The sequence below is a fragment of the Diadema setosum genome, chromosome 1 (assembly GCF_964275005.1).
Source record: "Diadema setosum chromosome 1, eeDiaSeto1, whole genome shotgun sequence".
NCBI classification, from domain to species: Eukaryota; Metazoa; Echinodermata; class Echinoidea; order Diadematoida; family Diadematidae; genus Diadema; species Diadema setosum.
In genome coordinates, this window is record NC_092685.1 from 11,043,579 (window position 1) to 11,099,235 (window position 55,657).

Consider the following 55,657-nt stretch of genomic DNA (forward strand, 5'->3'; position numbering starts at 1 on the left):
TGTGCAGATTTATTGCAAGGAATTTTGACTGCGAGGTAAATATAATTGCAGTTGTCCAGAAGGACATTTCGTTTGGTTTTGGAAGAAAAGAAGAGAATAGATATGTCTTGACATTCAAATCAATCATGCATGGTTTTATTTCAGCGATAAATGTTTCTTCTGTGGGGCCTTAAAAGAAAACGTAGAAGAGGCAGCTTCTATCAGATATGAATTCACTTATATACTCACTCCATAATTAATTTTAATCATCAGTTTGGGAATGTTAATTAGCTATCTCATCACTTTGTCTCAAACTGGTTTTATAGAACAGTCGTGACGCACACTCTTAGAAAAACGCATACAAAAATTGCACACTGATGATGAGTAACTAATTAATCCCCTCAATTGAGCACTTATGTATAGCTGTAACGTGTGTATGTGAATGAAGCAACTACCACTAAATCTCATCCATCACGCATACTGGTCTCAGATCACTCATCACACTGTGCCGTGCGCTCCCCCTGCAGTACTTGGTTACTGCATACACCCACTGTCGGTGCAGTGTTTCACTGTTGCCTAGCAAAGGTTGTATTGTGTACACCTTGCACCACCAATGCTGCATGTACTACGAGTGTTTACCACGCAGCGAGCTCGCTTCATTGAGATGTACGATTGCATATGCGCATTCCTGATACATTTTGCTCTTTTTCACATGTATTGATCAAACACGACAACAGGTATAATTATTTCTCCACGTTAAGACGTTGCAAATATGGCATCCTACTATAGCAGGGATCGTTTCGAAGACGGTCTTCCCCGATTATCGGCTACGGGATTAAGCAGAGGATCAGAATTACGACTTTTAGACGATGAAATTCAGAGGTTAGTTCACAATCGGTCGGCACCTGCTGCATCGCCACCCACTGCCGGTACTGGTATCTCACCCTTTGCCAGCCCGTTACAGTCCAGGAAACTCGTACAAGATGTAAGTTGCTCTACTCTGCAGTAATTTCGATGGAAAATTATGCAATTCCGTACTTTCGTCACGGAAATAAACAACAAACAAGGACGGAGATTTACCGTTCAGTAATTGATTTTTATGTGTGGCAAATAGAGACTAGAGAGATAAATACATGTGTACATGCAGATAGAATAGATACAATAGACGAATAAAATTATGAAGAGGTATTTCATGTCGTGTGCCTTTCGTATATCACTGTAAGTATTTCTATTTTAAACAGTGTTCTTCTGGGCATACTCGCAAAATGTCACAGTATGAGTACAAAGCATGTAGTAATTAATGTCTGTCACATTATGCATTGAAAATGATCGTGGAAACACATTAATGTTGAGCATAATCTCTGCTCTGAATCGTAGAAACTACAATTTGCTGTAAGCTAGTGCACTTCACACAGTATATGTTACACTGACCAAAAGGCACAAAAATGTGCCAGATTTACATCCAGAAAATCTTGTACATTGTAGACATCACCTTAAATCCAAATCTGTTAAATGGAAATAAAATCTGTAAAGGATTTTTTTTTCCACCCAAGGTCAAGAGTACATCCAGGGATAGAAATTGATTGATGTACATGTATTGTTTGAAGTTGAATGTAGGGTTTTGTGGTTGGTGTCTTTGCAATCTGTGGGAAGAGTGCGCATCCTATTATCTGAAATGTATTTTCAGAAGTCAAGGGTTACATCTTTGGAAAATAATTCATTATTGCTAAAGATGTTTTGAAATGCTAATTGGGCCTGCCTCTCTCCTGGGGCAGGGTTTTCTTTACTCTGCTGACTCCAATATTAAATCTGTATTTATTTACACACTGTTAGTGTTATATGTAACCTTAAAGAATTTGCCATGATCGTTCGTAAATCATTTGTTTGTATGCCCACTGTATATGTTTTTATTACATTCTACAACGTATGTGATGAGACTTGAAACCAGTTTTATGGTGAAAATGACTTTTTCTCCCTGTTGTATTCCAGTTGCAAGAGCAGGTGAAACTGTACAAAGCAGACAGTGAGAAGAAGGACAAACTCATTCAGGACTTATCAAGGTAAAGTATTACTTTACACATCTTGACGTACTCCTTGATTATATACAGTTGTATATACTGTATATTCCTCATAATCCATGAATTAGTGCCCTGCCAACAGCAGGCGAAGTAATGACAGGTGAGACAAAAAGGTGTGTATATGTAACAGTTAAAAACACAGATCTTGATGTCTAGCAACAACATTATTTTATGGTATATCTCATTTATGTGAATCATGGTAAAAGTGGTATTTTCATGTTTAACAAGCTTTTACATTAAGGCTGATTTTTTTTTTCTTCTTTCTCATTAACAGAAACAACAAATCTACTGCAAGGAATTTTATGAGTGTTATATAGGACTATACCTTTTCCTATCAGTAGTCGTATCCGAGAGGGAAATAAATGATACTAACTATTACTCCTTTTTTTTGGCTTTATTTTCAGGGGCGACATCTTATTGCACAGAAAGCATGTGGCTTTTGAGGAAAAGGTAAGATTGCATTATTTCAAGAGTTATATCTTACTAAACTATACTATACTATACTATACTATACATTGTAAATTGATATGCAATTGTTGTCTGTCTTCACTTGTAAATACATTTAGCTGTTTGTTGAACTGTATTCCTGATAGAGAATAAAAAGAAACATAATGTTTGCAACTGATTTACATCGATGTAGGGCAGTCTCTTAAAGGCATAGTTTACCATTTGCAGATGAAACAAAAACCCAGCATTCGTGCTTTAAACTAGTTCTAAAATGCGAGTTAGGGATAGAAACAACCACTGTAAAAAAACTGAATCCGTATAATCGATGTTAAGTATTGTTAAATACACAAAATGTGAACAATAGTTATAATAAGAATACTTCCAGATTAAACCGTCTACAGTTACGGTTTATTGAGAAAAATACTGATATCTCCTTATATTTTAGGCTTGATTGCAAAAATTTTATATGTTATGTCATTTTGTGATACAACAGACCTACTTATATTCATCAAATATGATATCTTGAACATTTTTGAAATCACTGCTCGCAAAGGTAAACTGGACCTTTAATCAGTTTGCATTCAAAAACAACTTGACGGAAGAATTTCATAAATTTGAACATGTTTGTGTTTGGATGCAAGTACAGAATAAGTTTGATATGTACCTGTGCATGATCATGACCAATGATTAATATCATTTCATGCTCTTATTGTTCTATATTGTAAGTCAACTCTGACATAGATGTCACCATTCCATGGTTTTGTGTTGTTGTTGTTTTGCTAACTTCTACTCATATCCTTCATTCTCTATGCAGCCTTCTCGTCTGCACACAGATGCAGCATTGTCCGCCAAACTTACGCAACTCAAGCTGCAAAGTGATGCAGCATCGAAGAGGGACCTTGCTCTTGTGGTCCTTAAAAATGAACAACTCGAAACCGAGGTATGTGTGTGAACAGACTATTCAAATGACTGAGTACGTTTTATACTCCATTTGCAAGAGGTTGTAGGGAGATCTTGATCAGAAATAGCTTAGTTTAGCTTAATGTGGATGGTTAATTTTTTGAAAACTTCATAGTGCCCACTTATTCATAGATTACTTCATAATGAATTTCCATATTAGCAAGGAGTATTATGGTGTTCTGTCTGATTTAGTGATTATTCTTGTTTTTAGAGAGTCGAGTGTGAGATAGAGTTGACACATCTAAAGGATGTAGAAAATTGAAAGGACAACACGTTATCTAAGTTACTGTTTATAGAGAAGCTAGATTAAGCAAATATGGCATATTTTGATTCAACCTTCTGTCAGAATCTAATTGAATTTGTTAAATAGATAACCCAGATAATCGTACTGATGAAATTATCTGTACACTGATATATTAACTGTATAATATGCTTCAGATATTATTTTTATATACATCATATACTATTGAAACCAGGTAATATGTAAAAATATCGGCTGACATTTATTTCCGTCCACATTGTATTAACATGTTAGAGATAGAGGTCCTGTGATTTATGGACATATATCCATTCAGACGCTCAGGGAGAGAGAGTAGAGAGATGTAGAGAGCTATCTAAAGATAAAGTAAAAGAGGAATAAGTTAAGTTGAAAAGAGATGGAGGAATGGCAAGAGTAATCTTTCATATTTGTGATCTCATTAACCGCACACACACAGCTTGCTGAGAGCCATGCCAAGGTTGCTGCCCGCGACTTGCAGGTGAAGGAGCTAGCTGCTCAGTCGGAGCAGTACAAGAGTGAGGCAGCTGGGCACCTGGTCCTCATCCAGTCCCTACAGGGCCGCATCAGCGACCTGGAGAATCAGAGTGGGGTGCTGGAGGGGGTCCACGCCCGAGGGGAGTACGCCATCACCACCCTCCAGAAGGAGTCCAAGGAGCAGCAGGAACGCATCCTGGAGCTGGAGGCCCGCATCCGTGATCTCACCATGGAGAGGGAGGAGTTGGAGCAGAAGTCTGGGGTGCGCCTGCGACGCTTTGACCAGGTCTTTCTGCAGCTGAGAGACCTCATGAAGCTGGAAGATGATTCGCCAGATCTCATTCTCGAAAAGGTTTGTGATCTGTCATGTCCACATCTAACTCCCCCTCCCTTAGAGGACTTGGTAATGAATTATCGCTGTCTGAGTGACATTGATAAGGAAATACCAGGCCTCAAAAACATATGGTTCTCAAAATATGTTCCAATAAGGTTGAAAAATGATTGGATGAAAAGGTCATGATAAAAACATATACTATGTCTTTTTATGTAATGATGATGATGGAAGGTTAACGACGAATGAATACTTGATTTATAGATAAATGAAAAGGATATTGCCTAATTTTTTTTCATACTTTTTTTCATACTTTTTTTCAGAAATACATATATGATATATTCATACATACAATAAACATGTGCTTCTTCCTTGCCATACACAAAGGCCTTTTCGCATATATTATACATGACTTGATAAGATTATACAAAATTTTCCAAGATTATAGCTGCTTTGCCTCAGTTCATAATTATATCTTACTTTTTATGTACTACTGTATAATGTTCATTCCAATGTACAGATAAAGTGGGGATTTAGCTTTTACATTGGTGCATTCTCTCTTACATACCATAGACTGTGTCTCCTTTTTTGGTGTCAATTGTACAAGTTCCTATCTTCACATAGTTGGAGTAAGCAAACTGACCATTACATTTTTTTACTCCACACCTGTACAGATGAAGGAACTTGGCCAGGAGAACTTGATGCTGCGAGGAAAACTGTCTGCACTGACGGAGACCCTCAACAGCAGCGAGCTGGAGTCCAAGGCTAGCCGGGAGACCATTCAGCGGCTGGTGGGAGAAATAGAACGGGAGCAGAAGACGTACCTGGCCAATGCCACATCGGTGGAGAAGATGAAGCTGGTAAGACTGTGATATTGGCCACTGTTGTCTCTTGTGAAACCTTTTTTTTTTGGGGGGGGGGCACTGTTGTCTCTTGTGAAACCTTTTTTTTTTTTTTTTTTTTTTTTTTTACTGTAGTATGTGTCTCTCTTGTGTCTTGGTGAAAAAAAAAGAAAAAAAAAACACTTAATATAACTGGATACTGTTGTGCTCTGGTATATGAGTGTATTCATGTTATATGGATTTGCCACCATAAGTAGTGATGTGTGTAAATTTGTAGACATTAAAGAAAACAGACTGGTTTACAATTTTTTAAGCCGCACTTTATGTAAGTCACATGAATATTTCCTGAACCTTCTTCGTCTCGTCAATTTTGGAATGCCTAGGAGCGGGACGTAGCATACAGAGAGCGCGATCGTCTGCTCGACGAGAACAAGGCACTGAAGGAGCGCATGGAGGCGCACAAGAATGCCCTTTCGTCCAGGCGGCAGGAATTTGAGGAGCGGGAGGCTCGCCTGGCAGCACTGTCACAGGACTACAAGAGCACACAGTTTGATGCCCAGGTGGCCAGGAATGAGCTGAAGGCCTTCAAAGAGTCCCTGGCACTGATTCTGTCACAGGGTGGCGCTGCACCTTGTGGTGCACATGATGACACCATCAGGGAACGTGTCAAAGCACTCATGATGGCCAGCGGAGATCGTGATTCAGTAAGTTGGAGTCCCACAAAGCAACTAGGAGCTGTGGTTAACTAACTTGTGTTAATGTAAAGGGAGTGCTAATTTACAAAGTTTAATTCTTAGTAACTGGTCTGGCCAAACTCTGTCACTTTTCCGAGAGAATGTGATGATCATGTCAAATATGGTACCCTTTTCACATGGACCCATTAATAATACAAATGTGGCACCTTTACTTATACTAACCAGGAATAGATACAATTTAGCCATGATGAATGAATCACAGATCATCAAAACAAATGTTCAAGAACTGTGTCAGCATTATCATATGACATGAGGCTTTGGCTTTAACTTTGTTAAAATCATACAGCGAGTTCTTCTTTAAATATAATGACATAGTAGTTTGACAATTATGATGTTTTTGTTAGATACTCTTGTTCATATTTTATGTATTTTGAGTACTGGGTTCATGGTAATCCTTATATAGGAAGCACAACATTCAATTTTTTTTAACTGGTTTGCACAAGTCATAATATGGAAGAAATGAACTGAATAACCAATCTTTTTTTTTTTTTCTGTGCAGCTTGTGGAGAACCTGGAGAGGAAGGTGAAGCATCTTTCTGAGCAGCTGGAGAGCCAGGCCAACTTGCACCAGGCAGCCATCAGACGGGCCAGGGAGGCCGAGAACCACATCGGCTCTTCCCAGGTCAGACTCAAGGAGCTGGAAGATGGCCTGGCGTCCAGTGATGCCCTGAGGGAGAGCTTGCGACTGGAGAGGCAAAAGGTGAGACAGCTGGATTTGATATCCATCCCCCCCCCCCCCCACCACCACTACCACTTCTACCACCAATCCTCCTCTTATGCTCATGTATGGCCATTTCAGTAGTCAAACAACCCAGAGTGTCATTATTCTGTTTGGTTCTGTGTTTTTAAAGATCAATTGACTGATATTTTTTTTCTGATACAATCTCCTGCAGTCGTTTTGCGGAGCATCTAGCATTTATGACATTGTCATGACGTTGTTGATGCAATGCGAGAATTCACTCATCTTTTATTCCTGTCTCTTGGCTTCAAAGGAGATGAAATGAAAGTGTCATAATTTTCCCAAATAACATAGTACACCATCATGGAAGTGACACCATTTTTTCAGCCACACATTAAACACTATGTTTAGAGAATGTGCAGTTAAGATAGAATGTACTGAACAATTTTCCATTCTGAATGGAAATGAGCTGCTCTGTTTACAGTAGAAAAATGGGGTAGTCAACCAATCTTTACAGCAGGATTTCTGTAGTGAACTGTCAATGACTTATAATGCCTTTGTGATGCCTTTTCATTTTCTGACAACAATTTAAACATTAAATATCAGAATTGGTTACAGCAAAAAGGCAGTTTATACTGCAGCTGGTATTCTAGTGCTGCTTTCTCAACACGAATAGCTGATGTAAGCCTCTGAAATGCATTCATAAAACTGTGACATTTCTTTATTGAAAGTTACAATGATAGAGGGCCCAGACAGCTAAAGATGCCTGTGCAATAATGCCATGATATTCTTATGTAATAACCACTAATTGGCTTTTATTCTAATCATGTGATCTCCTGCAGTACATGGCCTTCCTGGAGAAGCTCGCCAACGTGATGAACGTCGACACCATCTGTCGCGACGTCGGCTTTGACATGACAGGGGAGACGCTACTGTCCAGAGCAGAACAGCTAGCCAACCATGAGGGCGGGCTGGTGGCCGACAAGAACACGCACCTGTATGCTCTCCAGCGTAAGGTCAAGACCCTGAAACAGCAGCTGGAAAGCAAAGACCTCCACCTCGACTTGATGCGCAAGAAGATCGCTTCTCTGGAGGAGGGTGTGGCAGGGCGCTCTGCCCTCCAGAAGGAGAGGGATGATGTGGAGTGGAGCCAGCGCAAGCTGGTCAAGGAGAATGAACGGCTGCGGGGCGAGTTGGCCAATGCCAAGCGGCTGGTGGTGGAACTCAAGGCAGAGATGATGGATGTCAGTAATATCAAGGTAGGTTGCTTGTCAGTGTGATACGTAAGAGAGTAGATCATACCTGCAGAGTCAGCTAGTGTATATGAGCATTTTAGAACATCCCAAGTTACATAAATGTAGTGATGAATCAACAATAATGGCATGACTGTCTTGACTTTGCAGTGCCTCTTTTGTGCCTAAAGGAGTTGAATCTATGTTAACTATTTGGAAGTCTTTGTTTGCAATCAGAGCATGATCCTCTTGAAAAGAGATGGGTTTTCAACACTGTAACACTGATGATACTGTAAAGTAATCATTCAAGTTTTTATAATTTTCATGTCATTTCCTAGCTGACATCCCTGCACCAGAATGCTACCATTGAAGAGCTGCAGAAGGTGGTGGAAAAGCTGGAGAAGATCAAGGAGAAACAGGCCCGCAAGCTGGCCGGCATGAAGCAGGAGCTGGACTTTACCGAGCACGAGGCCAGTGAGAGCAAGGCACGCACCACCCACTCCCTGACGGCCCTGAGCGATGAGCTCAACACCACCAAGGTCCTGATGGGTGACATCCAGCGCCGCGAGCAGCAGCTGGCCGACTTCCGACAGGTCATCGCCCGCATGCTGGGGATGGACGTCGGGGCCCTGGCTGTTCCCGACTATGAGATCATCGCTCGCCTCGAGAAGCTGATCCAGGCGCACCACTCCCACGCCATCACCAGCCTCGGGGTGGAGAATACGCTGAGTGAGATGGAGCGGGGGTTCCAGCAGGGATATCAGGAGGCATCCACGTTGCTTGGCAACACAAGGCCCAGCCGATCAGCGGGAGCTCGTTCTCTCTCTCCGATGAGGAAGAAAGTTGTTCGCACTGAGGTCTATTAAGTGAAATTGCCAAAGCTCAGAGAGTGGAAAGAACTCTTGGAAGCTGCTACAGTGTTGTGCAGTCAAGATTATTTTACAGAAAGTATGCAAAGTCAGACATGAATGATAGATCCTTTTTACTGGCATAAGGATTTGCAGAATGTGAACTTTGCACTATTCTAATAGAAAGATGAGACAAGGTTACAGATAGTTCCTTACTGAAATCATGACAGCAAGTTTTATAAGTGGTCCCATTAAAAAAGAAAGAGAAAATATTTATAAATCAATTGGTATATTGGTAATTGGTTATTAATCGAATGTTATTCAGAGGCTGAATTATGTTCACGTTGAAGACCTGTTATCATTTTACATATATGTACATGTAAATTTTCTTCTGTATATGTGTGTATATATATGTATGTGTGTGTTAGAAGTTATAACTTTGTACATAATTATGTGTTTTGTTCAGTGCAGTTGGAGATGAGCGATGTAGTATATTCTCTCTGTTACTGAATTTCTCTGAAGTTGGACAATCATACTCCTACCATGGAGTGCAGTGCACCTGTGTGTTAAATCTTATGAACAGATGTAAGAGCATGTCAGATAGTGTCCGCTATATGTCATTTTTTGCATCTAGATTTGCATACTTATGTCAGGCAGAAGAATATTACATATAAAACATACTTGATAGATGCAATCTTACATCTTGTATGTATGAAAAAATTTCCTGTGAGAATTACTGCCAGAGGTCTCATGAACACACAGAGTTTGCTAACCTTACAAGGCCTAATGTGTGCTTTACACAGACGTGTTACATCCAGGGATTTTATGTGAAGTTGATATGTATTTTCAAGCTTAAAGCTTTGTCATGTTGCAAAAAAAAAAACCTAAAACCAGCATATAATTTTCTCCCAAAAAAAATATGTGTTTTGTGTAGCTGCCAAGTGGAGACCATGCATGTTCAAGCCTAAAATGTACAGCATAGGAAGTAGCTGCAGTCAAGATTGCTATGTCTTACTGTCGTAGATCAAGGGGGAAGCTTGGTAAAAATGGTATCAATCTCCAAACATTCATTTGCTCTGTATGAATACTAATAAGTCACTGTTAAACTGTAAGCATGCATTGTGGTCATATAGAATGAACCTTTGTGTTTGTTAATGCTTGTGTTTAAATTGTGTATAAACCTATGTATCAGTGACAATGTGAGATGCTCATGTTGTGAGAGCTGTCCTGTGCCAGTTGTTGTAGAAAGTATACATGTATCTCTTACTGTATGTTTCTGTTATCATGTTAGATCAGAGAAGAGTTGAATTTTAACTGAGTTGTCTTTCACATGACATTGAGATCTCATGCAGTTTCTAAATTGAGCCGCTTGGGTATTGTGGTACTGTCAAATGGGAATGTAAAGTGTATTTATTCATAGAGAGTGTACCCGTGCAGATAATACCCCATCTATGCCTGAAGTATTGATACCTTACCATACCTTACCATACCATACCATACCTTAGAGAAGGTAAACTTAATATAGGATAATATCATTGTTATCTTTTGATGAGACTGGAAAAATATTAACTTCAGAAGTTTTGCTCTCAATCTTATTTATTTGTTTGTTTGTTTGTTTGTTTGTTCTGTTTTTATAGATAGGAGCCAAAGAGAAATGTTGTCTTATCATAGAATATCACCAAAGACTTGGTTATTTCTCTCTTACATTTTGATTGAGTCATCTCACAGGTCAAAGTCTGGTTCTGGCATGTGATGGTAGTCCATAGAAATACAGTACTTGGGAGTTGGTAGTTTACAGGTTCTTAAGTCTTCACTTTCTAGTCCCTCTCATTTTCAAAATCATTCTGCCCCCCCCCCCCTTCCCCACCCTTCACATACACACTTGTGCTGTGCTTCTATTCTTAAATGGTTTTAATGAGAAGACTGTCTGCTTTTAAAAGGAACTCGGCTTGCAATCAAAGTACACTTCCATGCAGAAAGACTTCCTGAAAATTGTGAAGTTGCATGGTTTAAGTATTGTAAGTGCGACCTTGTTTCCTTCCGCTCTTTCTATTTTTACGAACGTATCAGGGCTCCTTCCTTACTTTCAGGAAAAGAGAAAGAGGAAATCATTATTTTCTATCAAGTGTATCATGTATTATTCAGCTTCTTTAAAATATTGTCAGTACAATTAAAATCATTGATATTGCCTTGAACTCTGAATGCCTTGCTTGGATAAAAGTTCTCATCACCACGTAAACCATGTACTTGTTTCCTTTTCACTTTTTGTACCAAGTGAGCATTTTTTTTTTTCAAGTCACTAATCTGCATTCCAAGTGTGAAATTTTGAATGATGCTCAGGGAAATTAATGTGAACAAAGCCACAAGTTTGGTAGCACATGACATTGTCTTGATGTTGATACAATGTTATATCTTCATGGAGAGATATTTGTATTCATGGGATTGTATAATTTTAATCAAGTATTAGCACTGGTATTAGGATTTGTCCTTTGTCATTTAGACCTTAAATGCTTTACTTCAAAAAGAAAATTAATGTTTTGGCAATGCAAGGCCCACACAAGAGGGACCGGTCTAGTTGTTAGTCGTGGTTGGCAATTCATATATTTGGGATATTAAAGAGAACAAAACAAATATTTACACAAATTGTGAAAAATCAATGCAGATAGTAGAAATTAGTTGTACTGTCATAGATATACAGGTATGAGACTCATTATAAATGTAGTGTACCATGAAAGACCTCTCCTTGCTCTTTAGAGGTGTAAACTTAATAACAATTAATGTTGTAGGAGATGACCAAGTGGATGTCATTTGCATTGTACTGGCTGAGCTCAGCAGTGGGTTGCAGAAGCATTCATGCTGTGGACATGTACAGTCCTGTTGTAAGCTGTGAGCTATAAAGGTCCTTGTATTAATGTGCAATGATCAAGCATAATATTTTACCTGTTATTCCTTTATGTACAGCTGTTCATATAAATGCAAGTATTCATAATGTATTTACAATGCATTGTCATATCAATGTGTGAATGCTACCGTAGTCATAGATTAAATGACAGTAAATGTGATATCAATGCCTGAATATATCTTTATTACGGAAGTTGAGTGTAGAGATCGTTTGCATACTTTCTAAGATGGGAAAGTGCCATTGATACTTCCACAGCAATGTTTAGTGCACGTGTATCACTTTTGAACCCAATCATATCCTTAATGAGTATATGGGAAGTGTACATTGGCTTACACACACACACACACACACGCATATATATATATATATATATATATATATATATATATATATATATATATATATATATATATTGTACGATTAGGAAGTACGCAGTTTTACACACTAATATGTGTTTGTATGCAAGGCCTGTGTTTCCCTCCTCTCTCTCTCTCTCTCTCTCTCTCTCTCTCTATATATATATATATATACATATACAGTGCACTCCCGTTATAACAAACATGGTTATAACAAAGTTCAGGTTACAACAAAGTAAAGATTTAGGCCGCAAAATTATCTGCTCTTTGTTCTCTTTATTTGTTTAGTTATAACAAAATTTCAATATAACAAAAGAAAATTGTCGGTCCCGAGGACTTCGTTATAACAGAAGTCCACTGTATATATATATGTATATATATATATATATATATATATATAGAGAGAGAGAGAGAGAGAGAGAGAGAGAGAGAGACACAGGCCTTGCATACAAACACATATTAGTGTGTAAAACTGCGTACTTCCTAATTGTACAATTTCCCCCCGCAAATGAACTGAAACTGAAACACACAGAGAATGATAAGGGACACAAGGGAGTAGTAAATATTTGATGCATAGCGCACATTTTAATACAAAATTAATGGCAAAGGCACGATATGCAATAAGAAAGGTTTTACGTTGCAAAGGTAGCACACGGAGGACGATAATACTGATAAGGTTGTGAAGACTAGCGCATAATATCAAACGCTAAATAGTTGCCATTACATAACAATTCATGATTTTCGAAATATAATCATGGTCCATTATACGTGTTAGGGAATCCTTGTTTTGAGAGTTAGAAAATGAAATCAAAATGGGATATAAAAGCAGATGTAGAAAACGATCAAATGTGTCCAATTATACATCAAGATGAACTTAACAGATCCTTTAAATCCTTGGTCTTCAAGGACGAGGAAGAGGAAGAGAGAAAACCCGAGACGGTTATGTGATGGGATGGGCAGCTTTCACTTCAAACAATATCTGTGACGTCTGTATACAATACAAATATTGTTCATGTATATAATGATACTAGTACCCGACATTAGCCTTTTGCAAAGGCAGCTCGCAATAGTTTGTGGACGTGCACAGTCCCAGCGAACGTATCGCCATACGCGAGTCTACAAATTATTGAGAACTGCCCTTGCAAAAGTCTAACACGACATCCTGATCGCAGACGGAGAGTGTACTTTGTATTCTCTTCCCACCTTTAGATCCCTGCTCCAAGATTGAGCGTGTAAAGTGACCAAATTGTTTTCACGCTCATGTTATCATAATATCAAGTCACTGCTTACGACCCCGATTACGACTCCCCCGAAAGGACGCATTTAGTTAAGAGACAGTTAATGGATGGCCTTGTCTACTTTGGCACGAAATATAAGAGCTCTCTACTCAATTAACAGTGGTTTTTGGAGGGGTCGATAACAGTCTCACTGTCACGCATAGTATAGTTGGATGCCAGAATACAGTACTTTTATGACATAATGTTCCAGGGAGGTGGATGTGTCTCTCTTCCACCTCCCCGAGCACTTAATATGTTAAGGTTTGAAGATAGCAGAAGAGGAAAGATGGTCGACGCGTGTGAGCAGGAGGCGATCGAGCAGAGTGAGAAAGTGCTAGGGAAGCGTAGACCTACAAAACAGGTCATTCCTATATAAAATAGCGTGCAACGAATGCATCACCGTTTATATTCGTTTCTTTCGTTTCCCGCGGACCATCTCTGGCGTTCTCTAAAAATGAATGTCGTCCAGATCCGTTCATAACTTAACACAGGTCGCTGCTAACAGACAAACAAACAATTGCAGCATACAACCTTTTGGCTGACTTTCGTCAGTCTGACGATTTTGTTTTGCGTTTGCCACTTATTCTGCCCCCCCCCCTCCCATCATTTTAGTATTAAGATACTTAACGGTATACTGTAAAGCTGTCGTGTCGACAAATAGATGGTGAAATCAGGAGAAAAAAAATAGATATTTTTCAAGTCACCAAAGTAAACCCTTTGGGGCTTTTCTGTTATGTTATTTTGAGAATTAATGATGCAGGCGGCCATTCACTGAACTGCTTTTTGCGAGCATTTCACAAGAACAAAAATTTCAGAAGCTGTGTATAGAAGCGAACAAAGCAAGCAACCTTTGAAAATCGTTGAGAAAAGATGATTTAACCCAACTATGTATTCCAGAATACATCAAGGGACAAAGTTTTGTCCACTCGCATCCCTCCCCCGAAAAAGACCCTGTGGGAGAATGTATCTAATACTTTTCTTATGATATATCAAGGCATCTGTACGTCTGAGTATGGTCTAAGCGTATGAATTGCCAGCAAGCACAGCGAACAATTTCGTAAGGCCTTTAAAGGGACATTCCACACGATTTTCATAATTTCACATCATGTAGTACATAAACCAACAACTCCCATGTATAGATTTGTGGAATTTATTGTGGTTCTTGAGCAGAGAAACAATACTTTGAAAAATCTTAAACAAATGACACTGAACAAGGATGATGACATAGGAGGTTCACATATTTCAGAAATGTAGCAGTGTAATTCCATTACAATAGCATTTACTTGCGAGTTCACCTGTGTATAATCTATGCATGCCTTCTTCTTTTGTTCTGCTTCCTTGAGCCCCAACTCATGCATTCTTATGGTGACTCTGCCATGTCATCATCCTTGTTCATTGCAATTTGTTCTAAATTTTGAAAATATTCTTATTCTTTATCCCAATTCTCACAAATTCTGAAACTCTGTCCTCAGTATAACTAATTTATAGTTGTTCGAATGTAAAAATCTTAAAATCATCCGGAGGTCTCCTTTAAGACATTTTCTCTTTCAATTAAACCTGAATGTAACAAGGAGCATTGTGTTGCTCAAGGAGACATACTCTGTCTTCCATTCCGTGTTGAAAGTTTTATGTTACAATTTGACATACAACGTATTATGATTGTAATATACAATAATAATAAACAGCAATATTGATACAGTCATTATTGTAATGATAATAGTATTTTTTTTCTATTACTACTATTATCATTATTTTTTATAGTTCGTTTTCTTATTTTTATCCTTAATCTTATTCTACTTCTTCTTTTCTTCTTCTTCTCATCATTATCATCATTGTTATCATCATTGTTATTGTTATTACTATCATATTGTTGTTATCATCGTTATCATTATATTATCATTATCAGGACTTGTATTATCATGTAATTGGCATATCGTCATCCTCACCATCATCGTAATCACTAGAATCTTTGTCAGTACAATGCATGGCCCACCATTCATTTAATACATTCTTCGTTTGTGTGTGTGTGTGAGTGTGTGTGTGTGTGTGTGTGTGTGTGTGTGTGTGTGTGTGTGTGTGTTTTAGCATATGCCCCAGTCACATTATATTAACACGGCAGCTACACGGATAAGGCCGGAAGAGCGCGGCGTCTACACGGACAAACACGGCATCTACACGGATCAACACAGCAGATACACGGATCTACACGGCAGCTACACGGCAGCCACACGAACCACCCCGAATTGCTCTGCCAACATGGCAATCCCCGGATGACGCCGGATGTTTTTGACCTCCAAAAGTTGCCGTGTTGGCCTCCCGGCGTCAACACGGATCTCTCCCCGGATCAGATCCGGGGTGGTCCGGGGTGATCCGGGATGTCTATGTGACTGGGGCATTTAAGTGCATGCTTAACGGGTATGTTTATGTGGATGGGATGACTTCATGCATACACTATCCCTTCAAGCATCCACCCGTCCCTCTTTCCTATCCGCACACATGTAGCTGTCTATGTACTGTGTATGAAAGAAATAAAAACGAACAATGATATGTGGCAGTTTATACAGACCTGTGGATCCACTTATGATTATTTTAGTAAACATCATTCGCTTATGTATCAACAACGGGCACCCTATATGAAATGAACAGTTTTAACAGGTTCAAAAAAAGGGGGAAGAAAAAAACTAATCACAACGCCAATATGAACTTCGAAGGTACCGTTCCTAGATTCTTCCCTGGCCATAGGGGGTACCATCAACCTTGACCCCCAGTCCGCAGCCCCGCCCCCCCCACCCCCCGCCGAAACGTTCCGTATCCCCTGTTTCGTACCGCATTGTGATGTCATGCTTGAACTTAAGGTAGCATTCCTACATATAGATTTGGAAATCAACTCGAAAAGTCAAAGGCTCATCATGTAAATCTTTCTTAACTTTGTCCGTTTGTTTGCAGCCTTATACAAGTTAAATGGTCAGTGGATGATACGTTATATCTCCTCACATCGTCAAAATGGGGGAAACTCCAGTGAGATGAATTCTGAGCTGACTTTGAGATAATGAATTGAGGCTATAATAACATCTCTGTGACCGTTGTTCCTTGGGTACAATGACTGATGTCACACAAAATGTTATAGGGAACTTTTGTGAACCTACCTTGCTGTTTAGTTTGGCGTCGACCAGCTGCAAATATTGGCAGTCAATAAATGAATCTATCTTTGTGCTGTTAAACAGTGCACTTCACGATGGACAAAATTGTGTGGAAAGTGAAAGATTAGTGGGTGGGCGCAAAGATGTCCCTACAAATGCTTCATAAACCGTCAAACCTGACTTAGCAGCCAACTGTGATAGCGGCCACCTGCCGTATACGGCCATTCGCCCCCCCCCGAAAAGCCATGTTAAAGACCCTGCCTATAAAGGCCATCTTATTCGTCTCCCTTGGGTGACCGTTATAGACAGGTTTGACTGTAGTATTGTTTAGATGTGCGAATACTGTTCCACATTCGTTTTCTTCGCGACACCCAGTTTGTCATTAAGGAATGACAGTACCCATTTGGCCATGCCGATGACCTTCCGGTAAGAGAGGAAAAAACACATGGACGTGACCAGCAGACCAGACCAGGCACACAGGAGTCCAACGTGGTTCTTTGGCACGAGGTCACCGAACCCTACGGTGGTCACTGAGATGAACAGGAAGTAGAAGGAGGTGCCGTAGTCCCATCCCTCGAACATGCCGAAGACGGGCGCGCTCAGGATGATGTTAGTCCAAAAAATGATGACGGGGAGGAACAAGGGTACTTCGTCCAACAGCGCGTCGCTGTCGTCGTCGTCATCGTCATGATATATGACTTTCTTATCATCATTAGTACGCTGCACGTGCAACGGCTCATCGGTGTCTGCGGCTGCATTACTGCCGGGGCTGCCGGCAGAGGCGTCGGTCAGATCCAGTTCTGGTTCATCACGCTCGGTTTCGGTCCCGTCTGTCGTGGTGTGATCCCCGCGGTAAGTCCTCTTCGTTTGAATGCTTCTTCGACTTCCGCAGCAACGACGAGCGCACCGGTTGAACATCTTCACGACAGCGATAGCCATGTGGTAGCCGATGTCAGCTAGAAGGAGAAGGGTCAAGGGAATGCCTATCCACGTGTAGAATATGCACAGCACTTTGCCAGCTATTGTGTGCGGTACGAGATGACCATACCCTAGATGGATGGAAAAATTAAAGAAAAGCGATGTTTGTACATAGAACGCTTGGGTCAGTGCTCAAAAAAAAAAAGCTAAGCAACACAATATATGCAGAAGTGAAAAGTGTCATAGTAATATTCATGTCTGCAGGATGTAGGCCTACTAACGCAAGGAGCATGCTTGCATCAAAGTTAGGGTTTTCTTACCAAGCCTTTCTTTCATTATATGCTTCAATCACTAATACATTTTATCTTTCCACAAGTTATCGACTGCGTATTGTGTAGTCTACACATTGGTCAAAGAGCATTATGGCGGTGTCAACATGCTTGTGCAGAAAATGATGTTATCATAAAATTCCCAGGTAAGGTAGCGTTCATCATCGAATTGCTCATAAGCACACCCCCCCCCCCCCCTTCATCCTCAGTTGCCATGATAAAAACATCTTGGTATACATCGTTACTAACCAAAATATAAACGGATCGAATGGCGCTGCTCATGATTTCTAATATATACCTCATACGTATTCACTGCAGTTGAAAGTCCACCTCATTAGGAGCGTGCTTTATCTGCTTAATAACTTTTCATTACATCTAAGGTAAGATACATTAGTTTCGATATTTCACTTGCAGCGAAAGTTATCAGACCATGAAATTCCCTGTATCTTACTTTAGAACAAGCTATCAACAACATGTCTAGGCTCACGGGAGGAATTAGAGAACCGAGGAAAAATCATTTACGCAGTTGAAAGCAGATTTGCTGAAAGGTCATGATTGGACATGGAAATTTCAAGTATTATGGATTTTTACTTATGTTTCAATTTTCTGATTCTATACTTCCAAAGCTTCATCTCACCAATGGTAGTAGTCGTGGTCATGCAGAAGAGCAAAGAGTTGCCAAAACTCCACTCATCCCCTAAGTGCACAGTCTTGTTTTCGGGCCCTTCTTCAAGGGCAGCGTTCTCCATTTCTTCGACGATGGCGTGTATCTGCCTCTGGATCGCCTCGGAGTCCCAGACCGGTTTGGATCCGTTGCCAGCGGCATCTTCGTAGGCCGCCTTCAATCTTATTATGGCTCGATCTTCCGCTGACTGGATCTTCTCGTGCTGCTCATGCTCGAGCGTGGCGTAGCTCGGCTCCTCGACGAGGGAGAAAACGAGGGCGCCAAGCAACAGGTAACTGATGTAGCCCAGGATGAGGAGCAGACGGGGCAAGCAAGACCGGAACCCCGCACAACATTTCGATGCGCAGGTGGAGGATGACGAAACATTGTCACTGTGGTTATCGGTTGCCATGGTGGGTGGATATGTCTAGAGAAAGTGCGAGTTCATATTTTTGGGGTTGAAACTGTGAAAACTGCCTGATTTGCAGTGCTTTACTTAAGAGGGAGAGACAATAATACATCATGTTGACGTCACCTTTTCCTTCCGATGATTCACAAATTAGATGAAAAGAAAATCCCCGAAAGAACAGTATATGAAGAGTTTTATCACCAAACGAGTTCACCCCATTCTTGCTAGGTTGAGATATGTGTGATTAAAGCTGTTCAAAAAAAAAAAAAAAACACACACACACACACACACAAAGAAAAAGAAAGAAAATACGAGATATCTGTAATCATAACTTCAAGATTATTCCTTGTTATGTATCAAGTATCACTGGAAAGGATTTATTTCGCTCTGTCTGATGATAGACTTATACTTTAAATGGCGCTTAGCCCATTTTGCGACGAAACTACGTAAGTCTTTGTATTCATGTATGTACTTCAAACTCTCACATCGGTGGAGCAATTTTCTTTTATCCCAGGTCTATTATGGCCGATATGCTAATGCATGGTATTGCATTACTGCTCGTTTTGACATCAAACGAAGAAACATCAGGCACTATAGATCAACTAGGAGCTGAATGTCAAGGATCAAGCGACCGAAATGACCCCAATGATGTCGACTGAATTGAGTGCTGCAGTGTAATATTGCCTATTATTACCTATACGAGGGAGTTGAATGATATACATTGATGAACAATTTTGTAATTATTCAACATGTTGATGGTCTACAGGTAGTCAAAATACATGTGGATTGATCTGTATCATATAGTGTATAGCCGTATTTACATATTTTCTTAATTTACCTAGGGGGATAGGTAATAATTATGATATTGACTGGCCTTTCTTTCGGGAGGTACCAGATAAATATTGCCCGCACTGAAAACATATTGCCCTCGTCTTCGACTCGGGCAATATGCTTTCAGTTAGGGCAATATTTTCTGGTACCTCCCTCAGGGCCAGTCAATATTATATAAGTATTGATAAGAGACCCTGGGGCACTATACATATTATAGACATAGAGTCATGTCTGTTTACGCGTATTACTCTTATCTACCAAAGATACCCTCTACAACGATATCTTTAGAGCAACCAAGATGATCACAATTATTAATCAGTCATCAAATAATAGTAATGTCATTATACTCACCTTGCTCCGTTATGTGACTTTCCCCTTGTAATAATAATAACGCGAAATAAACTTATGGAGTAACCACGCAACCGTACAGACGTACACTCACACACGTCTATACGCCTTGCACATCTCACTAACCGCGTTGTGCTGGGTATTTCTGCGAGTAGGGCGTGTTGCTTTCCCACTCCAATCCACCAGAAGAATGGTCACACATATAAATGGGACCTTTTCTTTACAAATACATGTACCTTTTACCCACACCGAGGCTTCAGAGCGACGCGTTGTTCCAATAATAGGCACCCGCTTACATTTCCTCCTTTGTGTTCAGCAAGGAGCGTGAACTCGCATCACCGACGTGGATTGACCTGGACAGGGAAAATTTGAGCTGGTGCTTGTGGAGGGAGGTGGGCTTATAATTGTCAACACCAGATAAAAGAGGTAGCCCAGAAAGCTAGAGGAAAACAAAAATTGGGCCTACTTCTCTTTCCCTCATTTTCTTCAAATCCTCCTGCCTCATCTGCATAGGTTTTAAATCAATTGGAATGTCATGAATGAATCAAGTAGTTTTCTTTGTTAAAAAAGCCGAATAATTAAAACTCGTCCAACAGTCCACACGGTAGCTATATATATATATATATATATATATATATATATATATATATATATATATATATATATATACATATATTATATATATATATATATACCTGTGGGTGCGTGCGTATGTATGATTATGCATAATTTGTTGTATAAAACCACATTCTCCAACATCCGAGCATTACCCTTATCTTGACATTAGACCTGAAACACACCAATCAACATCCGACTTAATTCATTGATGCTCGCGGTTTATTCATGCAGTCTATAGATGTCTTCATGTTGATGTCAGCTAGTTGGAAAGACGAAGATTTCTTTCAGCATCATGACGCTTGAAATTGGACTTCGTCTATTCCATTTTAATTGTGCACATTATCGACTACAAGCAGTCCAACCTATTTGCTACCATTAAAAGTGTGATCGGGTATTAATCCTCAATCGCCCCTGCAAGACTTTCCCCGAGGTATTGCGTTATGTTTGTACATTCTAGCATTACAGACATCACAATGCTCAACTCCTATAGCTAAAAAAAAAAAAGAATCTCTAAGACACCATGGACCTGAGGTATGGAATTCTTTTCCTGACGATCTTAGACGCAGCATTTTCTACAATGTTTTGAATAATCCTTTCAAAAAATATTTCGCAATATGACACTTGAATTTATTTTGCTCACCAGATCCATTTCATACCCCCAAAGCATCGTTTGGTAAACTGTAAAATTCTCAGGTTTTTTTTTTTTTAAACAAATTCTTTGTGATAGGGAAAGTTATATGTCGTAGGTTGTCTTTTCGCTAGAGTTCATAGCTCCGAACACATAAACACTGTATGCTATCGCTTCTCTTCTCCCAACTTTTACCTATCCAGGTAGGCCTATATTCCTTTTTTGTCCCTTAAATTCGTTTCTGTTTTAATATACCCATCGTGACGTCATCCTCGTTCAAATGACATTAAAAATACTCGAAGTTCACATTGTCTATCTGTGTATGTATGTGTTTTGTTCCTTCAGTTAAAACTAAGTTATAATATTATTATAACAAATATTATCGCCCAAAGGCCGTTATTTATTATCGATAACGGTCTCCATACATCTGTATATCGTAAGGTAGGATGAAATAGTAGAGTATTACGCTTAGTTATCTATTTCTTTTGAGTACTTATTTTGATGTGAAAACTGTTGAAATTTTTCATAATGATTTCACTATTTTGTACAAGTTGAGAAATAAAACATACAGTACACGAAAATTGAAACTATCACCGTCCAAGTGTGAGTATATCCGATTCAGTATAATTTTCAATAGTTTTGTATTATACAGATATTTCGTGTGTCGCCTACTAGTGAAGCGAACAGAGCAAAAATTGAGTAGCTCGCTGAATCCTCCATCTCATACAGATACTCAGCTAACCAGCAAACTTGATTTGGTTCTCACAACATGGGTAGTTTTGTCCACAAGAACAGTGATAGCAATTTTTATGATGTTTAAGCACACGCAAACTCGTAGCACTCACATACGCACATTATACATTATACACATTATACATATTCATATAAAATAAATGTTGTTGATGTTATCAACCCGCGAGATGGCAACAAGACACAGTGAGATATGAATATTATTTACGTTTAATACACACATAACCGTATCCAGAAATCCTGGAATACTTAAATCAAAAAGTTTTTTTTTTTCACTGTAAGATCTCTTTTTATTTTTCACACAATTCATTGCTTTTATCTCATACTTCATAGTGTGAAATATTATAAAACATTGCACACAACAAGATTAGAATATTTGTTATTACTTTTTAAACGAGCGATTAAATTTTTACAATCACCAACACCAATTATGTGTCTCACAAAGAACCCTCATTTAGTCATCTACATAATACCAAAAGAATACAAGATATCCATACTTTACAAACAGACATATTAAATATGTTCAAACATAGGTTCAATAAACTTCCATCCCTATTTCATAGTGTACAATCTTGATTCTAATATACGTGCACACTTATGTCACTCGCCTTTCAACTAAATAATCCTAAACTTATTTCAGCTCAAAGATCAATTAGGCGCCACGGACCGGATGCTTAAAGCCTTAATACAACCCCACTTTTTAAAGTTATTCCATATCTTAATTCCTTTAAAGTATCTTTAAAAATGTTTTATTTTCAAACTATCATCTATACTGATTGTGACGAGACAGGTTTTACCATTTTGGGCTACAAACGTACCCTTCGTTCACTGATTTTTAAAGATACCATTTTTTTTTCATGTCAAAACAAAACCAGCAGGGCTTTCTCAATCTTTCAAAACCATTATCAACTATTAACACACGCGCATACATGCATGCACACACACACACACACACACACACACACACACACACACACACACACACACACACACACACACACACCCACACACACATAAACATATACTCAATATGAACCACTGCATGCACACTCATAATCACTTTTTTTTTTCGTCGGGTAGAGGCAAGATACACACAAGCATTCAAACAGTCGTATACACAACACAGTCTTCTATTCAGACATTTCAACTAATCTTCGGTAAAAATAATGTAAAGCGTGTTTCATTTTACCTAAAATTCACTTAATTCACCATTCACGGCACACTTATACATGTAGTCTATCACGTTACTTCTTTTCTTCCTTGTGCCCACTCGCTTTAGTCCTGATCCTGTATATAACGTGTACTTTAAAAGCGTACTTACTCGTAGTGGTAGACAAACCAAACCACGTGATATCTTAGATCTGTAGCCATCATTTTGTACGCTCAGTAGTTTATAGCCTACAGTATTCTATTTGTACTTGCCAGTTTTTATTACAGTATTTTATTCTGTGTATTGTAACTATGTATATAGCCCTTGTATTATACTTTTGAACATGTGTTGTCCTCTCATACCCATGAAGGGGGTCGACAGAGATAATAAGATATCAAATATCAAAATATCCCTTCGAGGTATCATTGAGTTAGAGCACAAGGCAAGTTTTGGTGGCAAAATTGCCCATTTCTGTGTATTCACTTTTTTCCCTGAGGGTACGATCACTATCAGAGCACCTGCCTAAGATGGCAGATTCCTTCATTTTTTTCCTAAACTAGAAGTAGCTGAATCATTGACTTCTCTGATTTCATTGTATTTTGTTCAAATGCTTTGAAGATTATTGTGATTATCATACTGTGAATATATTATGTAGATTTTTATGTTCTGTACATGACTGCGTCGTCATTTCAAGTATGATTTCCATGAAAAAAAACCAACAAAATCAATCTCAAACTGAAACTGGATTATCGATGTTACTACAATAATGGTAATCATGACGATGATGGTGTTTATGTTGATGACGAGATGAAGATTATTAAATGATCCTCATAGCTCATACTAATAACTGTACTCATACTCATAACTATGTCAATGTTATGATTTATCTTCTATTCACTATTTCATTATTATTGCAAGTTTACCTTAAACTTTCTATCCGCACTTCCCTTCCTCCTATCAATGTTCCTTCTCATTCTGTGATTAACCACATTGCTCCTATGACAATACAATACAACACTCTCTCCCCGTGAGGCTCATGCAGAGCACTTACTCAAGTATGATATTACAAAGATTGAAAAAGAGACAAATATTTATTTAAAAGAATAGGCCTATAAATATTATTTAGAAAAAAATCAACCTTGCATCCATTACTTAGACGCCATACAACAAAGCAAACACAGGCATATACATATTCTTGTATACACAAATCATCCCCGCACATGATACATAACATGCATAGACATACACATACACCTATATACTTCAGAGCTGAAGATTGAATTTAGAATAGATATGTTTTCAGCGCCTTTTTAAAGGAGTTTGTAGATACACCACGAGATCAGTGACACACGCACGGAAATGAGGAGCAATACATGACATTAAAAGGACATATTTATGACCTATCACGCTGCCACTGTATCATAAAACTTGTGGGCTATGAACCATTTGGTTTCTGTTTTGTTGTAATTGCTGTTGCTGTCTTATCTAGAGATTTTTATTTTTTATTTTTTTATTTTTTGTGAGTTCAGGGTTGAGTCTCTCAGTTCTCAACGGCAACAAACAAGAGTGTGATAAGTAGAGCATTATGATCATCACCTGGCCATTCTGGGCCGTTGTCGGGGATCAATATCCATATAGGGTCTACGACCTATGAAATGATTGCCAATACACTGTAATAGTCAACACCACGTGTATAGAATGCCCCCAACCCCGGTGCATTGATAATGTATCAAACCACAAAGAGAGAGGAAGAGAAAATGAGACGGAGGAGAAGGAGACGGAGGAGGAGGCGGAGGAGGACATAGACAGATAGATAGATGGATAGATGGATAGACAGACAGAGAGGAGGGAGAAGAGGAAGAGGAAGAGGGAAGATGCTATTTCCTCGTTTAAGAAGTTCACCGGTTATCAATATAGGAAGGAAGGAAGGAAAGAAGATCCAACCCCTTTGATTAGTTAAGTATACAGTGTGTATACTTCACCACAAGTCCTAGTAAACTGTATGTTTTTAAGACGATACCAATATGGTGTTCTTCACGTCCAGTATTTCGTGAGGTGTAATTGATGTTTTATCGTTCAGATATCATCGCCACATGACACGATAGGGACGACGCCTCCAATCTCTTGAGTCGTGACCTCTGGTGGTGATAACTGATGGTGTGATTTGATAATTGTTCACAATTGGACCTATAAGTACGGAAATACGTGCGGATCAGCATCGTATGAGGAACTCGATGTTGATCAAGCAGTGTACACCACGTGACGTCATGAAGTAAACCTTGAAACTGAAAGCTCGCTACGTGGCTAATAATTCAGATATTTATGGACCTCTAAACATAAATCAATAGATAATCAGACGACTGTTCAACGGTTGAACATGAAATTACTGGCAGAGCCTCCATGAGATATGAGTGACATCTGATGAGCAAAACTATAAATGCTGAAATGTTTCAACTGTATTATGTGTATGCCATAATCTCACAAAAATAAACAATAAAAAATCTCTAGATAAGACAGCAACAGCAATTACAACAAAACAGAAACCAAATGGTTCATAGCCCACAAGTTTTATGATACAGTGGCAGCGTGATAGGTCATAAATATGTCCTTTTAATGTCATGTATTGCTCCTCATTTCCGTGCGTGTGTCACTGATCTTGTGGTGTATCTACAAACTCCTTTAAAAAGGCGCTGAAAACATATCTATTTTAAATTCAATCTTCAGCTCTAAAGTATATAGGTGTATGTGTATGTCTATGCATGTTATGTATCATCCCGTGCGGGGATGATTTGTGTATACAAGAATATGTATATGCCTGTGTTTGCTTTGTTGTATGGCGTCTAAGTAATGGATGCAAGGTTGATTTTTTTAAATAATATTTATAGGCCTATTCTTTTAAAATAAATATTTGTCTCTTTTTCAATCTTTGTAATACTATACTTGTGTAAGTGCTCTACATGAGCCTCATGGGGAGAGAGTGTATGCCATAATCTATGCGGTAAACTATGCGGTTACACTGGTACTGTACTAAGAACACTGTATGGGTATACTGGTGTTGTGAGAATCAAACTGCGTCCAATAAGATTTTGATAATGTCAAAAACGTATATGGTACATTGTAATTACATAATAAACTTTCCTGTGCACTGGTCTAGGATGGCATACGCTAAACAGGCCTATATGTATCTGGCAAGCAAGTATTAATTATCTTGACCACATTTTCACAAATAGTGTAAGGTCTAAAAAGAACAACATAAATCCACCAGGTCCTTACCTAATGATACATTAGATGGCATATCAACATTCAATATCAACACTCAAATATCTGCATTGTGTGTTTTGGCAAACGCTGTCCACGTTTCTAATGATTTGTAGCACTTAAGTCTCTTATGGTGTTCACGATGACTTTCTCTGAAAACTTTTCTAGGTTTTCTTCGTCTTCTGTGAGTGATCAAATATACATGTTACAATGTACTTTTGATTGTGTAAAGAAGTGAGAAAGTTGGAAATGAGGAGAAAAGAATGAGAACTCAATCACTTCTAACAAGGACGATACTCTGGCCTACTGCCGCAAAATGCAACATGTGACAATACTGATATTTCCTGGTGATAAACAAAATGTATGTAATTCAAATCAACATCCCTGTCTTGATTGTAGATTATCTCTCACCGAGATGAAAATTTAAAAAATAGACAAAACTTAAATTCAGATGATTTGCCATTTTTTTTGGGGGGGGGGGGGGGGGGGTATTTGCCACAATGGGGCAGTATAAAAGACTACCTGGTAGGCATGACAAGTCTCCCACTGTAATTTTTCTTCCTTGAAAGAAGGATCATTCGTATCATATGTACACGTATGTCAAAATCATGGCTGTCAGGTCTATCACCATCCTTGGTGTTGTGATGCCTTCATAAATGAATGTGTGTAGTAAGTGGTGATTTTCAAACAATACATTTCAGGCTTAAGTGCTCCCACCACAGACGATAACATGCTTGACTACCCACCCTGCCCTACACCTAGATCTACCTAACCTGCTCTACAGCTAAATAAAAAAAAAAAAAATCAATGGATCTCAAATCATGCAACAAAAAGAATACTAACTATACTTTCTTCTTGTTTTGGGTTGTTGTTGTTGTTGTTGTTTTTTTTTTTTGGGGGGGGGGTGGGGAGTTCATGTCATCACATGCATCAGTTTCATACCAGCATACCCACTACATGTATATAATTACGGTCTCACAGTCCACTGTTTCAAATATCAAAGTGAGCATTTATTGCAAAGTGATTATCATTTACTCGTCCACATGCTTCCATATATCAGGTGCATTATCTATGTTAATTATGTACAACCATATCAAATTTACATAGGTGAATCACACATCATCAGTGACAGATTAGCATAAAGCCTATATAGCTTTGAGAAAAATAACGAGATACTGGAGGGTAAGACAATTGATGTATCTCTAATAGGACAGGATCCTAGAAAAGTGGTATCATAATCATATGATACTATGACCAATAATACTTTTGTGCTTATGAAATACAAGTTTCAACTGTTTCTAAGTGCTTGGGACTGCGTGGCAGATGACACTGCACACACAAAGGCATCTTTCTGTACAGAGATACTTGTTCCTCTACCAAATTCAACCTCTGCAACGATAATATATATCATCACAAAATAAAGGCAACGGAAATAATCAAACACTGGACAGGAAATCAGAAACAATTATATCAACTAGCACAAAATATTCCATAATTGATAATCAGACTTCAAGATATATGCTTTTTGTCATTTTTGTCACTTACCCTCTTGAAGTTACATTGTTGCTCCTCCATTCCCAATGAATTAACACCAATGAAAACTTTTCACTCGATTTCTAAATGACAGCATAATAACGTTGATGCAGATAACACACTTGTCAGGTGGAACTAACATAATGTAAGAATCAAATATCACTTTGGGCTTTAGCATCACGATATCATCAATTAAACATACTACACATATAGATAAGAAAGTGCAAAAATATGTGCCACTGGTTAAATGCATTTGGAAATTGTAGTTACAATTTATACAGCCTAAACATTTTAATGTAGGCATTTGTAGAAAATGACTTGCTGTTTCGTAATTGAAGAGCTTGCTTCCAAAAGGCGCTAAATCCATCATTTTTCAATGGATTTAGTGCCTTTTGGAAGCAAGATTATACACATATGACAAAAAGAAAAAAAAATGATAGAGAAAACATATATTACCCACAAAGAAGCGATTCCAAAAAACAATTCACAGGATGAATAATCATCAAGATCCTATCAAAACTCAAATCCTAAAACTTGCAACAGTGGACTACATCACAGGAAAATTCAATCAAGTAGCTCTTTCATGGATAATACTTTTGATGGAAATCACAGGAGTTCAAGGATCACAATAAAACCAAGGCAATCATATCAGATACACTGTATTTGCTTAGCATAAAGCAAAACATGTGACTGTTAATCTACGCCACCCAAGGAACTCCCCATGTCATGTCGTTACAAAATTCCTCACTGGCATGGGCCACATATATTAAATCAGAAGTACAAGTTCAGTGCTATAAATTCAATACTCGCCGAGAAGCTTCTGCATACATATATATGATTAAAAAAAGAAGAACTATTCGACCAGGACTTCCTAAAACTCTCAGCATAGCATACAGAATACATTAAGTAGCTTTTAAATTTGTGTTTAACGCTACTTGCATGCCTAATATGCCTTCAGTGACAAAATGAGCATGTTGCAAAAGTGATACAAGAACAAAAACACTCACATAATATCATTATGATCACTGTCACTTTGGTCACTCTAACTGATTGATGCAGAAACTAGCAAATCAAGTCATAAGGTAAATATCTTGCTGGTGAATGTAAATGCAGACACATTAACCCTTTTGTGTGCCTTGAGCAAAAAAAAAAAACACACAACAACACTGCACTGTACACTGTATCCACGGTCCGAAGTCCTTACCGCACAAGGGGTTAATATTGATGTAAAAAGAGAAAGATAGATCTGTAGATAGGTATAGAGAAAACAGGCTTAGGGTCATGGTAAGAAGTGAGGGGAAACAAAAGACTGGTTATTGCTTATCAGCAGCAGGCTTGGAGTCCTTACAGAGGCATATTAAATGGCCCTTAAACCATCCCTTCATGAGCAGCATAAAATATACAATGTACATGAATCTACCAGGTTACAGAGTGATAAATCTGTGTATGCTCATAAGATATCAGTACTGTGAGCTTGATTTTTCCTTCATATGTGATTTCTTAAAATGTACAAAATAAAATAAAGGGGATCTTCTCTAATCCTCAAAACAGACATTTGATTACTACTTCGCCTAATCAGACATCCTTCATAACTGTCATTACAAATTCAAAAACAAGTGCTTTCCTTTTCTAAAGTCTCATGTACTTGACAATATTTGACAGATTTTCTCACATACAAAAAGACATTTGTGGCACGGCCAAAAAGTAGGCTGTACACACAACAGTGTCCAACAAAGTTTTCTGAAAAAAACTCACCAAAATAAAACTTTCAACTGAACAACACTTGTAATCAAACTGACCCACTCTTCCACATTCAAAGTGACATCAGACTGATTAAAAAAAACAACAGCACACAAATCAAAACGACCATAAGATGAGCGCTTTATGCCACAAACATAAAGTTAGGCCATGATCCCAATCTGCATCTTTAACTCTTTATGTGCCACGTTTGCACGCCAGACTGAGTCACCAGCATGCCAAGTTCGCATATTTTGCTCAAACCCACAAAAACCCGCCCAAACCGATCGATAAATCGCCACATGCCACAGTACAATGAAAGCGTTTCTTACCATTTAATTCCTGTCACATGTAGCTTGCATTGTATGTGGTTATTTACTATCATGCAACATTCTCTACTAGATTTGCCAGTAAATTCTAAGTTTTTAGGTCACTGCTTTGTGTGCAAATGTCATGCCTCTGCAATAATGTAGCTACATGTACTGGTCATTTGAAAGAAAAGTGATCATAGATTTTTTTTTTTTCTGCAATTTATAGCAAAGCAAAGTGTGGCATTTTCTCTACAACTTTGCTCATTACATGTCGTGGGTAACAAAAATGTACAAAAGTGACACAGATTTAATCAACGGAATGTTTTCTGAAAGCATAGCTACCTCGCAGTCTCAGAATAATGTGGCACACAGGGGGTTTACACCATGACACATAAAGAGTTAAACAAACAAATAAACAGGAATCTAGTCACTATCCTCGCATGTGTCATTCTGGCACACAATGGAGGCAAAGGACATACACACTTACCACTCTGGCATGTCTACAGTACCTTCTATTGACAAAAAACATTATCACAGGGATGTTCATCAAGGACTAATCCTTAGCCTTCTGACCTTTGCTGATTAAACTGTACGTACTTCATCACGGATGGCACTTAAATCTCTCTAGGCTATGCTTGCGTCACACAATCAAGGCCAAAGTCCATTACGTTAACTTAATAACTACTGTAAATACATCAACTCCCTCAAACAAATGTACATATATACCTCCATGTAGCAGTTGCATTGTACCTTGATTCTGCATCTAAAACTGCGCACATTATCCTCTGGACAAACTCTCAGTTAAGCCACTAAGACAGCATGTCTCCGCAATGGTTTCTCACAAACCTATAAGACAGCATTCACAAGGACACACATTTCCTTCAGCAGAACTGAAATTGTGGAATACAATACCCACCTACTGTAAAAGCTGTTATTTTCGTGAGGGTTGCATTTTCTCGAATTTTACAGATCACTGTTGGGTCGCTAATTCAACAACACAAAGATATTCACCACAAGCCTGGGTATTAGTGCACCTATAAATAGTCTTGGCATCAAGTCCTGAAAACAACATCTTGCAAAAATATCCATGACCTCCTTATTCACGAAAAACGTATGCAGAAAATAACAGCTTTCACAGTAATATGCTTATTAGATCCTTATTAATGTCTAATGCCAATCACTGTAAGTTCAGAGAAACACCCGAGCTCCCCACAACTAGCAGCATGCCTGGAACGGCAAATTATGTTAAGATTATGGGTTCAGGTAAAATGCAGATATTCAGTAATATATCACAGATGTAACAAGCAACATCACTGTGGAGTATCACAATAGGAGTTTATCTCAATGTTGCACTCTTACAAAATGAGCCATAGGGACATATATACCTATACCAGTGTTGCCTGTACTCGACAGAAGGCATTATTATGTTTTGAAGTATCATGAATTATCTAATGAGAGACCTACCTGGAATTATGTATAGTTCATGATCAAATTACCAGCAAGGTATACGCAGCAAGCTGTCAGAATAATTCTACTGGACGATCAGCCTACAAAATGAGTTGTCATCACAAATCATCACAGTCCACATGTGTCAACTTTGAGGCCATTTCCCCATGGGCAATAGACTTAAATGGCTCCAATTACTGTATCTACAGAGGTTGAGCTCTCACTGATTGCTGGAAACAGGAAAGCTATGCAACTTCCCAAAATGTAAAAACTGCCCATCATCGTAATATCAGCTGTCAGAAATGTGTGTGGAGATGGAAGCTCAAGTGGGCTGAATGGTGGACACAGTGTACTAATTAGTAATTTTCACAAGCACATCGATGCAGAGGGCTTCCTGATCTTGTCCATCATAGAGGTACCACAGAACCACTAACTGTATCTGCAGAGAGAAACGAAATACAGTGATAGCTTTTCAATGAACATGAACAAGAAGTAAAATAAATGAATGAAGTTAGGCTTGATGCATTTACACATCTTCAAACTCTCCTACAGCATAATTCCTGTGAATTAAGGCCTAACAAAAATGTAACTCCCTAAAGCAATTAAAATGTTCAAATTGATGGCACACTATATAAAATATTGGTTTGCAGTTTATACTTGAACAGTTATTACAGAATGGTTTTTCTTCATTTTCCTTGGATCAAATGTGAAGGTCAAAGCTTAAATAACAATTTTTTAAAAATTGTTTTACAAAGTCAATCAAGGCAGCAATCTGTCAATCATCACTGGGCTCAATCTGTCTGCAGTCATGCAATATGACACATTATCATCTACGTTTTAGAGGCACATTAAAAAACGCCTACATGTATTGTTGTCCGCTCATTTTTTACTGTGCAATATGGGAGCATATTTAAGGAAATGCATAGGCCAATGTATTAATTCCCCATAGGCTACCACTGTTACTGGCCGTTCAATAATTGTTTTATATTGGATGGCTATGAATGGGATACCAGGGAATATTGCGTGGGGGAGGGCGAATATTGCATGAATCAAAGATGAGTGAAATATTGGCCCTAATGAGTACAATATTCACTGGCATTCCATGAATTAAAGTCATCCAATATTATTATCATCTATAATCATTATCTAGAGATGGCATAATGAAGCTGGGGTGACAAGACCTTGTATCTGCAATTTTGGTGAAAATGACTTTTTTGCATTAATGGTCAGATAATCACTTAAGTGATGTCCTGTCCAAATCCTACAATGTAGATGTCTTACCCCTAAAATGAAGCCACCATGGCATGTCAAAGGAATGTCTATCCCATAGGATACAGTGCTTTGGCTGCCATGTTTTTTTGCTCTCCTGAACATTTGACATTTTGTAGATATGAGGTCTTGTCGCCCCAGTAATGATAAACTGTAAAAAAGTACCATACTTTTAGATTTTGAAGTGGACTTTGCACTGAAAAAGGAGGGATTTGCACTGCACTTGCGTATGTAGCAAGATGTTTGCACGCTCGTGAATTGTAACAATGAAGAGTTTGTGCACTAATAGTACATACCAAGCATTCACCGACGAGTTCACTGATGAGCCAATGGAATATGGTGCATTATTGCACAGCCAATAATAACAGTAGCCTTTGGGGAATTGATGTATTCACCTATGGATGTGTTTTGTTCAGTATGCTCTTGTATTGCACAGTGAAATCAAGCAAACGAGAATATGCATTTTTATTGCGCCGTCGAAACATCCTACTGTAGATGATAATTCCTGATATTGCACAGTAAAAATTCATTGTCATCCAATATACTATAATATAACTGTAGGAGTACATGTACATGTATTTTATCTCTTCTTCACTTAATCATTCAAATAAAATCTAATATCACCATGATTTCCACAGAACTTGTGATCCATTCGAACACAATTACAACATCCATTCTTGCAGGGGGATGAAACCCACACATACAGTGGATTGACTGAATGCAGCGATAAATATCAAAATCCAAGAATCCATTACGATGTTATGAATTTTTATATTTTTGGAACAGCCATCACTGAATGAGAAGACTACTACAGTTCATGATGTCACACATGGAAAACTATCATATCAAAAGAAAAGACCAAACGATTAATGTTTTTACATGAAAAGTACACATTCCCTCAACTTGCTACTGGCTCATGTTAAGGGTAATATTATTCCCCCTTCTTCCTGAAAGAGGTAAATCAAGTGCTCTTTCATTACGCTTGAGAAATGAAAATACAGTGCACTCCCGTTATAACGAAATGCTCGGGACCGGCAGTTTTCTTTCGTTATAACGAAATTTCGTTTTAACCGAACAAATACAATATATAACGAAAACAAGGAAGCCACGCATATATGATATTCTGTTTGTTGAATACTCGTCATACACTGGAAAGCTATGTAAACAATAAAAAAAATAGTTAATCTACTTCAGATTATTGTATTTATACAATAAAGCAAGTTCCCCTCGGAAACTGTGCGTGACACACCAAGCGAACACACAGTGATGTGACGCGTTCGCCCATGCAGAGACGCTGTAAATGCCTTGTTCCGCTACGCATTTTCGAAAGCGATCTGCATTTCGTTATAAACGGAGCACATTTCTTTTGTATTTCTTTGTCAGTGGTGCTCGGAAAAGACTTCGTTATAACGAAAATTTCGCTATAACCGTGTTCGCTATAAGCGAATTTTGTACCATAAACTTTAATGGCGCTAATTTTGGGACCAGAAGTTTTACTTCGTTATAACGAAATTTCGTTATAACCGTGTTCGTTGTAACGGGAGTGCACTGTATGATGAATTTTGGTTGTATTTTCTTTACATTGTTTTTCCATATTTTTAAATGTCATAAAATGTTGCAGTTTTATCATCCAGCAATGGAAGCAAAAAAAAAAAAAAAAAAATCTTTGACAATATATAGAGACTTTTTAACTGATTGATTTCCTCACTCTTTGTTGATTTAGTTCTACCAATATTGCTGCATTCCCTCAATTCCATGTACAATGTATATTTGGGTTTCATTCTCCTGTAAGGTTTTCAAGATGAATGCAGAGAAACATAAAACCCTCTTAGCTTTCTTACGTCTGGGTACACAGATTCAATGAGGAGGTTGGTCTTGTATGTGTACGTTGCACCAGACTTAGTGGGGCATGTGACGCCTGTTGTGCATGCATCTGGATTGGGGAGTGGAAATTTCACGTCCACTCCAGCAATGACACCATAGACCTTTGCAGTCACATTGGAAGTAACCTCCTCTGCAGCAAAATGAGAACAAAAGACACAGCTTCGCAATTACCTGCGATAAAGGTCAGCTTGTGATGACTGGCAATGAATGCAGATGGTCAGCGAAGAGAACATCAATGTGAGAGTTGGCTTGTGGATACATGATACACATAAATCTGCACAGGGCATAGATTTTTGCTTAGCTACTCAAATGGCCACTTCAATTCTACCCGCAAATATACATCTGTTGGGCAATGACACATACAGTCAAACCTGACTACAGTGGCCACCCAAGGGAGAGAAAAAAAAGTGGCCATTATAGACAGGTTGTAGCTGCTAATGACATGTTCTTTAACATGCTTGCTGTATAAAACAGATGGCCGCTATAGACAGGAGATCACTAAGACAGGTTTGATTGTATTTTGAAAGGTGATACTAGAGACATCATTATTTTTGCAGTATCATGCACTGAGCAGTTCAAAACATACATGTATTTTGCAGGTTCTTAATTTTGCACTGACTGTGCAATTGCTTACTACTATGTGATTAGACATTTCCATGCATGAAACTGGGGTGTTGCCAGATTGCCCTGAAATTTTATCATGAATACAACTAACAAGAATGCATACCTATACTGTATAATTCATACAGTCAGACCCAAATTGCAGTCGTCTCGTCAAAGTTCACCTTTCAAGCAGTTATTCTAAAGCCTGACAACCATTTTTGCTGACCTTGTTAAGTGTTGAGCATGAGAAACATTGTAGGATGATAAAGACCATATTGTTTTTTCCTTTTTTGTAAACCAGAAGCAAAAGGAATAAAATCCATACTGGGCATTCTTTCATAGGCTAAGCGGAGCATAATTAAATTGATTTCCACTTCACTCACCTGCAATGAAATCAATTTGCACTGAAACATTAGTCCCCTTCTTCAGAATGCATGGAGGTGTGCTGCAACCTTCTACAATGACGTTCTTCACCTTGAACTTATCTGTGAAAACAAAAGCACGAGCCATAAAGGAATATTACTTTTCACATGATTATGTAAACTAATGATAGCATTTCGTTTTAGCATCATATTTCTGAAAAACAAAAACAAACAAATAAATAAACAAAAACAAAAAAACAACCCACAAAAATAAATGTATGTGTTACTGTCATATCTGAGAAGCTGGGTATACATGTGCAGTTTATATTTACATGTAAATGGAGCCTTGTGAATGTGATGTGATATTTTAGACTCAGGTATACACTGTACTACATAGATTAGCAAGGAGAATGCATAGGAATGTTTATAAAACCTGTAGATAAAATTTAAACACACAAAGTTAGATGATCAAAACTATGGACAAGTATCTATAGGGACTGTACACATGTTTTGGTTAAAACCTAACTTCAGGTTTCTAACATTTTTGGTGAGTTTAAACCTCTTATGAAATACGAAAGAATGTGTAATTCCAAAAGGAATTACAAGTTCATTTGATGAAAATTAGTTCTCAAATGGCTGAGATACTCAAAACAGAGTAATCCGAATAAAAGGTGGGACCCACCTTTTATTACAATGGCTTCATTTCACTTTTTTTTTTTTTTTTGATTTCTCAGCCATTCCAAAATTGATTTTCATCAAATAAACTTTGAATTCCCCTAGAATGGTATGCTCTGTACTATTTCATAAGTAGTTTCTTGGTACCAGTACTTCACAAAAGGTTAAAAGCCCAATCCTCAGCTCAACCTGAGGATAACCTCTTTCAGATGTTATATCTACTTACTGCTTGGGACCAGCAGTTATATTTTGTAATACTGAAATTCTGTTATAGCCCAACATATTACATGTATTATGAATTGTTGCTGTTGTTCAACATTCTTTATTATATTAATAAACAATGTAACATGAAAGGCCTAGGTTGTCTCCTGGATTAAACAGGAGGCACAAGTCAAAGACAAAGGACAACACAGAAGAACATGAAAATACATCTTACATAGTAAAAGAAACATTCAACAAGTACAGTTACATTATAATCACAAACAAATTGACCAAAAAAATAAATTTATACACAAACTAATTACAATATGTATTATTTGATTTCAAAACATACATTTCTATCACAATGATGCAACTTTGTCCCATTCCATTTTTTCATCTCTTTACCTTTTACTATATAAATCATGCTCTTTAACCTTTCTCTCTCTCCCTCTCTCTCTCTTCTCTCTCTCTACCTTCCCCTCCTACCTTTCATATACCTTTCTTTTACTCCATTACCCATTAATTCATTTAACAACTTATTAATTTCTTCTCCAAAAACTCCACTTTTACTTTCTCAGTAAAAATAACAACAATCCATTGTACCCAATCATATAACATAAAATATTATATAATACAATCATATATTAACAATAAAGTAAATCTCAAATTCTTTTTTCCTTGTACATGTATAAACCTAAACATAAAATCTTAACACTAAAAAAAAAACTTTACTAATGATATACAGCGTAAATAATTTTTATCCTATCTAAAATCATCAAACGCCATACAGTACACACTCATGATAAATCAAACCCCAAATACTGGTTTTTATTTTCACAGTGTAAGAAAAACTTTGACATTCCACGTGGGTGCTCTACGTGCATTATAGATGGCATAAGAGGAAACAATGGATATTTTAGACAGGGCCTGGTTCATTTTTGCCTACCACATTTATCTGCAAACATTAGTATGGAACAGATTTTCTTTTTGTTTTCTTTCAAAACTAGTCCTCGGAAGCCAATTGCGAAGCAAATGAGATCACATTAATATAGACTACAGTTTTTGGATTTGACTATTTTACTTCAAACTTTAAAACAACTGTGTTAATTATAACCGGAGGACATTGTATTAGACAAATAAGACCTTTATACTCAATGGTGCAGCATAAAGAAAATACTAGTATGTTTTTCATGTAGCATTTCACATGGTGGCGCCTTTTATTGACTGCAATAGAAAACGAAAGAAAATGGAACAATTAATAGTCTACTTCTAAAAGAGTCATCACCAAACTATAGACATTGGATTTAAATATTCAATGACATTTTACCTTGGTTTCAGAGGAGTGTAATTCTGGATTTACAACTGCTTGTCGAGAGATGCTGAACACATCTTATTTCAATCGATTACCAAATAAAAACTTCAGAAAAAAAAAGGTTCATTTCTTTTACCCAGCAAATATCCATTACAACCATCGAAGGGCTTCTTGAGATTTGAGAAATTACATGCAAGCATTTTTTTCACAAATCGGTTGACGTAATGAAAGCAAACCTCTCCTGAACAAAACCAAAACATGGACTCCATGGAGACACGAAGGTAAAAAAAAAAAAAAATGAAAACAAACCCTTGTATGAATATCGGTACAAACTGATCATGCTGACCCTCACCATTGTATGCAGTGCTTTTAGATGATGGTAATACATTGTACATTTTATACATGTAGGCCTATGGTTGGACTAACTATACACAGCCCAGTCGCTGTACATGGTACGTCGCGACAGGGCTGTACGCACGCGACCACCAATCACTAGGAGAGCGACGTAATCGTATCACGATAGCTTTGACTTTTGATACTTATGATCATTTTTGTCACCTCAAACTCATCGAGTATACTCTTCAATATTTACTCTACATCTGATGCTATCAGTATTCAAATGTACGTAATGAAACTTACCGAAATTGATCATCATATCCAGCATGTCCACACCGTACATAATCTTTCACGCCAGGCCAAGCTTAGATATCGGATGGTCACGTGATGTGAATGCCCTTTCAAAAGGTCGCGCTGTCGACCGTGCTGCTACACTCAAGCAGCGTACGCACGGTTACTAGTATACAGCTATAAACTGTACTGGGCTTGGCGGCGGCTGGCGTCTGGTCGGGCGAGGAACATTGAGCTCCATACCACGGTTATTGTGTAGCAGACGCCAAGGTTTGTTCGACACTTTCAACGCACACGCGCTCGCTCTGGAGCACATCCGGTCACGCATGCGCATAAGTCAAGGCGCCATTTTGAATCCTGCAACGACGAAGCCCGACGGTCAGGAATTGCGCCAGAAAGTGTCATTTATTTGTTCCACGGACTTATCGCAAGTGGTCTCCATGGACCCAGTGTGGCGAACTATTCTTCTGTAATAGAAACATGCATTTAACGTGAGTAAAGTATTCTGTTTAAAGGAGAAAAGTATACATGTTCCTAAGTTTTGTAGTTGTGTTGAGGTTCCTCACTTCGAGGCTGCATGCCGTGCTCGTCAGACGCTGTTTTCGCATATTGTAGCGTAACAGTGTCTGGTCGGGCTATGGTTGGACCTACAAATATGTACTACTCATTCACCACTTTTTGATTCAAAAAATACCTTGTCAGCCCTATCTTAGAAAATATTTAGTTTCACTTTAGGGGCCTAATTTAATTTCGCTATGGCAGAAAATACATGTACTTTAAAACACAATATTTTGCGGCATAAAATTTTCACGAATTGGGGCCGACGGCCTTTTTCGCAGCATGAAATTTTCAAGAGTACGAGTTGCCTCTAACATTCAATGAATATAGTGTACACATGAATTTTTGCATGCATTTTACCTTTGCTAATCTTGGCTTTCGTGAAATCAAAATGCATGCCAACATTCCTCGTTTTACAGTACCACAGATTCATAATATGGGTTCAGATTGATTGACTTTCATCGTATGCGCGGAATTCTCATCGACAAACGCAAGTGACATTTTTTACTGTGTACCTGTGCAAACTCATCATTAAATAGACCACCTGTTCTCCCATTGATAAAAGTAAGCATGTACATCTAACGTTAGTGTGAATGGCAAAGACGTGAAAACCAAGAGGATTTTCTTCAATTCCTTTTCCTCTCGTTTTCCATGGGTTGTTTAGACGGTCTACCTGTATCCCGATCCCCCTAATTTCTCTTGATTTGTATTTTAATATGTTCGAATATTCCAGCGTATTGCGCCCCATCCCAAGGAATGCATTTTTTTTTTTTTTTTTTAATTCTTATATGGCGAGAAAGTCTTTGCGCCAGGTTGGTTGATCTTAAAAGGTGGTCCATCGATGACTCGAGTAGTTAGTAGATTTATTTTTTACAGTAGGAACCTACTAACTACGTTAGAGTTCTACGTACTCACTACTAGCCGCTAGACTTGTACACCTAGAATTTATGCCTACTTTGATACTAGATCTACAAGAGTACATGTTGTATGTCAAACTATGAATATGACGACAACGATGATGATGATGGTACATGACATGTATGACAATGATGATTATGATGGTTAGACCTCTAACTGTTAGAACGGAGAAGTCTAACGTTACATGTAGTTTCTGACGATGGTGATCAGCAATGATGATGCCATTTTGGCTGGCCTTCGTTCTACTAACGTTACAATGCCCAATACAATGGCTTTAAATTCTTCAGTCTCTGTTTCCCCAGTTACATAGGCCTACACAAATAATTTACACAACAATGAGAAACGACAGGACATGTACGAACAGAAGTCTCACCATTTGGGGCTGAACAATCTTTGTAGATGGCTCCTGCTGACTTGGTTTCAATGGGTAGTGTTTCAATCACTTTGGCAGGGCGAAGTTCGACCATCGATATTTTAAACGGAGCAGGAGCTGACTGCACCACGCCAATAACTGAAACCAGGCACAAAACTGCAAAGAAAATTGCCTTCATCTTGACCCTTGATGAATTGCTGCACACTGCAATATGAATATGATGTCAAGAGGAAAACGTCTGCTGGTGCTGGCGTGAACCTGTCTCTAGAATAGAAATTATAATGTGGACTGAATCAAGTCCCTTTTTACCAGACCAATCTAAGTGTATGCCGATGAAAGATTAAGGAGTTCTAAGACAGAGAGCTGCCAGGTGGATGGATCAGTGGAGCTATGTGAAGTCTCAGTGCAGTCGCTCGGACCATAACAGCTTCATGTGATCTTCCGATCTGGTTCCCACCCACGCCACGAGCGAGCAAGATAACATGACACGATTTGCTGGGTGCATGTGGGAAGCTCTAGCAGGATTGAAGCAAAGCGCAAAGAATTGTTCAGTCCGCCCAAGTAACTGGAAAAAAAAAAATGTGAACCAGCGTTGTTATGCGGAAGTGCGGTCTCGTCCGCCCCAATTTCGCTGTGTGATAATACATGCTCACCATGCATCCCTGTGAAAAAAAGATTTTCGCCAAGATTATCAAAAATGTTACTATTGCTTTTTTATTTGTTTTCAACAAACGCCCACTAAGTATTCAATGGGAAGTTTCTCCAAATGTGGCATGTGGATTAATGAATGCAGCGATACGTATACTCAAGGGTAGGCCTATATACTCGTACTCGTATATTATAAAGCAGTATACATAGTGAAAGTTTGAGGAAAACCAAACTTTTAAAAGCAAAAATAAAGAGTATCAAAAAAGTGTCGCCTTTTATCTAATGAAAAGTATGCATTCCTTTGACATGGTACTGACATTATTCGCCCTGCTTTCTAAAAAAAGGTGATAAAGTAAATTGCTATTTGATTATAGGCCTATAAAATGAATTCATGTACATGTATTATAAAAAAAGTCTACGTAATATATGTATATATATATATATATATATATATATATATATATATATATATATATATATATATAAATATGGGCCGTCGCATCTTAGTAGTGTGTATAACGAGAGTAAAGGTTGCTTTTGAATCCTCACAATTTGATTTTACTTCGAGCTTTCGGGCTCTGCCCTTTATCAAGAAGTGTGAGATGCACAGTTCACATTTGGCCTGGTTACATGCCGGCAGTTAATTGGCAGCCGGTTGTGGGGAACCGAAACATTTGTGCTGAGGTGAGGTGTTGTGTGTGTGCTAGGATGGCAGCTAAGTATATTGTAGCGAACAACGGGGCCTTGGCACTTATGCAGACCGAGCCGACCGTCCGTTTGATCGAAATATACGATCACTCTATTGAAGAGGATAAAACCTGAAGTTTCCTACCACTTGTACGTCACCAGTCTACACCTCATGACCTTGCACTTCCCACCATCTGATTCAAAGGCACATTCTCACTCTCATATCTAATTCACCCAGCACACTGACAAGTGAATTTTCACTCTCACTCCCGACGTCGTTTCTAGAGTGCGTCGTTCTTTGTCATCATTTAGAAAGTACGTCGTTTCCCGACGTCCGCCTTTGTACTTCGTCATTCTGCACCTTAGTCCAGAAGTACGTCGTCCTCCGACGTTTGTTCGCCCTGGAATTACGCCGTTTGTACTTTTCATTTCCCAAAGTACTGTACTTCGTTCTCCGACGTCAGTTTTGGAAGCACGTCGGACGTACTAAAACTGTCTTGTCCTTTCCAAAGTACTGAACTTCGTTCTCCGACGTCCGTTCTGGAAGTACGTCGGACGTACTTGTCCCTTCCAAAGTACTGAACTTCGTTCTCCGACGTCCGTCCAGATATTCAGTTATCCCACGGTGCAGCAAAGCCCGCTCGAGAATGCTCGCAAAGGCTGCTGGACGAGTTGCCTTCTAGTGCGGCGCCACCGGTGGGCATCTTAGTTTCGTCGGCATTCAGCATTCATTCCAACCAATACCTATCTTGTACTGAACACAAATGCATCACAACCTCCGAGGCGATGTACCGGAACACCAACTTGTTTATTTTCAGGTACAGTGTGTACATGTTCTCAATTAGAACATCTTTAAGTGTACAAGACACAAAGTTCAATCTCAATCCTCCTCCTCTTTGGTCAGAGTGTATGAGCAGAGTGTAGTGCAGGTATTGTTTCATACACGTTACTCACTGAAACGGTATGAGGTTGCTACTAGTACCTGTGTGGAATTATTATAGACATGGTTATCAATTTCCCCTAAAATGTCCTTTATTCTTTCTTTGTTTTTACACAGAATTAAGCTATCCTTTTAAACTCTTCGCAGTTTGATTGAAATCATTTAAATCAAACATCAACACCATATTCAGTCCCATAACTGATCATGTTTACTAATTAATCAACGTTAATTGTCTAAAATGTGTCATATGGCCAACCTGTATACACACGTATACACACACAATGCTAAATGTATGTATCAAACCTCTGTAACACAACTTTGAACTAACTGTAGGAATTATCGCTGCACTTATCATCCATACTTTTATCACTATCTGAATCTCCACAAAAACCACTAATTGACAAATAATCATCAATACAGAAAACTGACTTAAAGGAACAAATCAAACACTCTTTTAGAATGCATAGCTTGTTACATGTATAAATCAGCACAAAGTAACCACGACTACATTTTGTTACTGAATTCCTATGAACACATTTCGCTCTTATAATGGTTTCTCACAAATGTCAAAGGAAATGCACTACACACTACACAAAATAAATATCATTTTGTTACAATATATATATATATATATATTTATATATATATACTCTCTCTCTCTCTCTCTCTCTCAGAGAGAGGGACAGATGTGAAAGCGTACTATCACTTTTATGATTAATATCAATATTATCATCATTATTGTTATTATCATCACCATCATATCATTATCATTGCTACCATTATTCTCTTGTCTGAAAGGACAGAGAAAAGCCCCTTATAAACTGAATGAATGAATGAATTTGAATTCATTATCCAATGGATTTCATATCATAACCATTGAGGTTGATTGTTTATAATTACGCAGTCACATGGAAAAATGCAAGGATAATAAGGAGCCAGAAAATAGCATGAATGCTAGTCGAGTCTGGCCCCTTGAAGTTCAGGCAGTTTCAAAGTCTTTTTTCTCACGTTTTTTTTTAGCTGCATGTGCAGTAATGTGTTACCACGATTACTGGTTAGATAGTTATCAAAAAGACATTCTAGTGCTAATAACAGAAAAATTATTAAATGAACAATTCATTACACGATGAATATACTGACACTAAGTATGTCATACACAATGTCTACTATACTAACAAAAAGAAAGTATTTATAGGATACGTTATGTTAACAATATCTCACTGAGCATGTTAACGTGCTGTTAAAAGTTCTATGACCCCCAGCTTTACGAAAACATGACCTTGCTGTTTTCTTCTTAATTCTGATGACTGGTGTACATCATTCCACAATGCTGTACCTTGGTAAAAACACTTTTTCCCTGGTTTATTTGTGTGAGTGCCATCACTGTCACCACCATGCTCTCCACCTATAGGGTCTACTCTTTATGAGAGAAGTAAAACGAGTTCATTATATCAATAAGGCATAACTGTACTCTATACACTGCTACTTCAGTCTCCTTCGAAAGACTTAATAGCAGTCACAATAAAGTGCCTTGCAGAAAGCAGAAAAATCACCCATTTAGCGCCATCATTCGTTGCCACGCATGGCCATTTCTTTCTTTCTTTCTTTCTTTTTTGCTTGTATGTAATGTTTTTACGAGCACTTGATTTGATTTGTTGTATTTCTAGATGTTTATATTCTCATAATTTGATTACGATACATTATCAATTATATCATATAACTCGCTTTGAAACTGTCAAGAGTATTTTTTTTCTTATTTTGTGTTTAAAAATCGATTTTGAATAGTATATACATGATTATACATTATACTTTTTCATGTCGAAAAGGTTTTAACAAATAACAGAGCCCTGGGGAAGACGGGTAGTTAGTTTCAGATTTGCATGATTGCATCACTATACTTCATTTTGAATGTATAATGTTTGTCTATCTTATGCTGCATAGTATTATGAATATATATATATATATATATATATATATATACATATATGTATATATACATATTCAAGTTCAAATTCAAATTCAAAATGATTCTATTTCCATATAAAGTAATACAAAGTAATATAACGTTTACATGAGTACACTTAACTGCTGGCTGAATTTTCCATCTTCTTTCAATTTGGCGCAAGTCAATTGGACAAAGAGCGTCAGTGTTCAGCCAAGCGTGAACAAAAATTTTGTTTTATTGATTGCACTTGATAGATGAGACTGTTGTGCACCCATAAGTAAAAAAAAAAAATCTTCCAGACATTTTGAAATGTAATTTAGACAATTTTTTCAAAAGTGTAACGTGTTTTTTTTATACGCTCTGTATTATAATTATGTGATGCTATAATATTCTGATTGAATTTCACAAATATAATTCTTTCAGCCTAATCAGCTGTGTAAATTACGCAAAATAAATGGGCCAACAGATGACAAAGAAAAGTTGCAGAAAGTCAAGTTTCACGTTGCCGTATCTGTATATAGCTGCTAATAGTTTGTTTTGTGGGCGTTATTTCATTCTCTTCACCCGCTGCTCGCCCTCCTTTTCGCAAAGCTCATCTAGCTCATTCTGCCATCCATTAAGACGCCAAGGGTAATGACAAGTTCCATGGAACAGAGCACGTGTAAAAGAAATTTTATGATATTATCAATATATTTTACCTCAGCCACGTCACTCGTTTCCATCATAAGTAGACGTCTTTTGGTGAACCATCAATAAAATATTGTTCAGCTTTGTTTATCAATATAATAATGAAAATAATGATACATGTGCAATAAAATGACACGCAATTTGTTTAGCATCAATTACAAAATGTATTTCAGTGCTTTACAGTGCTGTTTGAAAAAAAAAAATACATAATACCGAATCAACACCAATGTATAGATTTACTCGTTAGTTATTCTACCAGTTTTGATAGATATTTTGAGTGGGCATTGTCACATCACAGATACTGTGTACACGCTTATATTTTGCGCCATTTTGAACAAATACATCTCGCTTATGTTGCCTTCTATTAAGATGTCAAGGGTAATTATACTAATTCCATGAGCAGATCACGTTTATAAGAATTTCATAAATAAATTCTATAACAACCACTTCACTCGTTTTGCATATTGTCTGCATCAATAGGCGTGCTTTGTTGAGCCGTCTTGTTCTGCCTTGTGCTGAAGTTTGTTAGCTTTGGTTTCCAGATGATATAACCAGTTGTCGCTTTGTTTCATGCAAGTGAAAAAAAAAGAGAAAAAGATGTGAAAATATGATATGATTCTAAATTAAAACCCCAAAGATCAAAAGCACTTTAAGCACTCAAGTGTATGAAACTGATTCTCGTGCACCGCTTTTGAAAGACAAACCTTTCACTGGGAAGATGCCAATGTTAATTTGCAAAGAGTAGCCAATGGCAAGTATTAAGCCCATTTTTTTTTATAAGTAAAACATGTTCAAACTTTTTTTTTTTTTTTAATAAGCTCAATAAAAAATCTATACCCAAAGAGAGACAGAGAGACGGGGAAAGACAGGAAAGATGAACGCAATTATATGTTTATTTCGTAAACAACGGTCTACCAATATCAGAGCTTCGTAACCACAAAGTCTGTATCGTATCTTTTACACTATAACGGCGTGTGTAATAGACCGCTACCATGTTTCTTCCTTTGCACTTTATACTATACACGTACTTTTTTTTTTTTCAAACAGACAAGATACCAATCCAAATATTCATTAATATCATATTTCATGACGCAAGTTTTACAGTGAATATCCATGGTGTCCACGTTCACTTATACAGCTTTACACGATGAAACGTTTCTAATTGTATGTGCAGGACTAATTCAATGTTATCATCTGCCACACATCGGGCAAGTTGTTGTACTTATCTTGAATTGATTGATTTTGATTTTGTTTCTGAATTTCTTTTTCATACAAAAATGAAATACAAAGTCAATTGAACGAACTAATTGAGCAGAGTATAATTTGAATCTGACAATTAAAAACAAATGAGTAATTCAATTATTCAACATTTTTTCTGATATAATGCAAAATGAAAATAAACAAACGATTTTGTGCACACATTTATGTATGCAAACATAAGTTACAGTATATCTATTCTTCAAAGACAATAGGAAACTCTTGATGTACAGAAATTCAGGAGACCATCATCATAAGCAAACGCTTGACGAGGACAGTGGCATCAGAAATGATTGTCTAAACAATACAACATTGTAACAATATAATATACAAGTCGCCACCCACTATAAGTGGCAATAAAGAGAATGGGAGGGAAGAATGAGGGGGAAAGGTGCAGCGGTGCATTGTGCAAGATGTGAAGTGTTTGCGTGGAAATGAGTTTTGAATATGTGTTAATGTTCATGTTTGTTGTGTACGTTCAGTTCGGAGCCCTTACTTTAACTATAGAAGTGAAAAAATAAAACATATAAATAGCAACATGCTCTATTTAATATTCGGATACATCTTTTATTTCTCAACTCAATTTTAGGGGCCCGCTTTATTTCAATCAAACGAAAAGAAATTCAGGATACAAAGTATACATTTGTCGATTTACATTGTTCAACAATGATTAAAAAAAGTGCTGAAGTATAATGCAAAATATATGTACAGACAATAATTATTATAGAACGAGAAAACAATCCATACTTTACAATGGTAATAAAAAATCATAATTATAGCGATGGAAAAGAGTGATTTACTGAAAGGCGAAACTTTACAAACATGGATCACTCTACAAAACAACAATAAAAATATGCAAAATTTATCTACGTATACTATAAGAGCATCTTTCAAAGCATTCCATACTTTAGTTAATTTGCGGGCATGATTTAATGCAGAGCTTACGAAATTTAAATACTATATCTTGAACAATCGAGGTGCTAGATGTCATGACTTCATTACTGAATGAAAAAGGCAAACATTATATGCAGCACACATGATTTCTCTATATTGAAGCGACATTATTTATATCACTTGCGGATTTTCTTTATGTTTGTTTTTAAATCAAAAGGACTTGAATCTCCATCGTAATGTTTAGGGGAAAATAACATGAATCAAAGCTGCATAGATAACAAAAATTCATGAAAATTAGATGGAAAAGGATAGAGTAGACACTATATGTATATAAAATTGTGAAAACATAACCCAGCTCGAATAACAGCACGCCATCTAAAATGCAATCAATGAATGAAAAAGGGCTTTTCTTTTTTTTTTTTTTTCAGTCACAAGGTGAGTATGGAACAGTTGTACTTCCGATTCATCTCGTTTATATTACATTATTATAAACGCCTAAAGTGATTTTCTTCCAAATAATGCCTAATAGGTGACATGACCCGTAGCTACAACAATTTGATGTATATACGGGTGTGCATAGCTCCTTTCAATTGCCTTTGAACAACGAATGATTAAAAGGTTTGATTTGATTTGATTTGATTTATTTCTGCATTTTTCACAGAGTATATAGATATTCACATTGCGTCCAACACAAAATGACTATATTATGATATAATTATAATGTACCAATAATGATATTTTGTATAGGTGAATAATAATCATACAAAAACAATTAGAAAATCATGATCATTCAATCGAATTAATACATACAAAATGCAGGAGACCGTCATCTTATGCTGAAGCTTGAGTTTGATGGCGGCCTCTGGAAAAGCATTATGGCTTATACTTCTTTACAAATCATTAAATACATAATAAATTGTGTAACCGAATATAGGGCAGCTACAAAATGCATCAGTGCAAAGATGAGTTAGGGTGCAAGTGCATATGTGCAATTTTAATAATAATGATAATGATAATAATGATAGTAATAATAATAATAAGAATAATCATAGTAACAATAATAACAATAATCATAACATTAGGAATAATGATAATAATAAAGTACATTTATAATGCGCCATATCTATCATTACTGATACTCTCGGCGCATGAGAGCCTGTAAGATTAAACACATGCTGTGTACACATAAACAGGTAATATAGTGCAGCCCTTCAAATTTTGTTGTTTTATTATTATTAATGCTATTAAAAAAAATCTAAGAAAAAAAGGTGCGAACAGTCGGGGAGGATGTCAAATTAACTCTTGGAATCACAACAGGAGCAGTACCGACACACTTTGGTCACCCCTTTCCTGTACTGGCGATTTGTTAGGGCGTACAAAAATGGGTTGACAGCGGAATTCATGTAGACTACCATGTAGGCCCAGTACATTACCAGCGGACTAACACAGTGAGGACAAGCCAGGGACACTAGCGAAGCGATGGCTACTGGAGTCCAGAAGACCAGAAATGCACCAACAAGGACTGCGAGTCTGAGAGTTGACTTTTGATGAAGTCCTTGGAGTTTGGCCTTCTTCGGTACGACTGGAACACTGGCGACATTCAAATCTGCAGTAGTGAGGAAAGAAGACGCCTGGCCCTGTCGGGGATTTCCTGTCGTCAAGGATACCGTCGGATCACCGTGGATGAGGGATGGTGTGATTGTACCTGCAACGGCCATTCCGGACTTTGGCGTCAGACTTGTGCTCGTACTCCCGTCTGACACACCTGCCGCTGCACCCGGCGGAGCCGTGTCCTGGTTAGGCTGAGTATTCAAAGTTTGTTTTGAATGACATGCAGTCCCTGGGTTTGCTGCCCCGTCTGTCACCGTGTTAGTGAGATGGATGCGAGTCGAAATTCTCCGTATCGTAAGAAAGAGGTTAAAGCAGAGGAACGAAAGAATGACGAGGGGAAATACATATTTCAAAATGATAATGAAGATTACGAAATTTGGACACAGATATATAAACTCCATGTCGCAGAAATAGTCATAATCAATTACACTTCTTCCATAAACTGCAGGAAAGCCGAACGCTAAGAAGAAACAAAATGCTGCCTCTCCTGTCCAGCAAATAGCCATCAGAATATCGACATGCTTTGCTTTGATGGCTTGTCGATATCTGGGCTTTCTCGAAGCCCGGAGATTATGAAACATTGTCATCAGTATGATGACGGTGACAGGCATGAACGTGATAACGTACGCCAAAGCCTGTCTGAACTTGCAGAACACCTCCCCAAATCGCCATCGCACCGAAAAATCGGCGTCTGCAAGGAATGGCACGTTGAAGATCCCTACCATGAAATCCGCAACAGACAGGTTTACAATAAACCTGTTGTTGACTTCTTTTCGGATGTCTTCCACGAGCAAGTACGTTGCCATGACAACCCCGTTGCTGCAGACGATAAGGACGCTCAAAAACACCGAAAATGTAAGCCGGGAAATGAAAGCAGCACTGTTCCTGTTCACGGTGGTGAGGAGGATGTCTGATACTCCCTCAGTGTTGGTTTCATTTGCCATGATTATCATGCAGCTTCGGCCTGCAAAGAAGAAAAGAAGGCCAAACAAAGTAAAGAGAAATAAAAAGGTATCATGACAGCGTCAACCACCTGTTGCTTATTTTTGTGTATCGACGATGCAAGTTCGTAATCGGATCATCATCATGCGATGTGTCGCTATACACTGTGCTGCATTCATGTTGCTCGTTCTTTTGCTTTCAGGTCTCGCTTTCCAAATTGTCTCATAACTTTTTTTCCCCAGAAAATATCCCAAAACCACATTTATCACCGGGGTATTAAAATGACGGGTCAGATGCTCTTCTGCTTTTGTTTGTGCTGAGTGTCCCTTCTTATGACGCGCGTACTAAATACTAAAGTTTGCTGTGCTTTCAAGTGTATAGGCTGTCTTTGTCCGGGTATATTCTCGGTGTCCTTTATTAAGGTCTGAATGCTCTTTTTCCTCATGCTCATTAATTTACTTCGTCCAAAAATAAACTGAGGCTATTTCTGAAAATGTTTGACATCCTGCTTTCAATGCGTTCATCAATATATGATCAACGGTAATCATCTGACATGTTATCTGAGGTAAAGTCATTCTTTTTACCAGTCAGGAAGACGAATACTGGTATAATAAAAAAAACAAAACTGTCACCACGTTAATCAGATAAAGTCTCAAACAGACAAACCAAGGTACACAGCAAACAATCAAACTGACTCTCATTAGATCTTTGAAAGCATCCAAAGCTTCTTATAAACTCTTTATTTCCTTTCGTTTCGTGTCGCTTTTTTCATTTCCAATAGATATTTATTGCAACATGAATACGCATAATAACAAAGCAATGTAATGAAACAAAAAACTGCGAATTGAGATACACCATTGTACATTTCATAACAAATACCGAAAAACTTTCTTGAAAATACAGGGGGCTGCTAAAAAGCAGGGCTTGTAGATTGCAGTCCCCTCATGAAGAATATTTAATGAAAAAACTTACAAAACTGAGCAAAGTGCTTGAAAAAAAAAGAGGGAAAGAAAGTTAGAAAAGAAGTAGGGGCCTACAGGCATACAGACACGTAAGCAAACACGAGACAACTCTCTTGTAATAAAAAAAAAAAAGAAAAAAGGGGGGAAAGTAAGTAAGTGTAGAATGCATGACAGGAAGAGACTATATATCTCAAGCGTCTTTGCTATATAGCTATACATGATGGACAGAGAAAAGGGAGAAGGAAGAGGAGGTGAAAGGTCAAAACCAAGGCACGTGAGATGTAATTATGAACGCACCCTTCAAAATATAACGAGTTACAGAAAAAAAAAAAATTATTGAAGACGATAAACAATATTGTAATAAAAAAAAAGATTTGAAATTGAGCCTGACAAAAGTATAACATATTCCGCAATGTGAAAATTTTCTTTAAAATTTCTTTAATTTAAAGGTATACCGCTGAAACTTAGAGATTCTTTTATATCGCTATCAAGAGAATTCCTAAATTTAGGGCCAGAGCAGAGAATACAGATTCGACAAAAATAGTCCTGGTCAAAGGCAAGTGAAATTCATTAGATTGCCGGGTAGGATATGGACAATTATTTTTGTGTTTTGTTTATTTTTTTATTACATTGTAGTTCATTTGCACAGTGAAATCTATAAGCAATAAGGCTTTGCAAAGACGATCGTTTATACATGTCAGTCTGACAGGGTGATGGTTGATTTACATTACCTAACTTGAAAAACAAACAAACAAACAATCCCAAACAATCCCAAACAAACCTGCAACAACGGGTATAGTAGGTTTGCATCTTTAATGCGATTTCGGCGTGCGTCTGAATAATAAAGAACAATCTTCCCAAACAAAGTAACAAACAATGAGTTAACTCGGATACAAGAAAGAAGAAAAAAAAATAAGTCTCAAGAGCAACATGCTTTTCCATATATTTACAGTTATTCGCGTTCTGATTCCGTTTGGTAAAAACAGACGGTAAGTTAAAGCATGGAGCGACTAACAGTAGCTCCATGGTTAAAGGGTTTTACTCAGAAATTCTTACCGTCCACTGCAATAAATGGATAGAGACACAAAGTCATGATGAACCTGCAATCTACGAAAGCGAAAGGAATGGCTTAAACGATTCTGGCATAACAAACCGAAATCGCATCTTTTACTTCTGCTTCTACTTCTGCTTCTGCTTCTACTTCTACTTCTACTTTTACTTCTACTTCTACTTCTACTTCTACTTTTACTTCTACATCTACTTCTACTTCTACTTTTACTTCTACATCTACTTCCACTTCCACTTCCACATCTACGTGTACTTCTACTTCTACTTTTATACTTCTGCTTCTACTTCTACTTCTACTTCTACTTCTTCTTCTACTTCTACTTCTACTTCTACTTCTACTTCTACTTCTACTTCCACGTCTACGTGTACTTCTACTTCTACTTCTATACTTCTGCTTCTGCTTCTACTTCTACTTCTACTTCTAATTCCACTTCCACTTCCACGTCTACGTGTACTTCTACTTCTACTTCTACTTTTATACTTCTGCTTCTACTTCTACTTCTACTTCTACTTCTATTTCCACTTCCACTTCCACGTCTACGTGTACTTCTGCTTCTGCTTCTGCTTCTACTTCTACTTCTGCTTTTGCTTCTGCTTCTACTTCTACTTCTACTTCTACTTCTACTTCTACTTCTACTTCTACTTCGGTACTCGACAGGATCCATCACTCTGAATGTATAGCGTCGAGGGGACTAGTGAGTGTCCCGTGCAGTGCAGGCAGACTGTGCTTATAATACAAGACACGTGGAGGAAACTTAGTATAAGAACCATCGCTTTTAGTTGTGTGTCTACCTCAAAGAAGTCATAAACCTCTTTCTCTGACTGATTTCCCTTTCCCTGGTTACTCTCAAACAGGTATGAAGATAGAGAGGGAGAGTAAATGCTGCCAATCATTTGAACAGGGAGAAGGGAAAATCAACTCCGCATCCAGATTGACTGTAAATAGCATTTTGAAATTTAATACACATATTGGAAAGCTCCCACCTCCCTGGCGTAACGTGATCAATTCGCTTTGCTGACACTAGATAATAGATGCTAAGCTTTGGCAGAATATAGTTCACTTCTGCATACAATTAGGCAGGAGTAAATATTTTAAGGAAATGGAAACACCAATGCAAGATCCTAAAGCAGAAACGGTTGTAAATATTTGCGAAGTTCAACATGGTATTAAAGAGGAAAAATCATTGATCCCTTACACGGTATACACTATTATTAAAACAAAATAGAGAAATTGTGCTATATTCTAACAGAATCAGACACACACTCTGTCAACTCAAACAGTATTACAGTTCCTATATAATAAGTACATCTTACATCTAAAAATTAAGTGAAATGAGGAGCTGCAGCAGCAAGTTCAGTTTTGATACACGGATCAACCTCAGAGAACAAAATCACCACGGCACAACTTGTCCAGATCAAAGTGATGTAGGCCTACCAAACATTTTTGTTTATGAGCAATCATAAATCTTGATTTAACATAAAATTGTACGCTTTTTCCATGGAAGCGCAAGACCCTCCGTATCACAGCCTCCATGTACGGCGGTGACACATTTTCAAGGATTTGCCTACTTCTTAATTGAATAATTTGGAAAGAAAGCTATATCTTAAGACACTGACAGGATTAGACGGCTTACAATGCAGGGGATTTTCACAGCCCAAACATATAGTACAAGACGGTATTATTGTTTATTTAAAACATTTTTAAAAGTATTGCACAACTTCATGACTTACCTGATATATTTTTATGGTAGAATAAGATTGCTATTTCGCGGAATGATTGTAGTAATGATTTTGCGATGAGTCTTCAGAAGTAAACTTGGATTGTCCTTTCTTCTCTCCCTCTCTTTCTACGCGGTCTATAGGTCATTTATCTGAATTATTTCTTAGGGAGATCTCAACGATATTCTCTCTGCAATTCCTGTAGGTGTGAATCAGTGTTAGGGAAATTATGCCGTTAGGCATTAGATGGTTTTGTATAACCCCGTCAGATTATAAAAGTAGAATCAAGAAGAAGAAGAATATATCTTTTCACAGATATTACTTATGAGCACTTATCGCGAACGCAGCCAGTCATCAAAACGAGTGCCGTAGAGCGAAAGAGAAACACAATGTGAGCATCTGACTATTCCGATGCCAAGTCTCAGTCCTCATACGAGCGCAAGTATACCATTTACTGGTTTTCAAAAGAGAGTCAATACGGGCTTCCGGGAAAAACGAAAATTACACGGTCTCGAACTCTCGTGATGCCTAAGTTGCCATGGTAACGGAAAGATGGAAGCAGCCAATCACCCTTATCTCCTGGTCTCCGGGGATGAATTCAAGACGTGCGCATGTGTAGGCATTTATTTAAATATTCACACACAGAAGAGGATATTTTGACGCTGCAAACTACCTAGCGAGAACATTTCTTGAACTAGTGCTTGACTAATGTTATAAAACACAATGATGTCTTCGTCCTATCATCATAGAACATAACACATGCTATATTGCGTTCCTCTTCTGTATGCTATGATCATTTCTACTCATACCTTGTTAAAAAAAAATAGCAATCACACAACTGAGTGTATATAAATGAAATCAAAACATAGAATAAAAAAAAAAACTGCATGAGAGGAATTAGGAAACGTATCTATGTAAAGAACGTATAACACAAATGCAGCAAACATTTCGTTAGATATTTTAACAAGATATCGAACATTATCTGTGAGGCACTTGTCGCTTCCTTTTTCTTCCTTTTTCCTTTCTTTTCCTTGCTTATTTCAACATTATTGTATGTATCCTTTATGGCAATGTGTAAATATGTTGGACGTAAGTATTTATGCTTCTTTTTGTTAGACTGTTAAAGTTGAATAGAAGCACATGATTTCCTCATTTATTCGTTATACTTTCAAGATGCTTCTGACGACTTAACTTATTTTTCTTGACTCGTCTCAGCATAATCATATGACATCATGTTTATTTTACAATGGTTTAGCGGACTATTACACTGTGACTTTGGCCTCTTGAATTGGGGATCTACACTTTTAATCTTGAACTATCATGTTCTCCCCACAATGTCCCATACTTGACCCAGCTGAAGGAATGATAATCTGCAGCATTCTTTTCTAGGATCCACCCAAGCCCCCTCCCTTTACTTTCTTTACTTTCATTCCTCTTTTTTTTTCCTTCTTTTCTTGGTTTTCTCCCCCCCCCCCTCTCTCTCTCTCCCTTCTCTCAACATAGTCTCATCTCTCCTCGACTTACCTTTTCTCCGCGGGACTAATCATCCTTTCTCTATTGATTAACTCCGCATTCTATAGTCTACGTTGTTCGCCGACTTCGTTCTTCTCTTTAGTTTCATGAATCTTCACTTCTCTTTCCTATCTCCACGATTTTCCAACCTTCAACTCCTCCCTCTTCCTCTTCCCTTCTATTTCATCTTTCTCCTCCTAACGATGTCCGAACATCTTACTTGATTCTCACTTTTTCTTCCTTACCACTCTCTCTGTTCCCTTCTCCACTATCTCCCCTATAAGTACAACTTCAGCTTCCAGCCCATCACTGTCGTCCCCCACTCTTCACTTTTTGCCCTCCTTTCAACCCCCATATGTCGCTTCCCTCTTCAGTTCTCCTCTTTCTAGCCTCTTCTTCTGCCAAGCAAAGATCCGGTTAAGAACTACATACACATGGTGTCACCGCAAACCTTTCTCCCTCACGCAGAGCTCTTTACTCAAAGGGTATATCC

At 37.9% G+C, this 55,657-nt stretch overlaps 3 protein-coding genes across 3 annotated transcripts; 1 reads left to right on the forward strand and 2 right to left on the reverse strand.

Moving 5' to 3' along the window:
* The first annotated feature begins 703 nt into the window (after positions 1–703).
* On the forward strand, positions 704–9,229 carry LOC140226807 (coiled-coil domain-containing protein 170-like). Its single transcript, XM_072307235.1, has 10 exons — positions 704–964; positions 1,969–2,039; positions 2,462–2,507; positions 3,319–3,444; positions 4,181–4,570; positions 5,224–5,409; positions 5,775–6,095; positions 6,646–6,846; positions 7,668–8,084; positions 8,396–9,229. Exons 1-10 carry the CDS (start codon positions 752–754, stop codon positions 8,921–8,923), a joined length of 2,499 nt encoding a protein of 832 aa, XP_072163336.1. The 5' UTR covers positions 704–751; the 3' UTR covers positions 8,924–9,229.
* A 7,104-nt stretch (positions 9,230–16,333) lies between these two features.
* LOC140226818 (potassium channel, subfamily K, member 16-like) lies at positions 16,334–20,318 on the reverse strand. Its single transcript, XM_072307246.1, has 3 exons — positions 20,083–20,318; positions 18,465–18,918; positions 16,334–17,629 (listed from the first exon to the last, which is right to left on the reverse strand). Exons 2-3 carry the CDS (start codon positions 18,901–18,903, stop codon positions 16,908–16,910), a joined length of 1,161 nt encoding a protein of 386 aa, XP_072163347.1. The 5' UTR covers positions 18,904–18,918; positions 20,083–20,318; the 3' UTR covers positions 16,334–16,907.
* A 7,153-nt stretch (positions 20,319–27,471) lies between these two features.
* Positions 27,472–40,763, reverse strand: LOC140234122 (NPC intracellular cholesterol transporter 2-like). The gene is made up of 4 exons (XM_072314199.1): positions 40,293–40,763; positions 35,650–35,751; positions 34,621–34,793; positions 27,472–31,949 (listed from the first exon to the last, which is right to left on the reverse strand). The coding sequence occupies exons 1-4, from the start codon at positions 40,468–40,470 to the stop codon at positions 31,863–31,865; spliced, it is 540 nt and encodes a 179-aa protein (XP_072170300.1). The 5' UTR covers positions 40,471–40,763; the 3' UTR covers positions 27,472–31,862.
* Between the last annotated feature and the right edge of the window lie 14,894 nt (positions 40,764–55,657).

Bases quoted from the DNA above. Each gene is read 5' to 3' on its own strand.
- LOC140226807 (XM_072307235.1), top strand. From the start codon at position 752: ATGGCATCCTACTATAGCAGGGATCGTTTCGAAGACGGTCTTCCCCGA. The intron at 2,040-2,461 runs GTAAAGTATTAC...CTTTATTTTCAG, and splicing joins CTCATTCAGGACTTATCAAG to GGGCGACATCTTATTGCACA. The intron at 6,096-6,645 runs GTAAGTTGGAGT...TTTTCTGTGCAG, and splicing joins CCAGCGGAGATCGTGATTCA to CTTGTGGAGAACCTGGAGAG.
- LOC140226818 (XM_072307246.1), bottom strand. From the start codon at position 18,903: ATGGCAACCGATAACCACAGTGACAATGTTTCGTCATCCTCCACCTGC. The intron at 17,630-18,464 runs GTGAGATGAAGC...CCATCCATCTAG, and splicing joins GACCACGACTACTACCATTG to GGTATGGTCATCTCGTACCG.
- LOC140234122 (XM_072314199.1), bottom strand. From the start codon at position 40,470: ATGAAGGCAATTTTCTTTGCAGTTTTGTGCCTGGTTTCAGTTATTGGC. The intron at 35,752-40,292 runs GTGAGACTTCTG...TTGTTTTCACAG, and splicing joins AGATTGTTCAGCCCCAAATG to ATAAGTTCAAGGTGAAGAAC. The intron at 31,950-34,620 runs GTAAGAAAGCTA...TTCTCTCTGCAG, and splicing joins TTGAATCTGTGTACCCAGAC to ATACAGTTAGTGGTTCTGTG.